Here is a 70093-nt window from a genome sequence, read left to right as displayed (position 1 = left end):
ATATAGGCCGCGAAATTGTGTCTGCGCCTCGGCTGTAATGAAACATTTAGATGCAGGGGGAGAGTGATGGCTGTGCATTAATACAAGTGCTGGTGTTGCCAACAAAAGCCTGGGCTGCGAGCAGCCGGCTCAGCTTGCCACTCCAAACAACATGACGGCGACAGATGTCCCATCTCGCCACATAATGCAAATGTATGAATTATATGTCAGCCGAGGCGTGGTCAAGGGGTTTTCCAGTAGGGCATGCTGATGGAAAGCATTTGTTGATATCAGATGAAGTGATAATGGCATGCTGTGGCATGAATTCAGGTCAGAAATGCTCAACCACTTTAGGGGAAATGAAAGGAAGCAAACCTAAACAGATATGCAAAACTTTAAAAAGATACCTAGTGAAGCTATAGCAGTCCTGCTCCTGATTTGTGTAATGTTGTTCTTCTGTGTTGGTGTCGCCTTGATCTCCTACCAGTGTGGGAATGTCAACCCAATTACCCACAATCCCATGGGAAGGCAAGTCACAGTATGGCCAAAAGTTGAGGTTCCTGCGTGAAAATTCATTAATTCTTTTGATGAAATATTTTTATCAGGTCAGACTAAGGTTCAGGTCGGTTTAAGGAAGTAGTGGCTCTAAATGAGTTTTTGTTCTGCAGGAAATTAATAAAAATTAATGCAATAATCCTACAGGTGACATAAAGGAAACAAGGGCACTCATCTTTTTTTTTTTTTTTTTTAAGCTAAAGGCACCTGCTGATCATTTTCCCAATGATTTACTTATTTGTAGTTATTTAACATTAAGATCAACATTTGGGGGATGGCGGCATGTAGCATATCTAACCTACTATGTCAAACTGTTGAATACAGTAAATACACTTTATAAATGTAATTTCTTTTCATTTTAACCGAGATCATGTGATTCAATCAAGCCGTGATTTGAGAAGATAAATCTTTAGCTTCAATCTTTGCAGCCAATCATGATCATCAGTGTGGAAAATTTTAAATGAAATTATTATGTTATGTTTCCCCAAAGAGATCCAGTTTTTTGTTTTTTGTTTTTTTTTTATCAGACGCAGTGTGGCAGATGGTTACATCAGACATGAAAGGAAAACAAAGACATTTGGCTGGTTTGTTGAGCACACAAAGAAGATTTATTTAAAGCTTAACAGTTTACTATTTGTATTCTGATCCTTTATGCTATGAAGACAAGTGCTGCAATCATCATTGGTTCACACACATCCTGGTCATTACAAAATGAACTGCAGAAAATGGATTTAAAAAAAACATGACAAACATGTCGTCACTCACAATAAACAGACACAAATCTCAGCCCAAAATCAAAAAGACCCTTTTTCCTTCTGTGTATCCAATTTATACAGATGGAACACTCAATAAACAGAACTCATCCTCTCTGAGTGATCAGGACAGTAAACCTTTGGAAGAAACTCTATAAAGCCCAATATACATCAGACTTTGATGATTCTGGTCATATGATTGCTTCATTATTTGAATTTCACAAGGCTCGGATGTCGATCGCAGACCTGTGAAGATGACAGTGAGTATTGAATCGCCAGCTTCACAGGATGTTTTCACTCGACAGTCTAAGTATTGGGAGATCATGATGTACAGCAAAACACTCTGTGGTGGCTTGTAGGCTGAATATTTTATCTGTAAGGCCTGATTCTGCTGTTAACTCTCAATGGCAGCTGAAGAATGGAATTTGTATCAATAATATATGTATTTGTCCCTAGAGCTAGTCTCTGTGTCTGAGGATTGGGTCGCCGGGAACCCTGCCGTCGGCTGCCACCCAATCCACACTGCACCCGGCCCCTATGGTTCCCTCGGTGGGTGGTGAGCCCACCGGAGGTCAGGCCCACGTCGTCCCTTCGGGCTGAGCCCGGCCGGGCCCCGTGGGCAAAGGCCCGGCCACCAGGCGCTCGCTTACGAGGCCCAGCCCCAGGCCTGGCTCCAGGGTGGGGCCCCGGCTGCGCCATACCGGGCGACGTCACGACCTTTGTTGTATTCCTTATAGGGGCTTTCGAACTGCTCTCAGTCTGGCCCGTCACCCAGGACCTGTTTGCCATGGGAGACCCTACTAGGGGGCATAAAGCCCCCCGGCAACATAGCTCCTGGGATCATGCGGGCTCTCAAACCCCCCCCACCACGATAAGGTGGCAGTTCTAGAGGAAGTGGGAGGGGGTCCGGTTCGGGAACCACAGGATTTCATCTCTGCTTTTTGCAGATGATGTTGTCCTGTTGGCTTCATCGAACCCGGACCTACAGCATGCACTGCGGCGGTTCGCAGCCGAGTGTGAAGCGACGGGGATGAGGATCAGCACCTCCAAATCCGAGGCCATGGTCCTCGACCGGAGGAAGGTGGCTTGCCCTCTCCAGGTCGGTGGAGAGACTCTGGCCCAAGTGGAGGAGTTTAAGTATCTTGGGGTCTTGTTCTCGAGTGGGGGACAGATGGAGCGTGAGATTGACAGGCGGATCGGTGCAGCGGCTGCAGTGATGTAGTCGTTGTATCGGTCCATTGTGGTGAAGAGGGAGCTGAGCCGAAAGGCAAAGCTCCCCATTTACCGGTCAATCTACGTTCCCACCCTCACCTATGGTCATGAACTTTGGGTCATGACCGAAAGGACAAGATCCCGGATACAAGCGGCTGAAATGAGCTTCCTTCGTAGGGTGGCTGGGCGCTCCCTTAGAGATAGGGGGAGGAGCTCAGTCACCAGGGAGGAGCTCGGAGTTGAGCTGCTACTCCTCTGCATCAAGAGGGGCCAGCTGAGGTGGCTCGGGCATCTGGTTAGGATGCCTCCTGGACACCTCGTTATCGAGGTGTTCCGGGCATGTCCCACCAGGAGGAGACCCCAGGTAAGACCTAGGACACGCTGGAGAGACTGTGTCTCTCGCTGGCCTGGGAACGCCTTGGGATCCTCCCAGAGGAGCTGGAGGAAGTGTCTGGGGACAGGGAAGTTTGGGCATCCCTGCTGAGACTGCTGCCCCCGCGACCCGGCCCCGGATAAGCGGTAGAAAATGGATGGATGGATGGAATATATGTATTTATATAATGGGCTGTGATTAATTTGTAGTTTCGTGGCAGTCAGATTTTAACCATGAAGATCTTTAGGTCTCTCAGCACCAACACACTTAAAAGAGTTAAATGGGCTGTATCATGCTTTTTTAGCTAGTCCAAACCCTAGAAATGGCATTAACATGGTAATAGTTTATTTTTGGCGCAAAGGAAAAGTCATTTTGTGTGAAATAAAAGATTTTCTGGGGCTAATTCTGAAACCCGGAAGAGAAAACGCTCTGTTTCACTGAAAATCCCGCCTCTACCCCTGTGGACTTTGACTGACAGCGTACTTCAACCAATCAGCGCTCCGTTAGCATCTCTAAGGGTTAGCTTTAGCTCTTTAGCTCTAGCTTCTCTACACAGAAATACACGCGAAAACATCTTTTCCTGTTAGAAACTCACCAAGCGCAGACCCTTCAGACTCTTGCTCTTGTTTGACTGTTGCTTTCAGACGATGGTAAAAGTTTATCTCCGTAATCAGAGTTAGAAAAAAGCGGCAACGCTGATTGCCGAGGGCCTGCGGGAGGGGGGCTCAGGGGAGCCATCTTCTCCGTGTGACGTGAACATGGGAAAACAGAGTGTTTTCACGGGTGCGGGAGGGGCTGCCTCTCTGAGCAGCACAACAAGGAGGAAAGCTCAAACATGCAGGCACGAAGGAAAAAACCGCTTTGGGGGTGTTTTTGGTGAGTACATAGCCATATAACAAGGTTAAAACATACAAAAAGTTAATTTTGCTTGATACAGCCACTTCAATAATACAGAAAAGGACAAATTGTTACTTATAAACAATTATAAAAGTACTCAGAAAGTTTGCCTCTTTGCCCAATGTAAAGTTTTGACAATGTGCAATTAAAAATCAGCCCATATGTGTCAGTGATCCCATTCCAATGTATCTGCATTTCATTGATGTATCATTCCTTTATATACAGTCATTAAGGCACCGGTTGATTAAATCCATACTAATAATAGTTCTTCTATTTCTAAACACAGTGAGAATTATGAAAAATAAATGTCTCACAAAGTGAATCTTGTCTGCTGGAGCTTAATTAACCTCTGTGTGGCCCAGCTGTGTAAGAAAAGAGTCTGCGAACAGAGCGGAGCTCCTTTTGTCAACACGCCAGCACATGTATCCTGCGCTATTAGCTTTGTAGGTGTTAAAATTTTAAAGTGAAGCGTAGTTCACTTGAAAAGCATTAGCATTCATCTGCATGCATGATCCTGCTACGGGTGCTAACCCTTGCCTCAGGTCGCTAACTAAAAGAAAAGCAGCTTGCACTTACTTATGTATGAGTGGTGTACACAGAGTTAGCTTTATGCAAATAGCTCCTCTCATCTCGCTGTGTAGATCCACCGAAACAGCTCTGTTAATATGTGAATTTCAAGGCATTCATCATCTGCATCACTCTGTATGAAATGTATTATTGAGGACCCTCCGCTGTCACAGCGTGTCCCAAATATAGGAATCAGTTAGACAAAGGCTTAAATTTTAAGAAAGCTTTTTTGAGCTAAATTGTTCTGCCAACTGTTTTTTTTTTTTTGTTTGTTTGTTTTTTTGTTTTTTGTAGCTTTGAAGAAGGTAACATAAACATGAAAATTCACCATTTTAAATTCTGATCTATTTGTCCATTCACATGAGGCTCCCTTTGATATACCACCAGATTTTCCACGTTGCCGGTCTCATTCAACATTCCTGGAGTAAAATGAAACCGAAGAGATATCCAGTAGGCAGTTTCTTTTTTTATGTGAGTGTTGGCAGTGGCTTCAGGCACACTCTCTTCATTACATGCAGAGCTCCAATGAGAATTTGCACATTTTTTTTGTATGTGTGCATGTGTGTGTACGTGCCTGCAGAACATGGTTAAGGGTTTGACATTGTAAGACATGGAAAATACAGCTACATGATATTGGACGATCAAAGGGAGGGAAGTCATTGTGAATGCTTACATCTTGCCGCCGTTGGACTGAAGCTGAGGTCTCTTGAATGCTACTTTGAGCTTTGCAATGAATTGTGTGTTTTGCATGTGTGTGAGAGAAACACGCTCAACCAAAGCAGGAATCATTCACAGCGTCCTTCAAAACAACAAAGCTTTTTTTTTTATTTATTCTTTGCAAAGCTCTATATGTCAGCCATTTGGTGACAAAAAAACACCACCAGCACCATCCAAAGAAGTCTGGCTGGAGTATTTGAAGCTGACAGACAACTGTTACCAGATACATGCTTCCTGGTCATGGACAGGTCACCATTAATGCTACCCAATCATTCGTACAGTAGTTTCTGTCGAGGTACTTTAATAACTAACTTAGAAAAGTATTTATCAAAACAGACAATTGTTCTCTGATACAAAGAGATAATTCTGAAGTCCTGGTTGGGGTTGCTTGAGTGCAGGCCAATCCCAGACAATATTGGCAGGGTACATTGTGGACAGGTCTCCAGTTCACCATCAGACTTAATAGATGATGTGGGATTTTCATTATCCTCTGAAGTCGACCTCAGTATTTTGAACATAAAACACAAAACAATCTGATTCACCAAATTACCAGGAATTACTGAGTTGGAACAAACTGGACGTATTCAGTGTTAATTGAGGTTATTTCAGAGCAGCCTGGAATCATTTGGGCATGATTTAATAAATTTAAACGTGTAATTTGCAGCTGCTGTTATTCAATCAAACCAGGAGCTACTGCTTTGTCAGCATGTGTCCTGTGGTACAACTCAAACCAAGTGAAGTTTTTTGATCAAAACAAATAAGCAGCAGACATATGTTGATGGTCATGTTAACAAAATGAACACAATGACTAATGTCTTTTAGTTATGTAAGTATAACTAATCATGGGCAGCGGAGACCCACAGTTTACTATCCAGAATCATGGTGGTTTGAATCCCACCGCTGATAGGTCTTCACTGTGGGTGACTCAACAAATCCCCCATCAGCTCAGGATGTGTCATGAAGGGCATCAGGTTTAAAATGCATGCAGAATCAAACGTGTGACTTAATGTGACAACCCTGGAAGGAAGCATTCCAAACGCATGCTCTCTCTCTGTCTTCGTTCTCCAAGTTTTTAATTTTTGGTCTCTATATCAAACTGAATGATAATCAACCTGTATAAGACACAAATGTCAACATACTTATTGCACAAGGAGACTTTATCTTCATCAATGTAAAAAGTTTTTACGTACCATATTTGATTGGTTGGTTGAACAGAGACACATTCCCCGAGTAGAAACAGAATTCACAAGGAATGGAATGAAAAAAAAAAAAAACACATGAGTTATGATATGAATTTTTTGAGGCAGGTCACAGAATCTTATATTCCTAGAGATGAAAGCTATAGCAGCGTAGGTCAAGACCAAGCTCACAAAAGAGTATCACTGCAAGAATGAGACACAGACCGGATTAGCGCTTGATTGAATATGCCAGAAATTAACTTGTGAGACATTCATTTACTCACGTAAGTAATGTCCTCATCATGAGACTGGACTCAACCTCACGCCATAGCATAACTTGCCGATACATTTTCCTTATAGGTTCCCAGAACCAATTTAAAAATGGCCCAGATCTTCTCTATTAAGTCCATTCATTTGCGCTATGCAAGCAGCACGACAGACTTATGATATAACCATCATGGCTAATGTAATTAGTCTATAGTTATAAAAAGAATGGTGGTAATGAATTGTTTAATTCTGGAGCGGGAGTAATCCGTTTTCCTGCTCAGTTCTAATATCTCATTGTAATACATCCTTTGAGAGGAGATGTTGGACGTACTTGTTGAATATTGCAAGTATTTGTAACGCTCAATGTGAAGGACGAATCTTGCATGAACACATGAGCGCGCAGTGGTATTAGCACCACACACACAGACGCCAGGTTAGCGCATCATAACTCCACATCCTGTTGGTCCTGTCAGTCTGATCTCCCCCTCAGGCAAAGAAGGGTGGGATGGGGGGGGGTGGTAGAGGTGAGGGACTCTGGGCGGGAGTGCCTCAGGTCTTTTACCGAGGGGCCCATATAGCCTCCGCTGCCCGCTGGAGGGTGAAATGAGCCCAGGTAGAGCATACTGAGCAGTGGCTGCTGTTGTGAGACCAGATAGACGGCTCTTCCACCTTTAGCCCTCCTCCGTGTTTTCCAGCTGATAAATTGCATATCTGGCCCGGCCGTGTGGAGTGGGGACGGTCCGTCGGCTTTTTGAGTTGAGAGGCACTCGGCTGGTGAGTGCATGCGGGATGATGGCGATGCTATTGGTGGCGGCTGTGGAAGTGCCTGCTGGAAACTCACTGATTCACCTCCAGCTGATGCTTGCCTGGCTGGCCGTGAAGTGGCTTCAAACCAATCAATAACACTAAATACAGTGCGAGAAATGAAACGCACCCCTGCCTATAAGATAAGCTTTCTATCACTGGATATTGGAAACACATGTTGGGCTCATGTTGCCATGCAACATGACGGAGCATGGAATTGTACATTTTGGTTGGACATGCAATTTGAAATTAAATGCATCTTGTGCAAAATGTGCAGCCCTTGCACAGAGAATACTTAATGCAGGATATGGGGAACTGTAAAAACTTGCATTCCTTACCAAACCAGTGTATCACCTCTACCCAAGAGCAAAAAACCAACAAGCACTTTCATCAGATTGATTTAGATGCAAATAGTGTACTCACACATGGTAGAAAATGACACTTGTTTCCTATTTTGCTTTTCTTCCCCCCTCTGCGCACTGCTTTGCAAATTAAGTGGAGTGTTTGTGACAGCTTGATGCTGGCGGAAGCAACAGCAAGCAGAGCTTTGGATTGCAAATGTTCCCTGAGGGGGCCGGCCCTGGTTTGATATACTTAATAAACTTCAAATCCGACAGGCTGGCAGAGGCAGCACGCTGCTGCTTATTTCTCTCCCTTCCCACAGTGAGATATGGGGCCCTGTGGAAATAGGGAATGGGGAAAGTTTAGACACTTTCCGGGAGAGGATCAGCAAAGGGAATGTGCGCACGTGCGTCTGCGTGCGTGCGTGCACGCTTGTGTGCACCGGTTTAAACCAAAAAAACAAGCAGTACCCCATAGAGGTAGGCAGGGAGTACATTTACTGTACGTTTGCATCACTGTCATAGTCTTTTATTCAGCAATCTGCATGATTCAGCACAATAAAAAGGAAGTATGCGATGTGGTGCAGTCCTATTCCTTTTCAACAGCCTTGCACGAGACATTTCAATTCATACAGCCTTGATTTTTATATTGCTGCATTAAACTTGTGTATCCTCTATATTCCATGAAACTTCATCTGTAGAAAATATTTTTTGTCCATGGATGTCTTTGCTGTAAGTTTTTTTCAATATCCTGACCGTACACTGCCTAGATTTTATTGCAGTTTTTTGCTGTTATTTAGCCACAAACTAATGTATTTTAAAAATAGCAGTCGTAATTGTTTTCTATAATAGCATTCAAGACTTTTTTCTTTGGAATTTTGCAAGATCGGTTAGGTGCTATATCTGGCATTGTGAATCCCTGTGTCATATTTTGGAGTAATCACTGAAGTAGTGATTCAGGTGTTTTAAAATCCAGCACTACGAAGCTGTAGAGTGCCCTCCCATCACAGCACGACCACAGACACAGCCTAACAACTGAGAATAGAAAAATATTCAGATAGTTAACCGCATGTTGTTCTGAAATGATTTTTTAATTAATAACATTACAATCTTCAACCTTACAGAATTTCACTTACTGTCACATTTTAAAGAGCTTTGTGCCGATGGCTTAAAATACATAAATAGAATAGAATTCTCTTTTCGGTTCAACTTTGATATCACACATCCTTGAATTTGACCATGTCTTTGTAAAATGTTACTTTGTGCAGTTGTAATGCACAGTAAGATTAACATTTTTACACCAAATACTGTTACAAGGTCCATGTTGATCTGCCAACAATGGACATTTGTTGCAGATTTGTCTGTTGAACATCAGTGATGAGAATCTTCTGTCCCGCTTCATCCCAGAGTCCAGTAAACTAACCATGTCCATAGAGAGGTGTTTGAGGTGGATGGAGATTTGCATACGATACTCAAGTAAGCCCAGGCATTTAACTGCTACTTAGGCAGCCAAAGTTTGCCGAGACAATATCCAACACACCATTAAGCACCACCTGCGGCTTAAACTGTTGATCCAAGGCAGGATGGATGCATGCTGTCATCGAGATGATGCCAAAGTCTGACCCTGATATCTGAATCTCACAGCAGAAATCAAGACTGATCAGATGAGGCAATGATTTGTTTTAATTCTCTACTGTCTCTGCAAACTGTTGCATCCATTTCTTGGTTTAAGCTGACAAGAATGGCACAAGGTGTGGTTGCCTGTTCTGTTGATCGTCTGCATGCCTTGGCTGTAACCAGCCAAAACTGAGTTATACAAAAGAAATCACCAAATCGTGAAAAATAAAAAGCGATGTTTTCAAGCTCTCCGTGTGAGGAATCCTTGCAATTTTTCACTTTTTGATTATTTCTGTTTATTAAACCCGGAGTGCTGCAGAGAAGCATTTTCCTGGTTTGAAATTATCTGTGGCATTTGAATATGAGTCTCATTCAGCCTTTTGTAATGATTGTCTTGATTACACTCACTTTGGTCAAGTGTTACATCAGTAGACTAACAGCAAACACATTTTCCGAGCTGAGCCATCTTTTCCTCGGCTCTACAGCACCTTCCTGCAGCTGTAAGAGCGATCAGCATGGTCCGTTCTGGAGTAAGAGCCTCCCAGCAGGAAAGTGCCATAACGTAATCCTACAACATCTCTCAGGAGTTCCTTTTAATCCCTCCCCTAGTAAATTAAAGTCAGAAATTGAATTAGAAGCTTTTCTTGTCCAATAATACAGATTTAGAACAAAGTATCTGATAGAGAGCAAATACGTCGTCTCCTCAATTCTGACGTGTCCTCAGAAGTCTAATCTCTCACGTACACGCAGTGTTTGATGTCCAATTAACCAGAATGCACACAACCGAATATCCCATTTAAACCCCATTATCGAGACAAGGGAAATGCTCACAGCAACCTCACTTTCCTGTCAGGCGGCCCATGATCTGCATTTCCAATGATCTGAGCCATTTCCATGGTTAAAGAAGAGGTGAGGTAGAGGGTTGAGAAGAAAAAAAAAAAAACGTATCATGCATCTGCTCTGTAAGTACTGATCAACATTGAAGGGATATATAGAGGGAATATCTGAGCAGGTGTAGAGCTATAGATGAAACTGTATGCAGCGGGACTAGTGATGGGGTCAGTGGGAGGACCTCTGATCTCCAGCTGTGATGAGAAATGTGCTGAAAGAGAGCTGTTACTCCTGTCATCGCGCCCTTCCTCCACCGCCGCTATTTTTAAACGGTGAAGGGCTGTCTAATTGCTACAGATGATTATCACAATGTTATTCTAACAGCTCGCACTGAGCGATCACAGTTTAAATTTAGATTATTTGCACAATTTACCCTGTGCTATATCAGAGTTATATGAGCGAAGGGCCAAATGAAGAGTATCTGTGCTTTCCGCGTGCGCTGAAAAACATCAACACCCTGCAGTTTGAGTTAATCATTGCGCTTCGCTCCCCTTGGCCCTTTTTTGTGGGACCTTTGCTGCATGTCATCTCACTGCCGCACTGCCAATTTCTTTCTGTCAGCCTTTACCACCATTTGTCAAATAATGCCAAAAATTCCCTCTAAATCGGTTCCATAGCTCATTTCCTTTGTCAGCCATGACAGACATCTACAGACTTTGCCATCAGTTTGACGAGCTGCTGACAGGTTGCTCGCTCTTCACATGGCCTCACACAGTGGGTGCATGGCGGCCGTGAACGCGGATTACACTGCCCCCCCCCCTTTTATGACTAGAATCGTTCAAAACAGAAGACCAGACGCGCAAGTGACCTTTCTGCTTAATACTGCAGAGATGCTGCAGAGCGAATGTGTCTGAAGTCCGGGTGACGGCCGTCTGGTAATTGTGAACGTTTCTGCACTGGCTGTTGTGAGGGGAAGCGGCGGGCGTGCGCCGAGCTTGTGAGAAGCCTTAGCGTTCCCTCTAATAAGCCCCTGTGGGAGCTGCACCGGCGCGGCTGCAAGTACATGCAAGCCGTCTGCGAAGTGAGAACTTCTAGTGGCACGCTTAACAAGGCAAGTGTGAACATTCACATTTATAGAATAATGACCTTATAGCGCTGCGCGCTCCGTGACGTTTATTGTGAAACGCAGCAGGGTTACAGTAAGATGTCGGATTCAATGATGGTTCAGCAGTTGTGAGGCACAAAATGCTTTCATGCGCCGGGAAGGTCTTGATGCGTCTGATGTTGTGATATTGGTAAAGATGCTGGTCGAGTACGGAAATATCCTCAGCGGTTCAAGGGAAATCTTATGCTTGACAGAAATAGCCAAAGTTTGACTTCTAGTTGTCTTCTGTTTCTTCTGGAACATTGAAATGTTACATTTAGATACACTGTGAGTTTTTCACATTAACAGTATATTGTCTTTTTTGAACATCTAACAAACTAGTTTCAGGTGTTTGTGATCAGATTTGGATATTTTCAGATGTATTCAGACTCACTTTAGTACAAAAATGTGACCGTTGCAACAAGCTACCAATTTTCCTCCTGATCAGTGCTTCTGAAAAAAGATAGTAACAGAATCTTAATCTGCTTTTCTCGCTGAACAAGATTCATCACCGGGCTATATTTAGTATGAGGAAGCGGGAAACAAAGGGACGTCAACAGCTGAGGAGTTGTGAAGAACTCGAGTGCAATTTCCTCACACGGTCACATTGTGTAAGCTCCGCACAACTTGATTTCTCCAACATGAGATTTCTGCTCATACCGACAAACAAACCTTCCCAGCAGCTTGTTGTGGTCTCCAGCCAAGCCACTCGACGAAGGCGAGCAGAATGTCATCGGCTGCTGGAGATGGCTGCGTGGGGGCATCGCTGTAATTAATTTTTGCCGGAGCCTTCAGCCCCAGAGCTCCAGAGCCTCTTCCTTTCATTTTATATCAGGTCCAGGGATCTTCTCCCTCAGAGCTAGTGGTTCTGCTGCCGGGGTCTCCAGCCTTATCGGGAGCCCAGTCTTATCTCTGACTTGTCCCTGCAACCTGACTGTGGGAAGATTAGCTCTGCACCTCTTGTCAGCCCCTGATTTTTCCCTCAGTGAAGACAGAAAGGAGCCCGGCATAAGCCAAGATTAAGCTAGTACTGTGGGTGTGCTAACTGCGTTTTTCTGGGGGTCTTACGGAGCTGCAGAGGCTAGTGTAAAGGTCAGACCTGCTTAGTTCAAGCCTTCACTTTCACAGAGTAATTACACAGAGCAGAGCTGGAAGAATGTTCACTTCTCTGCACTTCTCTATACATTCTGTGTCCACTTCCTGCATTTGAGTCTCACACTATCCTTAATGCATATTTCATCGGGACTCCTGTTGTCAGGCTGTAATAAAGCTATAAGACATGGAGCCGTGATCTGTTTGAAGCTACGCGATGACCACCCGTACGGCGCCGCAGATCTGGGTCAGCCGCTGGCTCGGAGCTGTCACAAGGAGAGGCCCGCGAAGCAAGGAGCTGAAGCCTCGGCTGACGGGACCTTCTGGGAGAGATCACAAGCTCAGCCAATTAGCAGCTGAAAGGCCAGAGTTGAACTCTCACCCCCAACTGCTGTAGTTTTATTCTACTGAGACGTCTCATTTTGTTCATTAAGCCCGACGCGGTGTATCCTCCTCCATCTGAGGCTTACAATTACACGAGCATCCGAGGCAGGCCAAGGCCACAAATGGTCCAATTAGAAAGTCACTTCGGCATTTTGACACGTAAAACAAAGAGAGCTTCTGCTGGTGAAAGGATGTGGTTGTGTAACGATTGGCAAAAGATTTTTTCTTCTGAGTCTTCTCTGAACCTTATGTAAACTTTCCAGCACAGTTCTCCATCTGTGCTTAATTACTTCTTATATTGACACGCTGTAGATTGCACTACTTAACTTTTCTTTTTGCAAAATATGGTAGTATGTGATTTGGGAAACTTTTAAAAGACTCAAACAGCCTGTCCTCATTTATGATTAAACCCTGGCAGAATTCAGCTGTCCCTGTTCTCTACTCTAGCTGTCTTTATATGGAAGGATTTTGGAAAGATATAATTGAGCATATGTGTCAATTTAAAATGAACCTGGAAACTCAAAGCAATCTGTTTTCTTCATGTCCCACTAGAGATGAGAGGGGAAAAGAAAAATCACGGCTCTACAACCCATTAAAGCCAATCACTGGAGGTATAAATATGTGGTGACAAATTCCAAAGCATTGGAATCATTACCGGTGGATTATTGATCTCTATCTTCAAACTAAAATGCAGATATATGTCTGCTGATTGGATAGTTTTGACGATGGGCAAAAGAGTGAGATTCCTTTCAGTTGAGATACAGAGGTACGGGACAATGCAATCTTTGATGATTTTGTCGGCTGATTTACTGGCTCTTGTATCAATTCTCACCAAAACAAAAAGAATATTATATAAAAATTCATGCAGTGTCTGACATTTTCAGGTGAATTTATAGAAGCCACTGTGGTAGTTGTGTGCTGCTCAGAGGGTTTGCAAGTGGACAGCAAGTCAGAGAAAGCCACATCCACTTCTTGCCATGCAGACTACATGGAAATCATCTATTTATAAGCTCCGTTGCAACCTGCAACATCTTCCATTCAAATCTGTGGCATTGCTGGGAACTGAAAGTAAAAACCACTATCCAAAAAAAACCAAAAAGAAATCAGCAAAAATTAAAACAGGTCTCAAAAAGGATGAAATATGTTTAGATTGAAGGAAAAACATATCAATGCTATTCTGAAAAAGAGTATTTATGAGCTTTTTACAGTGATGGTGGTGTCACACATTAAAAATCCCAACACAGCGTTTCTTTTTTGAACCAAGTCAGGTTTGCTTTCATTAAAAAACTTGAGTGCCTCAAATCACATACTTTCAGCCATATAATTGATTATTCTGCCTATGTTTGCCTTCCGCTGAGTAAGATTAGACATTGTTGGACACGTAATAATGATTATCAATAACGATTGTCTGTCGGCACCTTTTTTCGCATATGTTTGCTCAATTGTAGAAAAATATATAAGAGATAAGCGGATTACCTTTACTTGCTTTGGGAAGCTTTGGGCTACGTAACGGCTACAGGGCCACACGGTGTCGCAGGGGTTGCTGCTGTCTCTGGTCTTTTCCCGTAGTCCAAAAACATGCATGTGAGGTTAATCCACTAAACTGCCCCTAGGTGTGAATGTGAGTGTGTGTGTTTGTCCTGTGATGGACTGGTGACCTGTCCAGGGTGTATCCTGCCCTCATCTATAGTTAGCTATATGGCTCCAGCACCCCGTGACCCTGCACTGGATTAAGCAGTATAGAAGAAGTATGGATGGATAATGCCTGCAGCTCAGAAGATGTGCAGCCTTGTTCCTGTTGTTTGGCGGTCGGCTGGTGAGCTGCAGTGAACAGAAAGAGCGTCAAATGTTTTGGTACCAAACAGGAAGAAAGAGCTCCTCTTTTTTTGTTTTTTTTTTTCTTTGTAAATTTATTGGAATATACAAACTGTTGCTGAAATCTGAGGGAGCATAAATTGCATTAATTATTACAAACCTGATTTGCTTTATTTGAAATTTTGTAAGATGTAAGATAGTCAAGAGTGCCTGTTGTGTGTGACAGTTGGTGTTTGCAGTCGCCTTCGACTTGACCTTCATCACTGGCTACTGAGTTCCTGAGTTCAGTGATGTCTTTTTAAGGAGTTAATTTATTTTATTTGAACGGTTAAAGCAGAGACCGCTGTATACCAACAACTGAAACATTTATGTGGTCCCTTTGGTTGTTTATAGCCTCGATACACATGTAAACATCACTTGACCAGTCAACATGGGGCTTCGTGCGGGTACAGTATGCACATAGAAATCATTGCTTCTGGTCAACCAAGGAGGGCAATCAAGAATTTGATTATGACTTCAAGCATTATGAATGCCGAGCCTTCAAGGATAACCATATTATTACTGACCCTCCACCAGTCACACTGTTACTGTATATGTAACCAAGAAATATTACATTTGCATGTAATGAGCTCTGAAATGAAGTCCTGCCGAGACTGACAATCCACAAAGGACCACCATACATAGCAGTGTTTAAGCCCAAAAAAAAAAAAACAGCTTCTGGCATTAAGATATCATCATCTGGACACAACCAACAGGGAAATGTTATCAACAGACACCCTTCTTCATTTCATGAGCTCATCTATTAGGATCACAATTGTTCTCCCTTCACCATCTTATCTCTGCCGCATTTGGCTGCATTGCGCGTTTCATTTGGCATTTTACATATCAGATATGCAGCAGGGCCTTGCTTGTTTGTGCAGCGCGTGTGGCTCTGTGTTTGCATGTGTCCGTGCTGAGCACATGAGGATTTTCGCAGTCCTGCCGTTGCTGTTTAAATGAGAAATGTCTTGCGTCGTTTTGGGAAGAGCTGACCATCTGCGGGCTCCCTCAGAGGCTAACAGTCAGCCCGCTGTGTTTGCAGAGGAGCAGAGTCCCGAGTCTGTTGTGGTCTCTGTTTATATGTAGGAGTCTGTGCTTGTGTCTCGCCCTGCTGAGAAGTGTGGGTCTGCTCCTTTCATGCAGAGAGTTTTTCACCCAACTTCACTATAAAAAGGTTTCCGTGAAGTTATTGTCCATTAATAAATGGAATCCAAGTGTAGCCTTAAATGAGCACCCAAAGTAGATTTGCAATGATTTAATTGGTTCTGGTACAGCTATTGTATGTCCTCTTTGTGCTCTCTTACTGTAAAAAGCACTCATTAAATGAAGGAAGGTGCTTCTGGCTGGCGCTGCAGTGAAGGTGAACCAGGTGATTAGTGGACCAAAACAACTGCAGTGTGAACAGGTGGTGCAGCCACCGCGCATCACGCCATACTGTGTCTCATTCTGCACTCACTTCTCGGGAGAAGACAGAAACTACTCAAGCACAAAAGAAATGCTCATAATGAAAACATCGTTAGAATTAAATGCATATATACAAGAATTAAATAGACTTGATCAAATGGGTATTTTGCAGGACTCATGTTTGGGTGCTCTCGCTCAGTCATCTCATCATCACATTGTAAAAATCCAGAATCTCTGTCAAATTTTCCTGCTTCTAACTTTGAGGAGAAAATGTTCACCTGCTCCTTCCTGAATATTTATTTTTCAACTCCTGTCAGATCACGGTGAACTGGCTGATTGGCTCATTTCATAACTAATTATAATCAAACTTACAAAGCAACAAGTGCACAAACCTGAACTTGCAGCATGCAGTCTCGGTTTTGTTTCATTTTTCCTGCCTGTTTCCATGGGTAGTTTGAAATAGATGAATCTGAGAGGAAGTCAACAGGAAGTCAAACGTGTTCCCTTTGCAGCCACCTGGCTGCTCACGGGGCATAACTTTTCAAACGCACTTCTGCCTTGACAAAGACAACTTTGGGATGACTGACAAGCAACAGCTGGGGAGGAGGGTATCACCAGCCTGGCTTATACCATCACACCAGCGCCGGTGTCAGTCACAACGGCTAATTAAAACAAAGCCAGCAGTGTTAATGAGAAAAGATTAGTGAGTGCATTGCAGCTCTCATTTCTGTCAGTTTACCTTTGACAAACTTATCAGCAAAGAGACTCGGCGATCGCGAGAAAGTTTGTAGACAAAAGAGAATTAATATTCTCGTGAAAGTACTCTCCTCTTTCTTGCGCACAGTGACGGTGGATTAATAGCAAGTCTACTCACTTTTTATGGCTGGATAAAAAAAAAAAAAAAATACCCAATTTGCAAGCAAAATCCCAATTTTTATGAGCTTCCTCATTTATATGCATGTATAAAGCTCGGACAACGGCAACAAAGAACTCGCCGAATAACTCGAAGCGGAATCCTTTTTTTTTTTTTTTTTTTTGGCATTAAAGCTCTTCTGCACTCTGCTCACCGAGTGCCATTTCCCAAGCGATGCAGGTTGCCTTTGATATACAGAGAGAGTAGCAAAACCTCATTTTATAATTCAAATCAAGCAATTAAAGTTAGCTCCATAACAACCTCTCTGCCCGTCGTGTATGTGGGGGCTCTTTTGGGAGGTGTATGTTCTAAAGAAACTATCATGGGTTATCACTTCTCATTCAGTTTGCCCCCACCTCACTGTGGGAGATCAGCCGAGGCCCACCGCAGAGGTTCTTTTTTTTTTTTTTTAAACTCCATACCTTCTGATAGTAGCAGTGTTCCTAAAAAAAAAAAAAAAGAAAAGAAAAAAAAAAACTACCAGTACAGCTTGTTGTGTCTCTGACACTGGTCACAGGTCAGCGAATAACTAAGCCGTAGTCTTTATTAAATACAGTGATCGGAGGAACTGCATTAAAATGGAAGGTGTTACTATTTTTAGTAACAAGTAATCTAACTAAAGTATATGAAACAATATTGTGTTAAATGAATAAATACAGTCAATAACTATGTTACAGCTGTGCAAAAATACTCACATCTAAACAAGCTCTTTTCTGTTTAATAGGTCCAATATGTGGCTGCAGTAAAAGTCAAATTAGGATGAAAAACCTGCTCTGTAGCTGTGACTAGTCTCCACCTGATCCTGGAGGAAATATCTGGCATCTTAGATGCCTGATGCATTATTGTGCTACCACCTCTTTGTGTGTACTGGTGGCAACTATCTAAAGTTACCATAAATTATAGGCCAATATGGGGGATTTTTTTTTTTTTTTTTTTTTTAGTCTAGCCTATTCTTAATTGAGTTGCGAAACTAGTCTGTAAATAGTAAATAGATCAGGAGACTCGGGACACCGACAGGCAGCAGTATCTTCGCTGTCCTGTGTGACTGTGAGACGTCAGCAGAGAGCAGAGCCATGACGGCCAGACCAAACAAATTACTAACACTTTCAGAGCTCTTTTTTCACATTTCAACATAAGTCATTAACACACTAACAGGAGTTAAAGCAAGTCAAAAATGTGACCTAAAAAAAACAAGAAATTATTTTTTTTTCTGCTTGTCACAGCTTACTCTGTAAATAAAAATGTCCATCTTTTCTAGATACGACTATATGAAAAATAAAATAAAGATGAATTGATTGTACTAAATTGCACTATTGGTTAATGTTGCTGACGAACTGATCTCTTCATATTTAACAAATCATTTAAACAATGAATACTGAAAGGGAAAAAAGTTTGAAGTTTATGAAATAGTTGCATTTGATTATTTGCCCTGTTCACTTCCGCTTCATCACTTCTGAAGGTACTTAGTCCTCACTGCAACTGCTGTTTGGAACAATGAAAACAAAATCAAAGACAACATTGAGCATTTTGCTGATGCATCATGATTAATGTCCCATGCTCCTCGGGGTTGACCTCATGCCGGCTTGTTTCTGGACCGTTTTACCAATATGATGATCCCTCTGTGGATCCAGATTCTTCAAAATTGTCCTTGACTTGCTCCCGCAAGAGGTCTCTCTCTGTTTCCAGAGCGCGATATTTCCTGAGGAGCATTTTCAGCAGGTTGTTGCAGCAGGAACATTGCTGACTTGAATTCTGCTGACTTGGGTCTTTTGTGCACAGATCTGTTATTACAGAGCTGTTTAATGGAAACTGATCCACATCCTCTTCTGAGACAACTGGAAGTGAAACAGAAATGGTGTGTTTAGGTGCTAAAGAGTTTTCATGAGAATATAAATGCAGAAGCTTGCACTTCAAATGAAAATAAACTCTCAACTCACAGGCGAGTCGCAGTGAGACATTGAGAACGGCTTGTAGGATACAAAGCACCCCCAAAGTCACCGAGCCCATCCTGAGGAGTCTTCTTTCTGTGAACCGTGTGAACAAATTAAGTCCTCTATCCCCTCCGGTTTACTCACACATTTTCAGAAAGAGTTGAGAATCTGTGTATCAAGCATTACTGAGGGCTTTCAATTGATTTTGATGTTCAAACGACAGAGGAAATAATAAGAGAGAAAATAAACAAAAACCAGGATCACTGTTCTCAAAAAAGATGAATGACTCATTCAGCTACTTCATTGTTTTTCTCTCTGCTGCCCCACATTCTTACCCATCTGGCTTCCACTGGTTGTTTTATTCTTCCTCTGTCTCCAAACTTCTTGTCTTTTGGTAAAACTGGAAAGCGGTGATCCTTGCTCCATCATAGTCTGCCACCTGCACCAAGTTGCTGCCTAAGTCCAGTCTTTCAGCTGTCAAACTGCTCATGTCCACATGTTCTCAAAGATTTTTTTGTGAGTGTGTGGTTGGGGGTGGGGGTGGCTGGGCAGGAAGGAAGTTGTTCGTAGATTTCGTGAAACGCCCAGATTAGGCTATGGTACTGAGTCTGACCTTAAAAAAGATTAAATCTAGTCATGATATATTCTGAGTTGTTGTGTCACAGTTCTACATTTCATCATCTTTTCAACATGACTTTTAAAAAGTATTAGAATTTTTATTATTATTATTTGTTCACAACTGGAATCTCAAACATTTTTATCAGCCCACCTTTAAAAGATTACAAATCTTACAACAGATGTGCTGCAGAATATCATAATCATAATGGTGGATGCTAAGAATGTAATCATGGTGAGTTATTATATGAAAACTGAATGGATTGCAATATTCAAGATAAATGTAAAGAAAATCAGGCATGATTGTAATCACTGTTTGGGTCTGGCCACTGGGCCTCAGCGATATGGAAACAATGGTCTCTTTGGTCAAGCAGCGGGAGACGTGTTGCCCTGAATCATGGATGTGGTGTTGATGTGCTCCAGCACCTCCATCACCGCACGATTCCTCTGCCGCATGTATAAAAGGCTACAAACAACGGCGACAAACGGAGCTGGCTCTTTCATTCCCGCAGCCTGGACGGCTGATTGAAAAGCAACAGGTGTTTGCCCATGTGACAAATCAATAGTGTAATTGGCAGACTGCGTTCAGCGCTTAGAGTGGCAGCGATTTCCACGTCAAACATGTGGAACTGTATCGGTGAGGGCCTCGCCAAAACGAAGAGGACAAAGAGGGTTTTGGTCCATTAGCTGGGCCGCGCTGCACATCAGCCATGTGGGAACTGACTGTATATCTAACAGAGGCAAATCGTCAGGGTTCAAACTTTCAAGATGCTTTCAGACATCTTGACATTGAAAGTAAAAATTATTTTTTTATCAAAACTATTAGAATAAAAGAACAACTTCAGCTTGATTTCTACAATTATTACCCGAAGGCAGTGGTCCAAAAATGAAATATGTGTTTATTTACTGCGAGCCAAACAGAAACTAAATTGAAAACATAATTTATCAATATGTTTTAATTGAATGGGTTGAATAAATTTGTTGGACTGCAGCACAATCACACAGTAATTAGTTATTTATTACTGACACTTTACCCCCAATTTTCAGCACAAACAGGAAATCACTTGAGCATCTGAATATTGTGGCAGCCTGCTACGAAACACACAGACTGTTGCGTTTGCTATAACAATGTGAGCAGGTTGATACCTCTGGTTTTCTATGTGCCTGTAAACCGTGTCAGCTTTAAACTGGCTGGATTGTCGTGCTTTGCCATTTGGGTTTCTGTGTAGAGTGTTCTGCAAACTGAATTTGACTTTCCTACATTAACTTAGTAGGATATTTCATCACTAAGCTGTGTAGCAGTTGTGATGAGATTTGTGCTGATGTGTTTTATAGTAAATAAATGAACACACGTCATTCTCTATAGACAAATGCATTTGGACGTGAAAGCCATGAGAAGAAATATGAAATGTCTAAGACATTTCAATCAGCGCGAGCATCGCATGAGAGTTGTGTGTGACGTTAATAAACTGCTGCAGTGAGTGATAACCACAGGCTAAGTTGCTGACGGGCTTATAATAGCGAGGTTTCCGGTCTGTCTCCGGCGTGTGAGCGAGCCCTGAAGCTCCCCAGCGGTTCGTTTGGTATTTGTCAGCATTCCGTCTGCAGTTTGGGATGCACTAATGTCGAGAGGAGCTGGTATCGGCACCAGGGGAGTGGAGTTGAGGTTAGATTTTGGTATGGGTTTGTAGACGTGAACGGCCTCAGCAGCAAGCAAATACAGTTACAGTAAGCCTGAGGGGAAAACGCGTAGAAACTCAGCCACCATTTGCAGTGCTTAAAGCAAGGTAAACACAGCACTCTGAAGAGACTGTACTGCTTCATCAGGCTGGTTCACTTTCATTTGAAAGGCTAATTCTTACATTAGTACGATATTGAACACCCATAGCTATAATTACAAAACTACTTCTAATATCAAATGATGATCATACGAATAAAATATTTTGAGGCGTGCTGAAGCAGAGACACCTAGAACAGTTTGACACCCTGCTTTAGGGTGAGAATACATCTAAACTTGAAGCAAGTTTCCTCTAAGATCAAAATTGGATGTACTGCACTCTGTTTGACTGCAAGTCTCCAAAGATGGTGTTTGATATGAGTCAAGGGAAGTTTTCTTATGAACTGTTTTAAAGTATGATGTAATGATTCTGTCACGTCTTCTCGGGATGTTAACTGACGCACACTGTGTTATCTATCAATCGTCGACAATAAACTCTTCACAATTGTCAGATTACTTTGCACGCACATGCATGAAAATAACGGAGACGTTTCATTCTGTGGTTGAATTTAGATTGTAAAAATATTTCCTTTGTAAACAAAAACAGTTTTGTGTGCAGAGTAAAGAAAAAACAACATCTGAGTACTAGGTATTCAGCAGTGGAACAAAACCTTGATGATGATTGATTTGATGCCTAAATCGCTGAAACTATTTGTTTCTTCATCACATTGTGAATGCGTGAAAATTTCACAACTTTTCTTTAAAAGTGGAGTTTTTTTATTCTCACAGCGATGTGTTGGATTCAGTTGATTGTCAACTTTTCGTATACATTTACGATCTTTGTGTGAAATGATTTCACCATGGCCTGAATGCATCAGTGAAGATTTTAACTACTTCACTTTAACAACGAATGATGAATATGTGTAAAACCAGGAATTTCTAACATTGGACATTGAAATATATAAGGTTTTAGAATTAAATCTAGAAAAACCTGACAATAACTCTGCTGTAACATTTTTTTCCTGCATGCCGGGTTTTGAGGGCTCAGTCAGTAATTCTAGCGGGCAGTGGTGATGCTTTTTGGTATAACTTCTTATTGATCTCACTGTTCAGACCAATGCACAGTTGCACTGGGTGACAGAAGCAGTGTTTTTCTTTTCATTGATAGTTATCAGGCCTTTTTTTCAGAAGTCCCAGCCAGGTGAAGTGGACTCTCAACACGCACATTTTATTCACTTTGATTCGACAGTTCAGCATTAATCCCACTTACATACAGGAGCCAGTGTTCAGCTTTTACTCAAACTGTTGAAAGGTTTTTCTCAGGGGTGTTCCCTGCAACAAATCCTGCGTTCAAACCTCCCCTTTTAAACGATATAATGATCCATTTAACATTTGGTGATGGGTATCATCCAGCACGTGCAGGGTGTGTAAATGGCTGTCAAACGTAGGGTTAAGATGAAACCACCAACGTGTGAATTACACATGTGATAAGGCTCCTACATACAGCGCTGGCTGTTCAGCCTACATTTATGTATGAACTCCGATCCTCCCAATTTAATATTTTCCCCAGAGGTGAAATCCAGGGAAGCGGGATGCTAATGTCTGACACCTGAGCAGACTGTCACAGCGAAAGGAATACTTTATCAGTTCCAATTAAAGCCTCAGCGACGCAAACGATACAGATACTGACAATACTGTGCCACTCCCATATCCTAACAACCACAGGGGAGTCCTGCACGATAGAGATGTGGAGATGAGGGAAATTAATGGGTGTGTTTGGCTGGAAAAGCTGGGCTTCGTGACACAGAGGTGCATTGCAGGATGCAACAGTGCATTCCAGTGGACAAAAGAAAAATCACATGGAGACTTAAAGGCCGTGTTCTGGATATTCTCAATTTGAATGAGACAGAAAAATTACAAATAAAACTGAATGCTACATCACTATGAACTCTATAAAACGTTCCTTTTAAGCTGGTGACCTGCTGTGTGTCGTTTAACAATGCGGTCAAGAGTCACCTTTTAGCTTAACTGACGAGTCCGATCGGTAATGCTGGTCATGCAGTGGCGAGCTCCAGCTCATGAAAAGAGACTGTCAGAAATCCCAAGATGAGATTTGGGGTGTGTGGTTTTGAAAGATATGAGTATATCTTATACTCTGAGGTATTTATTGCTGCCTCCATCCATGCAGAAAAAACAATCCCAAAATCAGAGGCAGAGGCACACACATACCTTCACACATGGTCACTGCACACATTCACCAGCAAACACACTGCCATTCATGCACGGGGCTGCTCTCTCACCATTTCATATCATGCACCCGTGCACACACACTCACATTCAATTACACGAATTCAGACGCACTCATGCAGCAGGGCGCACAGAAACATTCAGCTGCATGCACACAGGTGTGTGTGTGTGTGTGTGTATGTGTGTGTATTTGCACAGAAGTGAAGTGTATTTCTAAAAACAATACATAAATCATAGAAACAATGGTGGTAGTGGTCACTGGTGTGAATGTGTTCGTGTGTGTGTGTGTGGCTGCAGCCACTGGTGCCTGCATTCAGTGCTGTCATACAGGCCACGGCGTCACTCAGCCGGCTGGACAATTACCTGCTGGACTGTCAGACTTCAGTAGGTACAGAGCATGTCTGGACGTTTTTGTGCCCATAAAGTCACAATATCGGAAGCCTGTTCATGAGTCACTTACTGCTATCAGGGACACACTTTATATTGAGCCACTTTAGGGCTGTGGTTTGTAAACATTTTACCACAAAGGAAATGTTGAGCTCTCAAAGTTTCACCACTCTGAGCAGCCCGGACATTCAGGCACAGAGGCTCATTCAATTATCTGTGGGCAGTTCAGAGACTTGTTGACTCCTGATATGAGTATAAGTTATTGATCATTTCTGCCAGCCACACTGTATAGAGACATTTATACTCCTAACAAGGTGCAGCACCTCTTTATGTTCCCATTTTCTGTGTTTATGAGGCATAAAGAATAACAGCTGTTTTTTTCAATCAAATAACTTTTATCATTTTTTTTCCAAGTTCTTCACTACTTATGTGTTTTAATGTTTTCGCCATACTCCGCCTACCACTGCATGTATCACATTTTGAGAATCAAAGCCTCCCGTGTCTTTTTTCTGCCCTGAACTTTAACAAAATGACCAAGAATCCATCTTCTTGGAGTAATAATGATCTCCATGTGCCATGTTGTGTCCTACTTGTGGCACGCAGCTCACCTCCCCAGCGCCCGTTGAAACAAACACTCTGCCGTTGGATGTGTTTGTGTGACAGCTGGAGATGAGTGCTCGGCTAAGAGGAAGAAAATAAATCAAAGAACCATCTTTTTTGTGATGATTGGTCTAAATTCCTCTCTTGTTTGTCGATGGGCAGACGAAGGGGGAGGATTAGGCGGAGAGGAGATGTTGTGTGGTGGGGAGACTCCGGTGAAGAAGATGCGAACGGAGCAAGTCGGGGGGGGGGGGGGGGGGGGGGGGGGGGGGGGGGGGGGGGACAGACACAGAGAAAGTGTGTGTTTGGACCAGCTGCACAGCAAATCTGTTTATTCTGCACAATTTGGCATCAAACACAACAGACTGCTGAGTGCCTGCTACTGCTTGTGGTGCCCCATTAAAATGGAATTTATTGCTGCCTTAAGAGCAAGCCGGAATTACACATTTTTCCCTCTCAGCTTCACTCTCGTTTCTACCCCCTCCCCTCACACACACACACACACTTGCTCATTTGCACTTTTTCTTCTCCTGTAGCTGTGGTGATGTTGGTGCTGTATATATTTTTCCCGCTCCGTCCTGTCACTTCTAGCAGCAGCTGTCAGGCAAGTCGCCGTGACGGCTCATTACAGGGCAGGTATGGTAGGCAGGCAGTGAGTCGGCCATCGCTTCCACCTCCAGTGTCGCCAAGAGTGAGACGCGCTCAGACACTGTCCAAAAATGTGGGAACGCCATGTATAAGTACGCCGAGTATACACTCCAACTCACATGAAGCACACTACACGTCTCCCCGTCGCAGATGAAAGGTGACGCCTGAACAATTTAACCTCATATACATGTGAAAAAAACCTTCAGAGAAAGGCCTGCAAGCCCATCCTGGACTCAAACCGACAACCTGTTCGCCGTTCAGTTTACACTTGTAACCAGAACTTGTGCTTGTAAAGGAGAGCGTGAACTCTGGGCTCGCATCTCGCTCTATAAATCTCCTCAGCCAATGATAAATTCATATTTAATGACCGCGGCCGTCGTCTGGGAGGGAGGAGCATTCTTTCATTATTGCCCCTTTCCCCTGCTGCTTGGTCGAGATAATTGATTTCTCTGTGGTAACAAGGTATCGACCACGCACGGTAGCCAGCTAAGACGGCGGTTCGATTCAAAGGAGGGCTGAAAAGGGAGGAGGGAGGGAGAGGCGGGGGGGGGAGAAAAAGAGCGAGGGATGAAGCTGAAGGAGAATGAGAGAGAGAGCAAGCTAACAAGCCATACAATTATTTGCAGTTAAGAAAACTCGCAGACTTTCAAAGTGGGGGAGATCGGACGGTGACGCTCGTCTCGCTTTCCAGCAGAGCAGAGTTTGGTATTTCAGACTTTCCCCTCATGCTGTATATTTGATTCACCAAATGGAAAGCATATTGATCACACATTCTGTCACATAATTCACCGAAAACAGTGTCACAAACAAATCTGGAGGAACACTTTCTCAACACCTGCTTCGCCTGCTTAAAGAAGCCGTTTAACAGCCCCGTTTACAAAGTCGGAGCAACATTTTTCAGCTCTTTAAAGCAAAAACAAGACACAACACACTTCAGCGGGTCATGTTCGATGTGCGCGATGGAAGAATTGTTGCTGTGTTGCACCCCGATACACTTTATTGTGGTGTGTGTGCTTTCTGGGAGACGTCCCACCCCAGTGATGCAACATGCGTTGTGTCGTTTGAGGCCCAGCAGACGGTGCTTTTGCAGATGTAACCTTGCAGAATTTATGTCTCAGCAGCTGGTCGTCAAACATTTGTTTATATCAGGGGCTGGCAACCTTTTTTATAGATGGAGTCCCAGTGTGACATTCCACTTTGAATGAGTTTGCCACAATCACCAGCAGGCTAAAACAAAATTAAACTACAATATGACACACAATTAAAAAAAAAAAAAAAAAAAAGTAATAACACTGGGGCCTGGTCTTCAATGTATTAACATAAATTTATTGTCTACTGGAAAATAGTTCTATTTATTGCTAAAGGGATTTTTCCTCAGTGCTTCTGTGATAGAAAATATAGACATGAGTAAACAATTTCCACAATATAATCATAACTGTCTGGGTTTACAACACATTTTCACATTGTTTAGCTTGTGACAAATGGCTGGTTGCCAACCTCTACGAAAAACGACAGTGTGAAGATAAAGACAGCCAGAAAATGTGCCAACATTTGTCTTATCTTGGAAATTATCATGCCAGTCACTAACATCTACCTGGTTTATTTTTATTAATATAAGAAGGAAAATGTGTCATTACTTTCCTAAAGTGAAGATAGTAAGACCACATAGAATCGAACAGCTGCTTTTAACAGTTTTAAATTCAGGAAACAGGACTTGGACATGTGAAACGGTGCCTCATTACCAGACCTCTCATATGTTTCCGGTCTTATATAATATAAGCCCACCCTATATTTGGACCAGTACCTTTGTAATTGTTGCCATGTGACCTGTACTACGTTTTTATATTGTATCACTCAATGTTCTGTATTGTTAGCATAAATCAAAGACCACCAGTCGTTACATTCAGAGAGGATTAATGGAGCAGCTGCATTGACATAAAGTCAGGCTGTTTTCATTTACATTGGGTGATGATGCTGCTGATTTGAGAGATAAATCAGTTTGTTGCCTTTGAGAAGCGAGTTATTCAGCAACATATAGTATTATGGCAATAGTCTATGTCACAAATACAGTCAAACCCAAGCCCACAGGCTTTTTACTATGGCGTATTGATTGGACACGATCCGATTGGTGGATTTGACGAGCAGATATTGAGTTGACATTGGCGTGGCGATGCTGTTATTTAGACTGATGTGAAGCTGGCAGAGCTGCAGACACCTGCTATAGACTGCGTCTTCAATCTGTCAATAACAGCAATATCTGAACGTTTATGAATTGAGTGATGCATCGATTGTGTTCGGCTCCTGGACGCCGCTGTTTTTCTCTGGCGTCACCGACTGCAGCTCGCTGTATAAATAGAGGAATTAAATAGGGCTGTTGTTATGTGTTTACCAGCTTACAATGTAATTTATTTAAGAGCTCTTAATTGGACTAGTTACTCATTTGGCCCTCGTCAGTCCCACGGCAGATCGCAGCTCCATCACCGCACACTGGGGCATGCTGGAGAGACGCATTGTACACAGCCAGCTGTTTGAAGTCTGCAGCCGCACCGTGCAGCATAAATAAACACACAATCCCCCGATGAGAGGACAGATCGACACACAGGAGACCCGATTTCAGACTAATGAACTATTAATGCTGATTTGAAATTCAAACACTTTTTGGAGGGTCTTCTCTGCAGTCATTCAAAGCTCTGTGTGTGTGTTTGAGAAAGAAAGGGAGGGAGAATACACTAATTTGGGTGAACTCTGCCTGCACACACACACATACACACACATACACACACAGCCCTACTCCCCTCAAAAACAGCTGGGCTCAGATCTCAGAGGGTCTGATGTGTTGCTGAAGACCGTAGTAAATGAGGCCATATAAAATGTATGTCAGTGGCTCCAGCATGGCTTAGCACTCTCCACAGTGGCTGTTAATGGAATAACTGTAAGATGTATAAATGACCCTGCTTTAATTCATAATAATGTGGGACCTCATCGCCTGCCCATTCAGCCCAATAGATTATGGAAATAGCTGTAATGACTATTGGAACAATGAGCCAAATTGCATTATCTTTCAGCGGCACATCGGCTTTGGAATAACCAGCGATGTGCTTCTTCTTCTCGCCGAAGATCTGAGGCAACAATGGCCGGCGGTCATTTTACACCCGAACAAACGAAGAGCGTTGAGCATGAATGGAGGTTTTAGGCTGTGAAAAGGGGATCAATAATAACAGTCAGTCCACTCATTCACATCCAGGTGTAAGACTGCTTCTTTCTGTGTAACAACCCCCCCACCACACACACACACACACACACACACACACACACACACACACACACACACACACACACACACACACACACACACACACACACACACACACCACACACACACACACACACACACACACACACACACACACACACACACACCCCCTCCACGTGTGCCTGCAGAGCCTGGTGTCAGCAGGGCTCCTCGCCCCACATGTCCATCTCATGCATGAACACCACTCGCCGAGACAAAAGAAGCAGTCGCTCCACGCTTTATTTTTAGCTCAGCCACGGACTTTTGTGTTTTTCTCCATTGAGCAGAAACAAAGGAATGGATGTTAACATTCAGTCCACGGGATCTTTGGTGAAAGCGAGACAATCAGACATAATATTTCATGGAAATAAAGGAAGAATATAAAAGAGTACAAAAATATGGCAGATAATTAGAAATTATTGCAATGTTACAAAAGTCTTATAACACATATGGCTGGGTTCAGTTTATACTTGTAGTTTGGTGTTCCTAATAGGTAAATACAAACACTGGCGTCAACATAATCATTGCATTGAGGTCTTGTTAAAGTGATGAGAGCAGCAAAGAGAGGATTCATTTAAATCCTGTTAACTTTAAAGGCACAAGGAGGCTCCTGTAGTTAGAAATACTTAAATAACTGAATATATTCTAAATGTTTGCATTAAATCAGCTTCTGTTTGTTCTCCTGAGGCCTCACACTGCGAGTCTCGAATCTCTACTGAACTGTCTCATTGCAGCCGACTAACCTTTCTAGTAACGTGCAGATCTATCAGTGTAAGGACTGTCAGGAACTCTGACTGATTATGTGCATGATGTACAGTAGATCCTATTCGCTGGGCAGGGCTTGCATATCAAAAGTGGTGCAAGAGCAGCCTCTGGTGGCGTTTTAGACCACCAGGCAGAAATAAAAATACATTTCACTGGCTTGTTCCATAGTGTGCAAAATGCAATACGTTTCCCAAAATCTGTCAGTGTTCACAAAGTTAAAAGAGTCGCGGTTATGCTTTAAAGCACATCGACAAGATTATAAAAACTGTTTCTGAATGACAAAGCAACCAGAAACAAACAGGCACCGGCCAGTGGTTTAACTTTCCCCTCCGTATTCATTCAACTAGACAAACCAGATACACTAATCAGTTTTGGTCAAGAATAAGTGTTTTCTTTGATTCAAAAAATATTTGATTAGAGAAAAATCAGGTATCAATTTTTGATGTGCTCAAACTGCGCTGTCATTTCCCCACTCGATTATCAAAACATAGATAAATTCTGTTAGTGCAGTTAGTAAGTTAGTGTAAATGAATATAGTTTTCTTTTTCCTCTCCACTCGTCGATGTTACTTCAGCTGCGGAGATGCGAAGAAGTTGCCCTGGTGCTTGGAGGCAGAAGTTGCTTTGCTCTTGCTTCCAAATCTGCGGGCGGAGAGAAAGAGACAGAAAACAGAAAATAACTCGGAAATTCAGGATTTCAAAAAATAAACTATTCTAAATGAACTAAAAATTGATGGCAGTGTTTTATAGACACAAAGTTGTCATTTGGAGATATATGTGTTAATGGTATCATTAATAGTCACTCAGTTGCTTCAGTAAAGACGTGGCGAACATGCAGCCGGGACAAGGAGCCCAGTTTGGCCCTCAGGATGACACTGCATATGGAGAAAATCTTAAAGAAGTCATTAACTGAAATGTTCTCTGTGATTATCTCCCAGGGGTCACGCGGTTTTACTAAGAGAAGATCTCAAAACACAACTGAGACCCAGAGCTGGACGGCAGTGAGATCGGCGTTGTGTTGTCGGAGCCGCTCATTTGCATGACGCTCACACGAGGAGTCGCTTCAGGACAACCTGTGAGCTGAACGCTGCCGAAATCCTTCGGCCAAACAACTAAGGACATTTTAGAAATATTAGTCTGAGGCCAGACAAGGTGACAAGTAAGATTTGGGATTCCTGTCAGGAGCAGTGTGCTCATTCTTGTTTGCACCACAGCGAAGGAGAAGACTGAAAGTTATCAGACAGTTATATTATTACTGCAGATCTGAGTCTGTATGTGGCGAATCCGAGCGTGTGAACGGCATGTGAGTGCATGAGTGCAGGATGAGTGAGCTTACAGGGTGGTACTGGACAGGGTCTGCATCATGCGCTGAGACAGCGAGCTGGAGGAAGGGGTTTTGTTAATCATCTGATGCTCTGGAGTGGTCAATGGTCCCAAGATGCTCACTGTGGAAAAACAAATCCAGATCAACAAAACCTCAGTGCAGTTAAATCAGTTCATGCGGCGTTCGCCGTGCCTCTCGGTGACGAACCTTTTTGCTTTGGAGTGTCTGTGATGTGAGCGTTGTCCAAGCTTTCACTGTCTGGATAAGCAAACTTACTCCAGTAGCTTGCTGGGATACTGAGCATGCGCTGAACAACCTGAACACAGAGGAACGTTAATACATGGATTTTCTTCCCTCTTCATAGCTTCTCGCCTGGCGGGCCGTTCTTTACCCGGGGTTGTCTGGTGGTGTCGTGCAGGATGGTCATGGGGTCGGGGTCGGGGACTGCATGACCCACCAGGGTCGGCCCGAACACCCTGGCCAGATTGTGTACGTCCATCTTTGTATTCACACTTTGGGACACTCTGGAGGAAGACAGAATGTCACTCAGTCCTTTTAACAGTCAAATCTGATCCGGGCTGCAGAGATGCTGGAGGCTCCAGCAAAGTTTCTGAGTTGTTTACCCTCATTCTGTTGTATACAGTAGATTAAGCTAATAGAGAAAAGTAAAATGAGATAAATGATATGAAGCAGGGCTGAGATGAGATTAATAAAAATTACTTCTGCAGATGGATCATCAGGCAGGCCAGAGTGTCTCGGTTGGGTGGAGGCAGCTCGCTGATGGTCTGATACAACATTGCAAGACTGTTGTCGTCGTCCTCAATTTCTATGAAAGGAAAAAAAAAAAAGGGAGGGGTAAAGAAAACATAGCGGCCATTCAATATCAATCTTGAGACTGATCGGTGAGATGTATAAACACAGACACGGAGAAAAGCGCCTGCAGACACGACAGATCTCCGTCTTTCTCACCGGCTGCTGTCATGAAGCTCTTGTTGAGGTGGAAGGTGAGCAGTGGCTCCGGGAGGTTTCTCAGGAAGTCTTTGAGGACACCTGTAATGACGTTGATGTCTTCCACTTTGTTGAGAGGAGGCAGAGTCTTTCCTCTAATGAGCTTCTCCTTCAGCTCCTTCACCGTGCGCTCGTTGCCTGAAACTCTGTACAGGCCGACCTGGGGCAAGGAGAGATAAAAGAAGCCAGCTGTCATTGTTGGGCTGCCTCTGATACCCCATTACTGCGAAATGAGATAACCAATTAGAGGGAAATTATCCATTATTGTCTCTCAGGGGAAAGGATTAGAGCTTTAATGTGAAGGTGACAAGTAAACAAGGACATTAATAAAGCTTCACTCACCTCGTGCAGGCCTCTGTGCTCAATCTCCTTGATGCAGTAAATAACCAGAGCCGGGATCTGTGGGGCGGTGGCTGGAGCAAAATCAGCCAGAGTCACCTAAACGAAATTAGATCCGGTCACATACAACGACAACATGGGGGGAGTGTTGAAATATGGAGTGTGGGAAAAGAGGTGGCTGTACTTCAGTGTTCTTGAGGGGCGTGCAGACGGCTGCGGGGTTACAGGGCAGGGGGCAGTGCTCCCGACACTCCGGGTGGCTCACAACCCTGCAGTCCTGGCAGCGGAGATACAGCTTGCCGAATTTAGTCCTTTTCCCACACGACCCGCAGAATTCAGACTTGATCACCTGAGTGAGCGAGACGGAGCACAGCATCCAGAGTGAGAGAAACGAAAAAGCGAAACTCCATTTCCGACTGGAAGAGAGTTTATATCTTCAAACAGAAAAGTTGATTAAAACAAAGGGAGGTGGAAATTCTCATTGAAACATTTCTTTTTTTTTTTTTTAGAACTTATTTTTAATGAACATTCAACACATGAACAACGCTTACAAATTCAACTGTCATTTTTCAAAAGGTAAATGATCGGTATTACAAAGTACAAATAGGTGAAAAGAAAGAGGAAAAAAGAGAAAAAAGGGAACAGAAATAGAACAAGGAATTTCAAAAGTAAATAGAGACAAAAGGTTCATTGAAACATTTCTGTCTGTATTTTAAAAAACCCAGAAGAATTGATTATGCTTAAAGTCAGAAAAAAAAAAACGGTACAACAAAAGGATTTAGTCGTACCGTTTTGGGGATAAAGTGGTGCTTCTTTCCTTCTCCATTCATTTTGGGTGTTTCTTGTTTGGCTTTAAAATCTGGGGCCAGTGTGCTCGGAGCCTCGCTAACAGTGGCAGACTGGTCAGTTGTTGTATCGTCACACGCCAGAGCAACTGCAAAGTCAGACAACAGCATTAAAACCCTCATTTAATCTTTTTCTATATGACAAACCGGCATTATTGTAGCAAAAGAAGCACAGTCGTGTAAAATCCTCACCACTCCTCTTCCTGCTGCGTGTCCAGTAAGGCACTGCCTCAATGGTGGAGACGGCCTCCAGCGCTCCTCCGTTCATGGGCACGGTGATTGTCGTTTTGGCCACGATGGACTCGTTCATCTGGGTTTCAGAGGAGGAGAGTTTCTCAGTAAAAACATAAAACCAGGCAGATATCTGTATCGGCAAAGCCAGCTGAGAGAAATGTTATGGAGCGGAGTGAGCTGCAGAGGTCAGCGTTACCCTGTCTGACGGCCGGCCTGTGGACCGGGGCTTCTTCACTGCCTGCGGGGGAACTTCCAGGAGCTTCCTGGAGGAGCGCTGGGAAGTGAAATGAATGGTCAGAAAAGCAGCCATCAGTTTCAGTCGATGAGTTGAACTCCTTCTTATGCTCCTGATAGGAATATGTCAAATGCTGTAAGTCAAGGGCACCAAACACAAGACCTAACACTCAAAACCGGCCGACCAGAGGCTCCTTGTCAGCCCGTGGGATAGAATTACAGTAACATTGACTGAGAATTAACTGCTGTTTTCATTAAATTTATTCAAGATTGCAGTGTGATGATCATTACTGATGAAGTAATGCATCAAAGTCAGAAGCTGAATTTGTGAAAACATGAATAATGCTGCAAATACAGCATGTTTCTGTATTTTGCACCAGGAGGCTTCATTAAAACAGACATATAATGTTCAGCCGGTTAAGGTTTTGTGCATTTATTGCAGTTCACCAATGAAAAACTTACGGAACTGACCAAAATGTGTATTGAAATTTTACTTTGCTACCACGTCGCTGGTCTGAGCCACTGGAGAAGGAAGTGGGCAGTTTGTGGTTCTGGAGTGAGATGAAAGACACTCATGCTGTAGGTTAAAACACGACTCACTCTTTTCTGGCGTCTGCGAAGTCTCATCTTATTCAATGCAGACGAATCCCAGTCCTATAGAGAGAGAGAAAGAGAGACTGAGTTTGATACTTCACAGCTCCTACATCTGGCAAATCTTCTAAAAACAGTTAAATGTTTAATAAGAGAAGCATGATTACCAGAGAGTCATCTGTTTCATCATAGCTGATTTCCGATATCAAGGACGATTCATCGATCACAGTTAATCTGCAAAATAAATCAAAATTGTGTTTCCAGTTTTTACAGGTGAGCTTTCACAACATGAAATTATCTTTCAGAAAAAACTAATTTTACATTCCACATTTCTCAGGAAATAGATGTGCACCTCAGTTTTATTACATTCCCATTCGGAGTCTGACCTGCGGCTGGTGTTGAGGTTGGCTTTGGAAGCCTGAGCTGCCTGGGAGTGGGCGCTGAGGAAAGCCAGGGCCGAGCGCTGCTCCTCACTGAGGTGAACGCTGTTATCGGCTATCAGCAGGTCCCGGATCAGCTGCAGCTGTCGCTCCTTTTGTAGAGACAGACCCGGAAACATTCAGTTTATCAAGCTCAGTTATTAGTCATAATCTATATAGCGAGATGAATGCAGTTATTTAAATATTGCAGCACAGACCAGTTTCTCGTGGACGGCCTCGGCCTTCTGCCGACGGCGGATCTCCACATCCACCTGGTTGCGGGCGTGTTTCAGTTTAACCTCCAGAGCGCCTCTCTCGGTCTCCACTTTGGCAAGCGTCTCCTTACAGGAAACCAGCTCCTCGTCCGTCTGCATCCACCTCTTACGACAGTCCTCAAAGTTTTCAGCCATCTGCAGGAACTCTGAGTAACAAGACAAAAGAGATGGTTTCACTCCGACTCTTTTCATCAGTGCACTGTCATTATAATACAAACTACCCTGAGACAAAGGTCACAAAAGGACAGACAAAGCTCTTTTGAGAGAACTGCTGCATCCCCCAAGTCTCCAGCAGTGGTTTAGACAACTTTCAACAGCAAAGTGCCCCAGTGACGAAGAACTGTATGTGTTTTACTTTATTAAAAGATTTGATTTTCATCATCTGAAAGACATTGTACTATGTAATAACAAATGTAGTAAAATTGATATTGCATCCATTAAAGTCTCACAAGCAACAAAGAATATGGATGAGGATCTGTGAGCTACCATCATTCTGGCTGACAGCTTTTCATTTTCTGGGAAGGCACAGTCTTTTTGTTTTTCCAAATTCTTAGTCTGTCGTTTTCACAATAAAGTGTATTCATCAACACATTCTAAGGTGAAAACTGCATTAAATGTGCCACATGTTGCACAGATGTGACAAATACCAAAACACAGGGAAACTCACGTGGCTCCACGCTCTCGTTCAGACCGTCCACCTGGGCTCTCAGGCTCTCGAACTGGTTGTACAGGTTCATCACAGACGACTCCATTGTGTCTTCTTGCAGCTGGATTTTCAGAAAACACAGCGTTTTCAGCATAGAGAAATTGACCGACTAGATTCCAAAGTTACTTTTACTCGAGTCTCGTTTTTAGGACCTGGAAATGTCTGCAAACGATGCATTTCAGGCATTTTGACCTCTAAATACTTTAAATACCAGAGCGATTATGTAAGATCAGGGCGCGTAAAAACAAAAGTGCAGTTAGTTAGTTGTGCAGATTATTACAAACCACGGCAGAGTAATCAAATCGGTCGATGTCCTCCTGATCTGGATTCACTTTCACTACAAACTACATGTGGCGACACACATGAAACTAAACAGTGAGGAGTGAACAGAGGTGACCTGATTTTACAGCTTTTTGTTAAGTGGATGAAAATAAACTCGAGAGTTACCTGTTCGACACGGGCCCTGTGTTCATCCGACGAGCGTGAAATGCTGAAGCAGCCGGTGAAAACGGCAGCCGGGAGATGTTTTATTGTCCCGTCGGGAGCACAAGTCTCCACATTCCTCAAGAAAGTTTCAAAATCAGCGCCGCTTTTCTTCTTCCTCCCCGGCAGGCAGCCCGCGGGCTGCGCGCGCTCTGCCGCCTCCTGTTGGCCGGAGGTGGAACTGCAGCGCTTTGATTTAGAGCAGCAGTGTCAAACACTGAATTTCAAAGGCCAGCTACTGCACTGAACTAAAGGTTTCATTCATTTAATTTTTTTGTGTGTTTCTGAACTTTCTTTTTGTAAATTTAATTGCATTCTAATTTCAGTTTCTATTAGAAATAATTTTCAGTGTTGAGGAAATTATGGAGAGGACCTGGAAGGAATTCACTGGACTCAATGGTGATCCAGAGAGTTTAGTAAAGATGAAGTTAAGAATATCTTAGAGAATTCAGAGACACCAGCACTTACACAAAGGACATGCTATCCCAATGTAGCATTTAGAAAAGGAAGTGTATGGGCTTTGTGTGGATGCTTCGTTAGGGAATGATGACTTGTCTTTAGGGATAGAGTACATACCCTTCAGACAATATGATTCCTGTTGGTGTCACAAAGGGAATTAACATATGTTTCATATGATAAACTCGGCAAAAGAGCTCAAAGTGGAGACAAGACGCCAGATCAAGTCACAGAGGATCTTCATGGAAGAGTGACAGTGATCAATCTCTGTGTCATTTCTTGTTGCCAAGACTGATTTCAATACAGGTATATGAGACACTATTGTGCAGAATATTCCATTTGTGTCCAATCATCTTTTTTTAAAGCAACTTTGTCCTTTTGTTTGAATGGACACAGTCATCAATCATGAATGGCATATCTGGGTGCCCCACTACATTTATTGAAGATAACTCAAACAAACACATTGAATCAAACGCTGAGGGTACATGTATAGTTCAATAACTCTTTATAAACACTTTAACAACTCAGCAGCGGTTCAGAGTTTGTCTGTGACTGTATGTTTTTTTTAATCTATATTGGCGGTCTGTTTCAGCTTCACGCTTGTCCCCAGTGCCCCATGTGGATCTTCTGAGTGCTCTGAGCATATTACCATTGATTCGAGATAATAGGGTCTGTGAGCCAGTTTGCGCCCTCGCTCTTTATTAATTATTCATATTTATATGTACTTTTCCTCCAGTCATGGATCATTTAACGGCCCGATTCCTCTTTTTGCACCAATCATTGTCTGTAACCCTGTCTGTAACTGTGAGTGAACTCATTCTGCCATCTGCAAGCACAACCAAGCACTTTGCCGAGAGAAAAATGGGAAGTAATTACATTTCCAGCGCAGTTTCTCTCAACAGACATTTTTCCATTCAGTGTGATGGTAGGAGTGCATGTGTATGACGTATTGCATTCGGTCTTCATTCATTATTTAACAAAGCAGACAAAATACTGTAAAAGGCACATATCTGTTTGTCAAGTTTAAACAAGCAACATAAGCCAACACACCCCCTTAGTTAGTTATATCTACATATGTATAACATCACCTGCTCTCTAGCATACCATATGTACATATTGTATTCATTGACAATTATTTAGTTAAAGGCAGAGTGTTTACCTGAGTAATGAGTTGATAGATTTTCAGATCAAATGTTCTTCTCAGATGTTTAAAATGAAAAAAAAAGTGTCAGAACCTGCTAATGCACCAAAGTTTCAGAGGAAGCACCTGCAGATTGTGCTGACTCCAGATCAGCCCTCTGCAATGGCACCATTGGAAGGGTAATGGATTCTCAAACAGGCTCATGGGGAACACTTGGCAGATAAGCAGTAAGTCTACTTAGTAGCGCACACCCTCGGTTCATCCTGCGCAGGTTTGTGTACACAAAGTTTTCCACCTATGACAACACAAACAAGCTTTGTGATACATTTTTTTCTGCTTGTAAGCAGTATGTGTGTGCCTTTGAGTGCATTCCTTTAAGGGACTAAAGTGCTTTTCTATTGTATTTTTGGCATTATGCCTTTATTGATAGTGGCAGTATTGACATACACAGAAGTCGTCGGCTGGGAAGAAGTGACCTGAAGAAAAGCTTTATTAGCTGAAATTTCAGATATGTGTTTTACAGTTCAAATCTTTGGTTCCTGTGCTTCCCAAAAAATGTGAATGAAAGTGTTCATTTTTTTCCTAAAGCACATTTGAGATCCATCACACATGAACCAGAATAGTTTAAGCTGTTCTTTAAAAATGACTTTACCTTATGCCATGAAAAGGAATAATACAGCATCTCAAAATATTGAAATCCCAAATTTTTTGGGATATTTTTCAAGGAGAGTCATACATATGACAATCAAAATAAGCATCACTGAACAAGCAAAGTTTGAAACATAAATGAACGCCTGAAATGTGAACACAAATGTGATGCCTATATCGACTAATTTCATCGAATTATTTGGAAGCTGTGGTTAATAATGGGACTGTATTAGATTTTAATTTGAAAATGCACCTCCATTTTTGACCACATTTTATTATTACATTACAGCTTTAGCCAGAGCACAATCAACTCCTCTCTGTCAGCCTCAGCAAAAACTGCAGCTGCAGGGTTTTTAATGGCCGTTGAATACCATCATTCACCATTATCCTCAGAGTTAACCTCTATGGATTTTTTAAAAATCTGGCACCAAATGTTAACAGGATGTTTTTACCAAATGGGAAGTCGCAACACTATCAAGCGAAAGGAAGCCAGATGAAACTGTTGGTGCTAAGTGAGTCTGCAGGTATGTGGAAAAGCTCTGACCGAGTGAGTTCAGTGAGAAGATAATGCGCATAGGTGCACTCCAAACATCCTGTCAATTGAATTACAAGTGGGATCTCCCACTCAGACAGTGCTTACTGGAAAAGGCTCCCTCCTTTTTTCCATTGTTCCAGAGCCAACGGTTCATCAACATCAACAGCAACCTTTCATTTCTTGAAACTTGATGCTTGGTAAACACTCTGCCTCACAAGGCAATCACATTCACAAGTGAATTAAACAGCACAGGGTTGGAAAAATGGTGGGAAGTCTATAAAAATATTTTTTTGGGAATTAATTTAAGCATTTTAATAGGCATATCTTTTTACTTAAACTACATTTATACTAAAATTTATAGTGAAAAAAATCTTGCCCATATGAATTAAGACTTGTTGTAAAACCCAAATCTTTAATTTCATTCAAAGTGAAAAGAAGCCCTGTATCATTCTGAAGAGAACAAAAACAACAGGCAGTGCACACAATGCATTTAAACAGTGTTGTTTCACAAATAAAGTGCAGACAAAATAAGAAAAAAGTAAGTCACTTCTGCATTGGCTCGGGATCACTTCCTTCAACATGTGCAACAGCAGGTGTTTGTGTCTTTAACTCTCTACATCTCATTTCTTCTTTCTTGAAAAGTATTAAGAACAATTCATTAAATAAATAGCTTGACCTTTTTTTTTTTTTTTCCAAAGCTGCATGTGGGAATGGCTTGTGTGGTTTGAGGGTTCCAGATCCTCCGATCTTGGGGACATAATCAGTATGTGGCATGCAGAGGAACGGTATGAGGTACAGACTGTCCAGCTTGAGAGCGTCACCAGCTTTCATCTACTAATTTCCTTGACGTGCAAGTTCCTGCATGCAGCAGAAAGCCGCTGACAAAAAGCAACTACGATAAAAACTGCCTGCGAGTCTTTCAGATGCTCATAGTGCAGACAGGAATGACGATGATGAGAATGATCGCCACTGCGACGACGATGAGTCCGAGCAGCTTGCAGGCCCTGGCCCGGCGGAGGTCCGCCTCTTTACGCCTCAGCAGAGCGTCGTAGCCCGGGGTGTAGATGTCGTCCATCCAAAATTCCATGTTATTGGGGTTCAGAGACTCCTGACCCTGATAGAAATAACATTAACTTTAACAGCAAATACACTGGCACATTTGTTGAATAAAGATAGACTACCTATTGGAGGACAATTGTCTGGTATGTAATTTTATTTATACACAACAATTGTGTGTATTTCTCTTGGATTTTACTGAATTACAAGAATTGTAATAGTAGTTGTACTTGACTTCAAGTTTCCAGTATGTCCTCCATCTCTGCTGAGGTCTTAATTTTTCCTAGAGATGTAATATGCCTTTAAGTGGGGGTTTATATTCACAGGTAAATTGCTTTTTCTTTAACCTAACAGATAACAGACTACAAAGTTTATTTGGATATTTCTAGGCATAAAGCACTGAGTCAACATGAAAGATAATACAGAACAAGCAAGTTTTTAACACCCTTTGATATCTACGATCGTACCTGTAAATCCAGAGGGGAGATGCGTGCCTCTCTGTCGTCCACGGTCCATATGGGCCTTCCCCTCCCCTCGGTCAGCCGGGGCTCCATGACCTTCCCAGAGGACAGCCCGCCTGTCAGACTGCTGTCTTTGTGACGAAACAAGGACGAGTTAAACACTTGCTCCACCAGGCTGGTGGACTTTTGGGAGAGTAGGTTGGTGGTGCTGCCTGATTGTTCTGCCTACAGGAAAAAAAAATCACCAAACATTAATGTTATTATGTAAAAAAATCCATGTGGTGACTTTTATTGAATAACTGACATCATTACTTCAATTTAATACATCTATGCACGTGAATTGGAAAGCAATGGCTCTAATTTCTTTGCACCTCTCACCAAACACTCAATATGGAAAAGTATTGACCGTATACTGTTGTAAGACTGCAGGTGCTGCTATGCTGTGAAATTAATACTTAATATATCATCTAAGAGTACAGTTTGTCAGTACAAAGCAAGGCGTCTCAATTACCTGTCGATTTTTTCTTTGAGAATCTTTTCCATCTTTAGTTTTTGAAAACGACACAATCCAATCTCTTGCAGAATTTGGAACGTTCAGATGTTTCGAGTCAGAGACGCTTTTCTCTTCAGGCGGCGTTTTGGAAGCATGACGAAAGGAGGCATCCTTCTTGATGTCTTTCACGCTTTTAGAATCCGCCTGAGCTTTGTTGCTTTCTGTTGGATCCCCAGAGGTGTTCCATCGGCTCCAGTCCAGACTAGTTGTACTGGTCCCAGGAAACAGACGCCCAGACAGAGGCTGGGCGTCTGATGCATCCGAGGGAGACACGGGATGACTCATAAAAGAGGAGACACCACTCAGAGGCTCCAACCACCTCCCGCCGGTGTCCTGACCGCCACCCCCGCTGACCGGCTGCTGGATCTTTTCGTCCAGCCGCTGCAGAGCAGAGAGCACCTGGGAAATCTCAGCCTTCACGTCATTCAGTGACTCCAGCTGTCTCTCTATCTGGCTCATGCGAAGCAGCAGCTTACAGACGCTGGCCTTCAGCCCGTCGTCACTACTTTCCAACGAGTGGAAAAGCCTTTGGAGCTGACCGAGGCGGCCACGCCTGGCCTCGTGGGTGTCCTGGTTAGCCGTGCTCTCGCTGGGGTGCAGGACTCCCGTGGAGCCGCACATGCTTATATCGTCCAGGAAACGAAAGATGACGCTGATGTCGTCCTCACAAAACTCTGGGTCATCTAACGACGTCATGAAGGAGAGACGATCGGCGTGGACCAGGCTACGGAGCCGCCGGGCATCTGGTAGGTCTGTTTGTGTTCCCTGAGCTTTGACTCCATCGCCGTCTCCAGTCTCACCTCCCGCAGACATCCCCACAATGTTCATAGCTGGGGTCGAGCGTCTTGGAAGTTGCCCCGCAAGTAATTCCATCCCCTTTTCAATGGTGCTCAAGCCGATCCGGTCCTCAAGACTCTGGCTTTTATTGCTCCAGATGGGCCTTTTTTTCCTATTCGACTGAATCTGCCGTGGAGATGACTCTGGGACGGATCCGGGTCCAAAGTAGGTCGAATCCTGCAGGTCGTCGATGCTCTCATGTTTAGCCCGCTCATCTGGTGGCTGGTGAACTAGAACAGGTGACGGGTAGGGATTTTGGATCAAATCAAAGCTCTGATTGTCGAAGCCTTTCTTCCCTGGGTTTGGACTCGGAGATTCGCTGTTAACGGTCACCTGGGGGATTAAAGGCGGTTGGTTGTGGAAGTCCTTTTTAAAGATGTTTCTCTTCTGGTCGACTGATGATCCTTTTTCAGCATCAAACACCTCCATGGGAGCAGAATCGCCACTAGACTCACTGTCGGTGTCCAGAGGCATGTAGATGTTCTTCATAACCTCGTTAGGGACTTGACCACTGGCGTACAGGAGTGTGGTGTGAGGCAGATCAAAAGACACAGCCCTCGCCCTGATGGGAGGGGAGGACAGGAGCGAGGTGGGATCCGGGGGAAGACTTCCTCTCTTGTGGGCGGAGTAATTTGATTTTGGAAAAAGCAAGTGCTGATCAATAGACCTGCCGCCAGAGTCGGAGTGCGCACGTGCTCTTTCTCGACCAGGAATGTTCAGCTGGTAGATTCCAGGCAGATTGGGGCCCGGGGACTGGTCTACAGGGAGGACGGTCTGCCCCCTCATTGGATGATCGTCCAAAACCCCACCCGTCATCTGGATAAGGTTGAAGATAGTCACTATATCTGCGGCGACGCCTATGGGCGACAGCCCCTGTCCTCTGGTGGAAACCCGGTCTCTGAACAGAGTGGCTGGGAAACAGGGGTCAGTACTGGCGGCAGAAAACAGCAAACTCCTGAGCTCAGTGAGGTGCTCTAGATCGAATCGGGTGCTGACCATGCGACAGAGGTCCTGGAACGACAACCACTGCCGCATGTTGGCCAGTTCCTCCAGGATGCCCAGGAGGACCCTGGGGTATTCCTGCTGCAGGTTAGCCATGGCTGCACACCTGTGTGGGGGAACAAAACAATTAAAAAGCAAGGTAATTATGGATGTCATGAGAACAGTGTAATTCTTGAAATATACATGTACTAATATGCCAAAGTTGAAAAGAACAATATTGCAAAGCGAGTGGAAATCCTATAATTAATAACACTTACTGTTTACATTTTTATTACATTTTGTAAAGATGTAAAACATATTTACAATATTCATTATACAGAGTTGCAATCGTAATGTTTTGAATTATGATTTCATTATTCTTAGTTTTATAGTTCTATAAGTGATATATGTATATCTACATGTATATTAGTATATACAGTGGTACTGAGAAAAGCGACCTTGTTTTGGGTTCCCAAAATAACTGATCATCTGATCCCGTGACGCTGTCACACTGCGCACATCTTTACCTCACCGGACAGTTTTTAATCCATAGCTCTGGGACACGCTCACCACTTCACACAACGCATAAATACTAGAGTGCCTTCTGCTTTACTCCAGCTGGTGCATCTGAAACCCAGTCGGAATAAACAGGACAGGACATCTGTAGAAAATGCGCACCGGTGTGCGCTCTGGGACACCTTCTGGGTTTGTGTGTCAAGAGTTGGGACAATAACACGGCTGCAAGAACAATTTAGGTTGTAAGCACTGGAATCATTAAATATCTTTAGGCTTAGGTCACATTAGTTGCTTCTTCTTCACCCCCCCCCACTCACCTGAATCTACCGGCAAAGGATCACTGTCGCATCTGCATCCATCAACAAAATCCAGATTTACGCAAACAGCGGGGTCATCCTCCAAACAGGTCGGCTCATCCTAACAACACGCGTTTCACGGGCTTCTGTGTTTTTAGCAGCGAGTATAGCCTACAGCCCGGGCGGCAGAGGAGAAAATTAGAAATCAGGTCATCTTCCCACAAGTCCCTGCAGTCCCCTACGGGACCTGAAAATACATCCAAACGGTTTTCCCCTCGCCACAGATCAGCCCACGACACTTGGGAAGCCAACGCGTCTCTGATTGATACATGGGAGCAAGAGGCGCGCTCGTGATCCGTCCACTTCCAGGGGATCTGAATCAAAAGCATATTTTCTCAGGGTGCCATTGCCGTAATTGGCTGCGTGTGCAAGTTGAGCATGCAAATAAAGGGAAGATTAAAAATTGATGCCTGCTAATTGACACTCCTAAATGTTGGAACTGACAGTAAACCATAAGGTCCAAGCTAAATTACCTGCCGGATTGCTGCACACACACAGAGCTGCCTGCCAGACCTCAGCCTTCACAGACTTTTTCACCATTACTCTACATTATCATCCATAAAGGCTTGTACTTAAAACCCCATTAGACCAAGAGAGGGGCAAGGCTTTCATCGTTGAGTAGTAGCACTCTGCTGCAATCAGAGTGGACATCTCTAATTCATCTGACAACTCACTGAGGAGGGCATCCATCATCTCCTGTACTCAGGAATCAATGCGGTGAATGAGTCCTAGTTTGAAAAGCAGGTACAGGCAGTGAGCCATTACCGTCAGGCCTGTTGCTTGGCTGTGGTAGCGGGATGCAAAGAAAGCTGGTACATTTAATGCATTTTAGGGGTTGCATTGTTTCAAGGTATGCTTGGGGAAGGAATTATTAAAGGTATTTTTATTCTCCATTGTATAAACATTGAGCCATGCCACGTTACTACAGTGGTGTGAGACAAGATGCAGAGCAGAACTGATCTACTGTGACAGATGGACGACGTCAGGGCATCTTTACAACATTTTATTAAAAATGTTTTTGTTGCATTATTCTATCAAGGCATCCATCCATTAACATAGAAAAGAGAGACAGATCATTTAATACTTTACAAATAAAAATCAATAATCGCTATCAACAAACAGATACTGGCTTGCCGAGGTAAAAACTATAGGAAGTTTTTTGCATGGTACGTTATCAGCTGAGGCGAGACTCTCGTTCTCTTTTCTTCTTTGGTTGAGTTTTCACTGCTGGAGTAACAAAACTTGGGGTCAGTGAAGGATTCAAGGCTGGATCTAATGCTGGGTTCAAAGCCAGCAGGTCCAAAATCCTGGCGCTCTGATCGCCTGTTGAGACACACAGCAAAAACGTCAGGAAAGAGTGGATTGAAACAGAGTAGATTCAAACAGCAGCTGTGTTGTTGAAGCTCACCAGAGTCGTCGTCCTCATCAGTGGGCTCTGGATCTGGACTGTGGACAGGTATTCGGGCCAGTGCTGCCAGCTCAGTTATAAAGCGTTCTTCTGCCTCCTAATGGACACAAGGAAACAGAGCTCACAGGAAAATGAGGTTTAATTCTCTCATCAAGTTGAGATGTAAACTACGCATGCAGGACACTAACCAGGGAGTCTTCTTTGATCCTTTCCATGACTTCATCCTGGGCTGCTTTCCTCCGACTCAGTTCTTCATAAATCATCTTCTGATCCAAATCACACTGATCCAGAACCTTCCTCTTGTGAAGTTCAACCCTTAATACATAAAGAAAAAAAGCATGAGGACAGAAAACTGTATGAGAACTAAGTGAAAAGCCTCTCCAAAACGAACAGCAGGACCAGAGTAACAGTACCTCTGCTGGAACTCTGCGGAGGCGGGTTTCTTGCCCCAGTTCACCAGCTCCCTCAGCAGGGCTCTGCTCAGCTGGCTGCTGCTGTCCTGCTTCTCACTCACCTCTGAAGGAAACGTGACGGCAGGAAAGTCGAAAGTTAAAAATATTGTTTGAGGGTCAGTCTCTAATAAGGTTTGAAGACAGGAAAAAAAAAACTGTAATAAACTGTCCGTGTTGGTTTCGTGTAATTTGAAATGACCTTGGCACAGTTTAAAAATCGTTGTAATGATCTCATAGAGCTACAATATATCTTGACAAAGAGTGTGATCGTCAGATGGGGTATATAGATTGTTGTCTCACCCTGGCTCTGTGGGAATGTCTTTGTAATGTCCTCCAGAGCTGAATAGTAGCTCTGGACCAGCGCAGCCAGAGAGTCTTTGGTCACATACACACTCTCTGCAGCGGCTTCCGTCAGATGGCGCTTGAGTAAGAAGAGACATCTTGGACTTAAAAAGCTTCACCGACTTCACCTTTAGATCAAATCTTATTAAACCCACTTCAGCTCACCTTTAAGTCATTGTCCTGTTTGTAGCAGGTCTGGGACCCACTGTGAGAGTGACTGCTCATCAGCTGGACGGCGTGGCTGAGGGCGTTGCCCAGCAGCAGCTGTGCGTGGCTCTGGAGGAGCTCTGTTCCCGTCTCCAGCTCAGACAGGAACTCCTGCTGGAAGTTGTTCCCCAACAGCTGACTTTCCGGCCCCAGATGCCTCTCTGCCAGGCTGGCACTGCTATTCTGTTAATGTCAGTAAACAACAACTCTAAATGTAAAAATAGAAGTAAATTGTGACGGTGATGCAGAATGGTTGTAGAAAGGCTCCTCAGATCTCATATGGTATCTCCCACCTTGCGAGATGAGTTAGCACAGGGCTGGCTTCTGCAGGGGTCGTCAATCAGCAGAGCTCTGAAGTCAGTCTGTGAGAAAGCCTTCAGCTTTGACAGCCTCATCTCCTTCAGCATGTGCAGACAGAAGTGCCTGACCACAAAGTACCGCTGCACCGCCACCAACAGGTGCTCGTGTTTCTTCCTGATCAGCTGCCCCATTTGACTGGAAGAAAGATCACATTCCATTCCTTTCTATTAGGCCGTAAACATTGATCTCAATGCTCCACGTGTTTATAGCCAAATCGAAGATCGCGGTGTTTCGACTCTGCTGTCAGACTAAAAACTGTTTGATTTATGTAAAGGATGTGCCTCAACAACGTTGGTTCATCGGGTTCACCTGTTGAGAGTGTAGCTCTGTCTGGCTGTGACGTCCTGGAGGATCTTCATCTGTTCCTCATGCAGATGGTTCAGGCAGGCCTGCACCAGTGCCATCCCTTCACTCCACACCTACACAAAGAGAAGACGGTTTAGTGAGGGACTGATCGAATGTGTCCGATCCACCGCAGCATGTGTACCTGTTCGTCTCTATCCAGCTCGGCCTTGATGTTCTCCAGTTGCTGTTTGGTGGTGTTCTCCGCCTGCTGCAGCTCAGCAGCCAGCTGCTGCTCCAGGTCCAACCAAAGTTTCTCACAGTGCTCAGCCGACAGCTTCGTCTGCGCCCGAACAGATGTGAGGAACCTGTCCTTGGCGAGATCCCCGAGCTTCTTTGACCATGAGATACGCAGTTTCTGAAGACACACAATTGCATATGGCTGATTTACAAGTACAAGCATCCACAGTGATGTAAACCTTAATGTTCACACGTTCACCTTCCACAGATCACAAAGGGCTTCTGCCACTCTGTTGTCCTGCTGCAGCTCCAAGTCACAGACCTGCTGCCTCTGTTTCATCAGGAGCTCCTGGTAGATCTGTGGTGGATGCAAGCCCAGGTTTAGATAGCAGCTTTATGTCTCTTAATGCAACACAATTAGTCAAGCTGCGAAGTAACTCCAGAAGCAAAACACAAACAGAAACCAGGAAAATCTCACAGCTACACCAGCCTAACAAGAAGTACTTGCAGGAAGCTTCTGGCCTATTTATCAGGTCACAGTGATTCCTGGTTCACACTGACGTAAGGGAAGGAGCGTGCTGTGACCTTGGAGAGCTCCTGGAGGTCACTGTACGTCTGCCTCTGTTCCACAGTGCGGCTCCTCTCCTTAGACTGGCTTCTCTCGAGCTTCTTCCTCTTGGACTCCTTTTTGCTGCACTTCTCATTCACAAGCTCTGCTGTTTTCCTGTTGCACTCTGGAACGCAAACAATGAACTTTTAGATGAGCAGGGTGAAAATAGGTCTGACGATATGATTGGAGTTGCTGAAGCTGGCAAGCTGAACATACTGACAGGATCTGGCATGTGTGTTTTGCTTTTGCACTCATGTACTAGTGATTAAAGTGACCACCAGCATGTCTGTAGTAAAACTGTCCAATCACACATCACACACATCAAATCACACATCAAAGAACTGCAAGATGTTTAAATTTGAGCGAGCTCAGAAAAAGGAGCTGAAGCAGTTGTACATTTATTTGACAAGTCCCCGATAAATCCAAGTGTCTTAATTATAACTATACTGACAAGATAAATATACTTTGGAACATAATCAATGAACAGTACTTGTGGTGCAAATCTCGTGGCCACAGCACTCCAAAAGAAAAGCAGTGTATATGACATGTATCTGAGCACGTTAGGACTGCAGGAGCTTTTTCCCCAGCAGAAAGCGATTGAATAAGAGTGTGAGACATGAAACTGTTCACTGCTGTCCTGAAAGAACCTGGCCTTATTTAAGGAGCTAAAGGGGATACTTAGAAAATGGTCTATTTAACAAGAATATAATTCAAGTTGAAAGTAGGTTACATGTTCATTCATTACTAACTGCCACTGGAAAGTCTTTAAAATAGATAGAAAGCACCTGAACACACAGCTTGTCGGTGTTCGACTTTCTTAATTGGCAAAATGCTTTTGAGAAAATGGAAAAACAGTTTTGTCAGATTAGAATAAATCCATTTACAGTTTTGCAACCTCACCCTCACTGCACAGCTGAAGCCCTTCGGTCAGAGCAGCCTGAATCTCTGACAGTATCTTCTCCATGTGACTGAATCTCAAGACGTCGTCACTGGTCAGCTGTTCTAGCGTTGTGGCGATCAAACTCTGCCTCAGAGACACTTCCCCCCTCAGCAAGGCAGGCTGGGATTGCACCAGCCCCGTGAGTTCCTCCCACCACAGCAGCTTCTGTTGGATCCTCTGAGAAATTAAAGTGTTCAATCAATCAGACGTCATGTGATGAGGATGTGACTAAAGCATAAAGGGGAATGAAAAGCACTCTATGCTGCTTTACCTTAAGATCTGCTTCTTGTACCTTCATCAGGTGAGTCTCTACCAACAGAAGTGTCTGACTGAGAGAGAGAATCACTTCCTGAGCTTCATCCGGAGAGAAAACGCTGGTCTTCCTCAGCAGATGTTGGCACAAATCCTCCACCTGTCTGCTGAAACTTCTGGACTGTGGAGAGACACCGACATTAATTAGTACTAGTAGTAGAGACAATACATTTAGAAACTATTCAGGAATATTTTTTGCTTTTTTACTGTTTGAATGCCACGTTCAAGGAGCTCTTTCTGAGCTCTTTCAATTTCTTCAAGCGTGCAGGAAGCATCGTGACTGTTCTCGGTGACAGCTTGTCCTGTTGGCAACTGTTTTCTCAACTCACTTATTTCCTGAAAAGATAAGTGATGGCATTTAATTGTTCTGTAGATAAATTAAACAGACAAGTGCCTTAAAAAAACATTGTGCATGCATGTATGAGAGTAGCGCATCTCTTTCTCTCACTTTTTCTTGCATCTGTAGGATGTTCTTGGAAAAGTCGGCATCGTTTTTGTCTTTTGGAAACCGACTGCTGAAAATCATTTTCAGCATTTGTAGAAAAATCTAGAGAAGAATAAAAGAAAGTACAAATATGAGCATTCCTTAAGAACTATCAGTGCATGTAAGGATCATCAAAGCTCACCAGGTATTTTTCTTCCTGAAGCTGAGTGCAGTGACGCTGTATATCCTGCAGGGCCAAGCAGTAAAGACTGATCCTCCCTTCAAAACTGGAGCAATAAGATAAAAGTTACTCACAGAAAAAACAAACAAAAAAAAAAAACTTGTCTATGCATTTTCATGAAGAGATTCATGTTGTGTGTTTTCAGTTCAGCCTACCCTGTCTGTGTCAGTGTGTGGGGATAATGAGAAACCCTGTTGAAACTCTGGTTCTGCAGGCTTTTGGGGACCAGGGAGGAGGAGATGTACTGGCTGCTGTCATCGTTGTCCTGCTCTTGGCTCAGAGACTCTCCGTCCGTGGAGGAGGACGACTCCTCATTGGGCATCGCTGGCAACTTGGAGTGCTCGTGGAGTGACGGGTTCGACGCTCCGTCTGCTAAAGGCTGCCAGGTACATGAAAAATATGATATTATTCAACAGCAGGGCACTGTTAATATGTCTGTTACTCACTACTAGAAGCTAAATACCTGAAGAATAGTCTGCAAATTTTACTGTTTCCAGTTCTAAAATCACATCCATTGAACTGCACTTCTGATCTGTACATGTTCAAAATGAGCAGACAAGATGGCTGCGCCCTGTGAGTTGTCGGCAGATCGAGCGCAACTAAACTAAAGATTTTTGCTAAACCAAACGAGAAAAACTAAAGATCAAACTGTTGGCGATGCCCCCGAAAAAGAGCGCACAGATGGAGACCGACATCGAGGAAATCCGTAAGTCGCTTAGCGCGATGACCGCGGAGATGGCCAGAGTCACTGAACAGCTGACCAAGCTAACAGATCTTGTAGCGGAAGTGAAAGAGTTAAAGCACATTATCAGAGAGAAGGACAAAACCATTACTGATCTGGAAAGAAGAATTGAAGATCTAGAACAGTACACAAGGAAGGAGGATGTAATAATCTCCGGGTTAAACATCAAACCCCGCTCTTACGCCAGAGCCGCAGCGACGGGTCGTAACATCGGCGAGGACGCGGAGCCGGGTGATCTCCTCTCGTTGGAGGAACAGGTACTGCAGTTCTTCAAGGAAAAGGACATACATCTGGACGCAAACAACATCTCGGCGTGCCATACGCTCCCCCGAAGGGATAAAACTAAACCTGCTATCATCATGCGCCTTGTGAGCAGGAAACACAAAATTGAGGTGCTTCAACAAGGAAAGAAACTGCGAGGATCCGAGGTCTACCTGAATGAGCATTTAACCAAAAAAACATCAGAAATTGCACGAGAAGCCCGGATCCTGAAGAAAAACCACAAGATCAGAGGCACATGGACAAGAAACTGTAAAGTTTTCATTCAGCTCAACGGGACCACTCCAGAGCAGATGAAAGTCATACTGGTAAGGGAACGTCAAGACCTTGATCAGTACAAATGATATTAAACTTTCTTCTAGTTCTGAGTGCCCATGCAGTTGGGGAGACCAAATGTGTCCTCTGTAAAACAGACATAACGTACCACACTATGGATTGTAGGATAACAGACAGAGGGAAAAGGAGACAGAGAGAGACAACTATTTTGGATTGGGACATAATGCGATTTCTATTCTTCTTCAGGACTATTCCAGGAACTTTATGTTAAGGCATTATCGGGATGTATATCTGCGCTTTGGATTATGAACTCTAATGTACGGTGGACAGACAAGATGGACAAATTTATGTTGGATTTGGGTCTAAGGGAGCCAGAAATGAAATGGGGTTGGGATGATTTGGGAAGCTTTGGACTTTTGGACATTTTGTATGTGTGGAAGTGTGAGTGTGTACAAGGGAGAGAGCGAGAGGGTGAACATGTATGTGAGTATGCGTGGAAGTGCGAGTGTGTACAAGGGAGTGTGCGAGAGGACGAGCATGTGTGCGAGTGTGTACAAGGGAGTGTGCGAGAGGACGAGCATGTGTGCGAGTGTGTACAAGGGAGAGAGCGAGAGGGTGAACATGTATGTGAGTATGCGTGGAAGTGCGAGTGTGTACAAGGGAGTGTGCGAGAGGACGAGCATGTGTGCGAGTGTGTACAAGGGAGTGTGCGAGAGGACGAGCATGTGTGCGAGTGTGTACAAGGGAGTGTGCGAGAGGACGAGCATGTGTGCGAGTGTGTACAAGGGAGTGAGCAAGAGGACGAGCGTGTGTGCGAGTACGCATGGAAGTGCGAGTGTGCACAAGGGAGTGAGCGAGAGGACGGGCGTGTATGTGAATGCATGGTTGTGGGCATGTACGCGTGCATGCGTGGTGAGTGTGCATATGATGCGTATGTGAGTGACCAAGAGTGCGCGTGTATGTGTTTATGTGTGTGCATGATTAGTCCGCGTGCGCGTGCGAATTCAGGTCTGCGTGCCCAAGAATGGAAAAAACAAGAGAGAGTGGTGTTGGCTCAGTATAATAACCAATGCAAACAAAAATGAATGATATAACACTTGTGTGCGTGCGCTATGTTTATGGCTGGGTGAGTATGTGGGTGTGTGTTTGCGCGTGTGCTACTCTATATTGTATGCAAGAAGGAGAGTGCAAGAGAATGTGTGAATGATTTCAATATTATGGCTCATGATGACAAATGAACAGGAATTAAATAACATATTATTAAATGATAGTGGTGATGAAATGTATCCTTTAAACAATAGTGAACTGTACTTAGAATATGAAGCCGATGATACGGAATTAAGAGACTGTTTACAAGGAAACTGTAAAGAAAATGAGTTTGGCAATGATATAGATCCTGATGAAAACCTCTTCAACAATTTAATCGGAAAGTGTCAATATTATACTGATGAACAATTTAGGGGTGTGAACATGGATGGAGCCTTCTCCATAATACATTTTAACAGCAGAAGTCTATACAAGAATTATAGTAGCATGAAAGAGTATCTTTATCAATTTAGCAAATTTACTGCCATTGCCGTGTCTGAGACATGGCTTGATGAGGAAAAGTGCTCTGAAGTACAATTGGAAGGTTATGAACTGCACACCATCAATAGGATAAACAAAAAGGGAGGGGGTGTTGCCTTGTATATAGATTCAGATCTGAGGAGCACCAAGATTAAAAATAAGTCAGTCTCCATTGATGGAATCCTCGAATGTCTATCAGTGGAAATTGAATTAAAAGGGTCAAAGAAAGTTCTACTCAGTTGTCTGTACAGGACACCTGGATCATGTCTAGACGCCTTCATCCAAAACGCAGAACACTTGTTCAGCAATATAAAGAAGCACCATGTTTTATGTGGTGACTTAAATATAAATCTTTTGAATCCCCAAAGAAGTACAAAAATTACAGATTTTATTACGTTAATGTACAGTCATAACTTTTTCCCGCTTATCACCAAACCAACAAGAATAACTACATATTCAGCTACTTTAATTGATAATATTTTTACAAATCAGATGGGTAATGAAATCACATCAGGACTACTTATAAATGACATAAGTGACCATCTACCCGTCTTCACCATCTTCCATAATTTCATGCAAAAGGGCAAATTTCCGACAACCACTCAATATAAACTCATCAGACATACAACCCCGGAGGCCATGGCGGCCGTCAAAATAGACCTTTGTGCACAGACCTGGGAGGAGGTTTATGCCTCTGTAGATCCAGACAGGGCCTATGAAGTTTTTTTAAACACACTCTTGACGATATATAACAAACACTGTCCTATTAGAAAGCAACCTATCACACAAACATCTAGACAGGGAAAACCATGGATTACAAGGGGGATAGTCAAAGCCTGTAATAAGAAAAAATATCTTTATAGAATGTACATGAAACACAGAACGAAAGAAACTGAACTTCGATACAAAACATATAAGAACAAATTATTAAAAATTATAAAATGTAATCAAAGATTATATTATTGTAACAAGCTAGAACAACACAAGAATAACATTAAAGGAACTTGGGAAGTGCTAAATGGAATAATCAGGAAGGGAATCATAAAACAAGGATACCCAAAGTTTTTTACTGAGGGAAATCAAATTATCAACAAGCCTGAGGAAATTGCTAATTCGTTGAATAATTACTTTGTGAATGTTGGCGCCAACTTAGCCAAAGAAATTGTTCAACAACCTAATACTACTGGAATTGATGATAAAATAATCCCAAATAATGTAAATTCTTTCTTTATCACAGGTGTACATGAAAAAGAAATAATTGAAATTGTTACCTCTTTCAAAAATAAGAGGTCCACAGACAACAACGATATTGATATAACTATGGTAAAAGAAATAATTAATTATATAGTTGCTCCTTTCACATATATCTGTAACCAAAGCTTCTTAACTGGTGTCTTTCCAACAAAAATGAAAACGGCAAAAATTATACCTGTTTATAAAAATGGAGACAAACATCAATTTAACAACTATCGACCGATTGCTTTATTGCCACAGCTTTCAAAAGTAATTGAAAAATTATTTGTAAAAAGACTTGACCATTTTCTCGATAAATATCAACTTTTATGTGAGCAGCAGTATGGGTTCAGGACAAACAGGTCAACATCAATGGCCGTCATGGATTTAGTGGAGAATTTAACCACAGCAATAGACCAAAAAAAATACTCCGTTGGCATTTTCATAGATCTAAGTAAGGCGTTTGACACGATTGATCACTCAATACTACTAAAAAAATTGGAAAGATATGGGATCAGGGGGGTTGCTCAAGACTGGATTAAAAGTTACCTATCAGAAAGAGAACAATATGTACAACTTGGTAATACAAACTCAACTAAAAGTCTTGTAACTTATGGAATACCCCAGGGATCAGTATTGGGACCAAAGTTATTTATCCTCTATATAAATGACATTAGCCATGTCCTAAAAAATATTAATTGTATCTTATTTGCCGATGACACTAGCCTGTATTGCTCCGGGCATGACCTTGATAAACTCTTACATACTGCCGAAAAGGAGCTTGATATTTTAAAAAAATGGTTTGACACCAACAAATTATCGATAAATGTGAACAAAACTAAATACATAATTTTTGGTAACAGAAAAATCAATAAACAGTGCTGTATTAAAATTGGCAGTGTAGAGATTGAAAGGGTGGATTCCACAAAATTCTTAGGAGTAACACTAGACAATAAATTAGGCTGGAAATTGCACATCAACACAATCAAGGCAAAAGTGTCAAAAACAATTGCTATATTACATAAAATTAAACATTCAGTGAATAAAAGTGCTCTTCAATTACTATACAACTCTCTGATCCTTCCGTATCTTAACTATTGTGTTGAAACCTGGGGGAATAATTATAAGACAAGTACTAATTCAATTTTCTTACTCCAAAAGAAGGCAATAAGAATTGTAACCCAGGCAGATTACTACGCTCCAACCAATGATCTTTTCATACAATTAAAGTGTCTTAAATTTCAGGATATTGTCAATCTGAACACCGCTTTAGTCATATATAAGGCTCATAATACTATGCTCCCTCGTAATATCCAAGTCTTGTTCAAACCCAGAGAGAGACAGTATAATTTCAGAGGAGACATGATTTTTAAAACGGCACCAGCGAGGACCAACTTGAAAAGTCGATGCGTTTCGTTTAGAGGCGTCAACTTATGGAATGATCTGGATGATACATTAAAGGGCTCCAAAAATGTTCACACTTTTAAAAAAATGTATAAGGTCAGTATTATAAATAAATATAAAGTTACTGATTAAGCCACTCTGGAAAACTTGCAAAGTATAGAAATGATTGTAGTCAAATTATGGCTGAGCATGTGTGTTTGTGTGTGAGTGTATAATTTTGGGTGTATGTCATGAATAATAGTATAGTGTGTGGGTGCGAGATGTATGAGGGTAAGAGATGCTGAAAGGTGGATTAAAAAAATAAATTAATTAATTTAAAAAAAAAAAAAAAATTATAAGGAGAAGAAGAAGTAATACCTGTATGAACTAGGTCGGTTTAGTTCTTTTCTTTTTGAGATATATTTTTTGTTGCTGTCTTGGTAATGTTTATGTTGCTAGGGGTAGGCGACACAAGTGATGAACTTCTGCCTATACCCTTTCAGTCAAATGTATTGTTTAAGTTGTAAGAATTATGCTACTTGTGTTTTCATGCCAAAAGAAGACTGAAATAAATAAAATCAATCAATCAATCAAAGCAACGCAACTTTCTTGCAGTGGTGTCAAATTCATTTTAGTTTAGATGCAACTTAAATCCAATTTGATTTTAAGTGGGCTATATTATTAAAATCTTAAAACAAGGCTAATACTACAAAAGTTGTACTGCCAACTGTCATGCATTGAGCAAGAAACTCACACATTTCTAACTCATTGCTGAAATTCCTGCCTTCCACATTGAAATATAATGATTCAACTTTCTCTAGGTTCTCCTTTCTTTCTAATGTCAATGTCACTTTTGGAAGATGTGTTTAACACTACCGACTCAGTTATTCATGCTACAAGGGTTATCAGAAAAGACATAACAAATGCAAGACTACCTAACAGGTAAAATAACTTCAGTTCCACAGGATAACGGTTTGAACTTACCCTGTACTTCTGGTTGATGGGGTAAACCACCTTTGCTCTCGATGCAAATGCAGCCACATCACTGTTCATGGGCGGCTGCTTCTTGTCCTGGTAAATCAGCAACATATTAATGAGAACACTGGACTGACGCACTGTGATGAGAACACTGTCCGTCTGTGTTTAGGCGCTTTGAGGAGTGAAGTACTTTATCATGGTTTGTGCCACTCGGAGCCTCCTTCCTGCTGCTGCTCACACAGTCACTGTGGTTGTTGTCCAATTCTCCATCCTCGGGTTCAAGCAGCTTCCTTGCGTTGTAGCCCTGTTGGAAAAAAAAAGAAGAAGAAAACACATGTTGATGTGAATTCACAGCAGAAACTGGAGAGGACTGGAGCACGGCGTGTTTACTTGTCTCGTCAGTAGCAGAGGCTTCAGGCAGAAGATGTATAGAAGCGCAGCAGCCAGGATCCCCGTCAGTCCTCCGCACACCGTGGCCGCTGTCAGCAGGCCGCTGTACACATGTAGAGACTCGGCGAAACTGACCAGAACATCCGTCCCGCAGTCCTCCATCATGTCCCGGTCCTTGTCAAAGTTTGCATCTTGTAAATGTCGCCGCTCCGGCTACCAACCCGAGACTCATCCCCTCCGCGCATACTTTTACATGTTTTCCCGCGTCCTCACAAATATTAATGCGTTAATGAGCCTAGATTCGCTGCGTGTTCACGCTTAAACTTCTCACGAAAACGCAAATTTGGTGTACTTCTTTCCAGTGGGTGGGTGAGATTTATGAGGACAACTGAGACAAGACGGTCAAGTTCGCGAGCAGGAACCGGAAGTCCGCGATTAATTTTTCAATGTATTAGCGCACGTGACAAGCAGCGTTTGAAAACTTGACGAATATGGTATGAGAAAAATTAAAATAATTTCCACATAGGGATTAAGACAGTGTTTTAATTCTATTCAAATATTTGGAAGAAACAGAAACCAAAATGAAAACAATAACATACGAATGTCATTTGTAGTCTTTTAGTTTGAAAGGCTCAGCCGGAAACCACCCTCTGTATTTTGTCCATTTTACATTTTTTTCCTTTTCTTCCCATAAAGTTTTGGATTTTTTTTCCTCCTCCAAATCTTGTTCCGCAGTGTTGCTCATGGCTTATTTGTTCGCGTTTAAAACACCAGAACGGCACGCTCTGTTCCCGTCCAGAGGCTGACATCCACAGAAGATGCTCTCTTTAACACTTTTATTCAGAGAAGCGGAGGAAAAAGTTGCGGGAGGCGACGCGGTATGTTAGCTAGCGGCTCTGCTCGGTGGTCGAATGCTGCGGGAACGCTTCACGGCGAAGGGCGTCTCGATATGGTCGTTGTTCCTGAACATCCTCGTCTGTCTCCCGCTCCCCTGGGTCTGCTGCCGCGATGTGTCGGCCGGACCGAAGCTTCGTCTCCTCAGTGACTCTACCTCTGCGGCTCCATCATGGTTCACAGCTGCAGCTCCTTCCTCTCAGAAACATGAGGTGAGTATTTACAGATGTGTGAATACAGCTTCTCATCTCTGTGGATAGCACAGAAGGATATCATTTAATCATAACTCATAAAAGTGTCCAACAGTGCAAAGAATATCAAAGTCACACAGGCAAACATTGTGGACAAAATACTGGAAAATATACATTTTAATTACTGTTGTCTTGTTTGCAGTATATCATTTTTACTTTGCTGTAATAACAATCTGTGGTCAAATCATCTAATCGTGCAAGAATGTAAAATATTGGCACAGTTATTATCTTGTTTTTCTAGATTATTGGTTTTAATATATATTGTTATTGTGATTATTCTTTTTTATTTTACTATTCTTTTATTGCTGTCCACTTGCTACGAGGTTTACACGTTAATACAAACTGTTGGAAAACTATTGTTTCTTGCCTTTCTTGCAGATCTGACATAATTATAGCATCATTGTATTTCAGTTTATCCTCAGCATTTTTTATGCTTACACACTGACAGAAAGTTTTAGTTTTTCTTTTATCTGCTACGTATTTATGACCACCTTGCATAAACTGTACTGAAATGTGGATATAATTATGTCCTTCAAAAAGTACAAATACCCAGAAATACAATTTAATTACAAAAATGTAAGTATTTGTGATCTGGTACTTCAAAGCCGAATGATATCAGACATTTCGACACTATTGTTTGCGTATAGCTGTATGGTCCAGTGAGTCTTACAATATTACGCAAGAAATCATATTGAACGTGTAAAATTGCACATCCTCTTTCTGTTGGCAGAGCCTGTCCACAACAGTGCAGCATGACCCAGGAGGGAAACGAGCTCTGAGGATGGATGGTGTGTGCTTTTCTGTGTTCATTAAATCTTTACTGCTCAAACGGTGCTTTAACTGAATACACACTACACTGCACTTTATTGTCCCCATAGAGAAATTACTTTTTGGCAGGTGCAGAAATAATCTACAATTCAGCATTTCACACAGCACAGTAAAATAACCCATTGACAATACATTCAGAGGCACATAGTCAAGGAAAAGACATGTTGCAGTCGGTTTGTTATTTTGGTTCTGACATGCATACAGTAAATCTTGGTCTCTCGTAGCTGTACAGATCGGTAAGTGTTGAAACTCTGTGTATTTACACAACAGGTACAGCTGAGGTGACTGACCCCGGCCCGCTCCTGTCCTCAGCCCCCGCCGGTCCGCGGGGAAACTCTTTGTTCAGCTCCATGTCAGACATCATGCACATCAGGAGCGGCAGAAGCACGCTCACCAGATCCAGCCCCGGACTCTCTCTGCCTCAGGTGTGTTACTTCATCTTTATTAAACAGTTATTAATAAAGTAACAGTGCTGGAAATAATAACATAAATAACATGGTTTTAATTGACTGTTCAGGTTCAGAGCGTGCCGCCTCCATCAGTGTTTGGTGTGAAATTTCAAAAGTGTGCTCAGGTAGGCTGTTCGATCAACCACATCTGTGTATGAATGCGTTGTCAATCGTTATATTTTTCCTCCTCAATCATGTGACTTGCCCTCAGGTAAAGCTGGACACGCATCCGCCTCAGCTGACCTTCTTCCTCCGGATCCAAAACCTGGGTCCTGTCGGAGGCACCAACCTGTCCCAGGTGGCGGTCCGGGACTCCATTTCAGGGATCGTGCCTGTAAAAACTGAGGGCCGGGTGGTGGAGAAAGGCTACCAGACGTTTACTATAGACTCACTGATCGGTATGTTTGGCTGTCAGAACAACTCACAGGACAGATTTTCATTTGAATGCAGTCAACAACAGATGTTTTGTTTTTAAACGCTGTTTTCAGATATGAACATGTTGTTTTTATTCTTTTCAAGCTGGCTCTCACATTCTTGTAAATTACACCGCTCATGTGAGGAGTCATAGGAGTGAAGTCCTTGATCTTCCAGCTTTTCTCACCTTCTCCAATGCCTCACAGGTACGTATTTATAACCGAGACATCTATTCACAAACATTTTGATAAACTACAACTGTTTCTTTTAGTTCCACTGTGTCAGTTTTTGCGGTATAACACAGACATTTGCAGCCTGTTTTATTTTCTTCACTCCACAGAATGACGTGAGCATGTTTGGCCCTTTAGCAGCTAATCTGACTCTGAGGGTGAATTCCACCGACAGGGTACGTCTCACATGGATCCTTGACTGGAAACACAGCTGCAGCACTTGGCATCACATGTTTGTGATTTCCTCGGTTCGTAAAACAGTCTCAATGGAAAATCTGACGTATCTGCCCTCCACTTCTAGATTTTTCCGAACCACGGTGTCCATTTTGCCGGATTTGTTGCGGGCTTCTTTGTCACGTTACTGCTGCTGTTGTTGGGGTTTCTGCTCATGACCCTGATCGGTCCCAGAGCCAGACTGAGCCTTCTTCAACAACGGGTATCACAAAATTTAAAGAAATGTTGCTCGAATTTCTGCAGTAAATTACACTTGAATCCTTTTTTGCTCATTGATTACATCAGTTATTTTTCTATTCTTCAGAGAAACAGAGGCGATTCGGACCCTGAATATGCAGACTGCAACCTGAGTGAGACTGTTAAAGATGAGGCGGCGTTCGAAGACAAGATGGTGGACATCATGGTGCTGGAGGATCCCCAGAACATGTACCAGGCTTTGGAAAAGTGAGTCGACCCTGAAGGGACTAATGTCCGACAGCTGGGAAGGCGGAAAGTTATTACTTGAGGAATTCCTACTTTCGAAATAGAAATATTCAAATGACATCAAGCTGTGAGTGAGTCCCACAAGAGGAACTCTGTTTCACTCAGATGATCAACACATGGGTTAGCTGATGCTTGTTAAGTCAATATTTTTTTGATAAAAGTCGCCTCTACACATATGAAAATACAACTTTTTTGGTAGATTGAAAGTTGTGTAGGATGAACTATCGTAGCTGAGGCCCATGAAGGCACCCTGTTGTTTGTCTTATGATGATACGGTGTTTTTATTACACAGTCCAACATTAAGAAAAATCGATTTCTCATGTTGATGTACAAATTAAGGATAGACCGATACATCGATATAATCAGCTGATATTTGAGTTTTTTTACTTGTATTGGTATTGGCCGATACGCGCGTGGATTCGCTGATTTATTTTTTTTACCTGATTCTTATTTTAAGCTATAGACCTGTAATATTTGCTATCACTGTGTCATTTTTTTGGTGTAAATTGAGGGAGCAAAAGCAGTATCGACCCCAAATATCAGCTCAAGGAAATCAGCAGTCCATAATCGGCTAAGTGTGATGGGAAAAAAAATCGATATCGGCATCGGTTCTAAAAAATCCATATCGGTCTATCCCTAGCACAAATATGGTGTTAAGCACCGTCACTGAGTCACTCCCTGCATTACTTTATTTTTTTAAATCATCTTTTGTAACTAATGAAAAAGGCAAAATTCACGTTTTATTGTTCACCATTCTAATAATAGAGTAAATCCAGAAAGAAAACACAGCCAAGAGTCACTAATGAAACTCCCATCCCTGGATGATGAGATAAAGCTGTGGAATCAAAATAACCAAAAAACAATATAGTTCTCTAGTTGCATTATTTTTATTTAATAAAGTAATTTTTTAAAACTTACAACTAGTGAAATGTTAAGGTTTATTTTATTTCTGATTGCACCTGTTTGCCATAAAGATCATTTCTCTCTGTGTATCTGAACTGAAACCTGAACCGCTTCACTCTGATTGCTCTGTTCAATCCCTCCCAGCCTTGAAATGTCGACGCTGCTGCACGCCACCAACAGCCTGGAAGCCACGCGGATTCAGATTTACAAGGACGTGATGTCGTCCCTGCTGGGCGGCCTGCGATCGCGGGGCCAGGCCAGCACCCGGGCCCAGCAGAGGCTGCTCAGTGTGCTCCACGGACAGCTGCTGGGAATGGAGGGCCGCCTCAAGGAGGAGAGAGGGGCCCGCATGGCCGCCCTGGCTGCTCAGTGCAACCTGGAAACCCGCGAAGAAATGGAGGCGGAGCATCGCAGAGAGGCTGCAGAGAAGGCTCAGGCCGAGCTGCTGTGTCAGCATGCAGACCAGCAGGTAACAGGTGTTTCATTCTTGTAATTTGTAACATGAATTGTCTTTGCAAAGCTGTAAGATTTCTTCTTTCACGTCACCAGGAGCTCCTGCAGTGCAGCGTCCTTCTGGAGAAACTCCACAAGCTGAGCCAGAGTCGACTTCAGCGCAGCTTGTTGGTGCGGCACGAAGAAGCGTCGGCGAAGGTCCAGAGGCAGATCATCGAATGGCGCCGGGTGGAGCTGCACAAGATCTTCTCTGAGGAGCTGGAGGAGGCCACCAGGATGGGAGAGCTGGAGAAGAGCACGGCCAGGAGCCTTCAGCATGATTACTTCACCTGTCAGGTAGAGTGGCAGTCATTTAGCTGAACGTTGAGGAACAAAAGCTGCAGGGTGTCATTGTTTGATTTGTCCTGTCCAGGATCAGCTGGAGGAGGTGTTGGACGTCATCCTCGCCAATCAGCGCTATGTGCTGGCTGAGCGCAGCGCGCAGAGGAAGTTCTTGGTGCACAGCCTCCACAGCCTCAACAGCCTGATCTCGGACACCTTCACCAGCACCTCCAGCAGCTTGGACAGCTGGTTCACTCACATCAGGAGGTGGGAGCCTTCTGTGTTTACTGCAGCGGTTCTGTTTTATCGATGATGCTGGTACATTACGGTTTGTCACTTAAATGAAAGCATTCTTCAACATTTTCTTTGTATTGCATCTTTGTAATGTTTATTCTTCCCCGTTCTTAGTGATTAAATGTAGTTTTATTTGTGTTTGTGTTGTTTTGTCCACCAGAGGGAGCTGTGGGCCTGCGGACCAGCTGGACCAGCTGCAGGAGAAAGCTCAGAAAGAGCTGTTGATGGTCAGGCAGAGACTTGATGAGGCTCTGAACCAGGAGAGGAGAGCCATGCGCTGCGGACTGATCAAGAAGAGGAGGGAACTCATCTCTGAGATGGTGAGGGGATCACAGATATGAACCAGCAGCAGTAGAACACATTCTGCAGCTTCTTAATGTGTTAACTCTTGCTCTCTGCTGTCTGTCCAGGTGAGGCTTCACAAGCAGAGACAGAAGGACCTGTCAAGTCTTTCTAAAGATCTAGAGGAGAAGCTGGAAGTGGCGCAACACTTGAACTGCTGGCAGAACCTCCTGACAGCTCAAAGCCTGGAGCTCGCAGAGCTGATTAACAGTCTGGATGAAGAGGCAGCAGCAGACATTCGCAAGGTGCCGCCCGGACGCGACGAATCAGTCGCTCATATCATCCAATCAGAAAGAAGAAGTCAAACTGAGCTTGTCTCTCTGTGGTTAAACCTTCGTCTGGTTTTTAGATGACCATGCACGTGATCCAGGGTGCTATCGCCGATGCCAGAGCCATCCAGCCCTCCGCAAGCCAGGCCGTGCTGACGCTCCTGCCCCAGGGGGCGCAGCGCTCCCCGCTGCAGGTCGAACCCGAGGCGCTGCAGGCACAGGCCCCGGCACAGGGAGCCAGCACGCTCCTGCAGGGCCAGGAGAGACTGCACCAGGAGGGCAAGGCTGCTCTACGCACGCTGAGCTGCACCAGGGAAGCTCTGCAGGAGAGCATGAAGACGGAGCTGCAGGAGCAGAAGGAGCTCAGGAAGAGCTGCAGAGACTTCTTCAGGTCGGAGAGACGATAACACAAGTCAGGTCTTATTAAGTGATCTTTCATCCACAAAAACTGTGTTTATCTTAACCATAATCAGATATTTCAGAAGGAGAAATAAAGAAATGAAAACCACATTTAGGAAAGTTTGACAAAAATAAACTGAGTGATTTTGGAAAGTTGGAAACATTCTGTTGCTTCCAGTGTTCAGGGCATTAGTGGATGAGACTCTCACTCTGTATGTACATGTACTGATTATATTGTCTTGTGGTCATGCTCCCCAGCGTTTTCACACCACCACAATAGAAACATATGCTTCGCTGAAGGCCTTGTCTCACACTGACACATATTTTTGGCTCAGACTTTTAGTACCTGTTATAAAGTAACCAGATCATTCCAGATCAAGATCATTCCATCTTTATTACACTGCTATTATAGATTATATTGTGTCGGGACAAGTGCTGGGTGAAAGAGGGATACAATCAGGAAGTATAGATCGATAAAATAAGTCATGTAAATGTATTTCTCTCTCTCTCTCTCAGGTGTCTGACGCTGTCTCAGCTCGCTCTGTCTGAAGACGACAGGCTGAGGATGAAGCTGGAGTTCCAGAAGTGTCTGTCTGTGGTGGACCGCTGCCTGGTGCTGCCCCACGCCATCTCCAGGAGTAAACTCCACGCAGCCCTGACAGTGTGGAGGAGAGACAGCGAGAAACAGATGGTGAACACACACACACACACACACACACACACACACACACACACACACACACACACACACACACACACACACACATACAAATCTATTTATAACTTAATTCATGGCTAAAATAGTAGGTTTTTTTTGCTTCAGCTTACATCTGATACATAATGCAACAATTGAGTTATACACGGCAGTGGTTTCATGTGTCAGTAGATTCATACAGACATGAATAGTTCTATACTTTTCTACCTTAGTTAGACTATTTTTCAATTTAGAATTATCCACATAACAAACCCTCATAGTTAGGGAATACTGTACCCCTCAATAATTGATTCTTTATATCTCTTTTTAAATTGAATTATGTTTGATATGTCTTTTATCTCCACACACAATTTGTTCCATGTTTTTATTCCACATAAGTCTTTCAAGGTATTGCTCACTTTATAAATCTTTAGATTTAACTTTGACTCCACAAGGTCAATGAAATTTAAACTTTCAGATTGTGAAAATAGTGGATCGATGATTTGTGAACAATTCTTATTGCTGTTTTTTTTGTAGAGTAGAAAGAGTCATTGTGAAGAACTGGATAGTTTGTTCTGGACATGCTTTATGGGAGTCTTCCAGTGTAGGATTGAATATAGAAAACAGAGAAGCCCTGACATTCCTGTCCCCAAAGCCTGGACGTCCTGGAACATTCCCAGTGAGGCCTGTTCCTGCTTTGCTGTCCCTGAAGCACCTCCAGCAGGGGGTAACCAGGATTCATCTGCATCAGATACCGAAACCGCCTCAACAGAGTAATGTGGAGGAATCCTGGGAATCCACAAACCTCGGCTTCCTCCTGTGTCTCTGAACTCCTCACCCTGCAGACTGCCAGCCTCAGGAAAAAAAAAACCTTTATCTAAGATCTGATTCTACAGTATAATTAATGTCTCCACCAATCTCACAATCGCTTTTCCTTCAACCCTGTGATGATTAATCTCTTCCCTCCACCCGAAGACCATACTTCACTTCTTTATACTGAAGAACCACGGACTCACCTTCAGGATGTCTGATAGATTCCTATGAACTCATCTGGACTGGATTAGCAAACATCTGTGCTTTCTGGATGATCTGTGAGAGGGAAGCTGATCTGTTGCTCCACAGCCAAGACTGTAACCTGAATTCTCCCCGACTGTCACTCAAGAGCAGAGATAGCAGACACAACGCCTTCCTGAGATTTTTGAACAGGAGTCAACATAAAACAAGCAGAGTCCAGTAGTCTAACTGAAATACCATCAACAATCTGTGAGACATTTAGAAAATGACCCTTGAGAAGGTCTTCTTAACTCCCTGCTTCCATCCAGTTCATCACGAGGTCTTCAGATCAGATGAAAACATTTTATTCCCACATAACTTTTTTTTTCCCCCTTTTTCTCGAAGCCTGCCCCTATAAATACTCTTTGTTTATGTGATATAATTCTGAACTTTATTCTAAGGAAGAAAACCTCTACGTTTTAAAGCCAAATATAATCGTGCTGTTTAAAAACAGGAGAGAAAAAGAGAACTGCGACCGCCAGTGGAAACCACACCGCTATCTGCCTCAATTGTGTGGCCGCTGGTTGAGCGCACATTGTTATGCAGAAATAATAAAGGCATCCGCGGAGTGGTTTCATTTCTAATCACATCATAACAGTGAGCTCGGAGGCTTTTTCCCAACCGCCTTGTGGGTGTTGTGGTTTCTTGCAGGCGAACGCGCAGTCCAAGGGGAAAGCCGGCGAGGCCAGACAAAAAACAGACACGTCGGACCTGCTGCAGTTCCAGAGCAGGCTGGAGGAGAGGATCCAGCTGTTCGAGAAGGAGAAAGAGATGGAGAGCGGAGTGATGAACAAGGCAAAGCTTTTCCTCATATTGATCCCTTTCATTTACCCTCAGTCTCTTTGAAGTGCTTTTATTTCCACGTGTTTCATCAAAAGCCAATGGCAACAAGACTTGTCGAATGCTGGCAGGTGTTGGAGGACATGCAGAGGGAGAGGGAAGATGCTCTGCAGTCTCAGGCGGGCGGCCTGGCCGTGCAGATGGCTGCCGTCCACTACCAGAAGGCTGAGAGGAGGACCAAAGTCCTGGAGACCACCAGAGCCATGCTCAGCCTGCACAGCATGCTCATCCAGCTGCTCCGAGAGAGGAAGAACCACGAGACGCAAGACATGGCTCAGAGTATCCAGAGCCACTGCTCGGTAGGTAGCCGCTACTGTCTGTGAAGCATGTAAAGATATTTAAACCCTGCTGTCTTGCAGAGGAAGCTTGAATTTAAAGTTTTGCTTATTCTGTGGACTTAGTGAGAGAGTTGATTAAATCTTAATTAAAAGAGTTCAATGGCCGCAGGGTTTGGAGGAAGCGGAGCAGCAGCTTCAGAAGGAGAGGTCAGAGTTAGACGGCCTCCCCCAAACAGAGGCTCCCGACGGAGATCCACACGAGGACGAGGGAAACCTGTTTCACCTTCAGCTGGAGTGCCGCATGACGTTCATCCTCCAGGAGTCGTTTTACAAACGTGAGCAGGTCATGGCTGTGATGGCTGAGAGGTGAGCCGCCAAGGGACCGCTGCGCTCAGTGGAGACGTAAATTTCACACTGAAACATTCGTTTTGTTTTCAGGTTTCAGGTACTGACCGCCAGGAATCAGGCGCTGGAAGATCTGAAAGAACAAATGGAGCTCAAGAAGCTCTACGCAAACTGTGACCAGGTTCGGCTCAGTTCAGAAAGGATCGACAGGAAACATCCAAAAACAGCTGAAACCTGTCCTCCAGGTGTGACGTCGTCCAGATTTTAAGCTTTTTCCTTCTCCGTTCTTCAGGATTTGGACTTTGCGTCTCGGCTGGTGAAGCAGTGTCAGGTCTCAGCGGGCGTTCTCCTGGAGGCTCTGCGGCTTCTCCTCCCAACGCTGCCCGAAAGCGAGCTCCTCTCCATCACTGACGTCCTCTGCCCAAAGCAGCACCCTCTTTCTGCAGAGCAGGAGCATTCTGGGTAAGAAGCAGGGTCAGGATCACCTACATCCAGACGCCTCTCAAATAAAAGAAGGCTCCAGTTCCTCAGGTGCTCTGTAGAGTCTTATTTATGGTTTTCTTGAGTTCTCTTTTTGACCCCCTCAGAGTGGTTAAAGCCTCAGCCCTCAGTGAGTTTTCTCTCGGGTGCAGTAACACTAAAGATAGTATTTTTGCTCCGTCTGTTGCATTCCAAGCTTTGATTTTCCAATTTTCCCGGAAAAGGAGTTTATTCTCAGAAAGAGCCTCTCCTGGGACAACGAAACAGTTCAGAAAAACCTTCGATTTGGCAAATGGCTCTCGGCCTTTTTCTGATCTGCACGCCAAGTCACAGTCCTGTAGTTTAGCAGTCCATTACCGTCGGTAATGCTAGAAGGAATTTGTTTGTCCTGGAAAAGTTGTGAACTCAGTTTTGATGTTACTGTGTGAGGAAACGGTCTCACAGTGCGCCCTGGCTCCGCCAGCGAAACTGGTTCAGATTACATGTTTATTAGGGAAATGATCTAACTTATTGTCCAACAAAATCTGATTTGGGCTTTAACTGGTGTGTCTTACTTTGTGTCATCGTCCCTCCTTCCTTGAGCTTTGATACAGTTAAAGCAGTTTGGCCTGGAGTTAAGTCCGCTGCCGGGGTCTCAACAACACGGCTTTCTAAACAGAGTGATTAAATGAAATCATCGATTCAAGAGCAGCTGCTTGAGCGTCGGCCATCTCCCCGCATCGTCGTGACTTTAAGGAACAAAATGCTGTCCTGAGCACGTCTTCACCGGGGTCTTTCTCCCCGAGCCAAGATGGAGAGATAAATTATTCTGCTCATCATTTAATTTCCTTCTCTTCCTGATAGCCTGGAACAGGCTCGTCTGGCCCCCGCTGAGCCTGGATCGCCCTGCTGATGAATAAATGTCTCATGCATGTGAGGTTGCTTTGGATTCAGGCTGCCTGGCTCAAGGACAAGGGAGTGAAAATGTTCTCAGCAACATGCGGGACATGTGGTTTTATTCTCGATTTCAACGGACCTTTCCCTGCTTTTTGGAACCGAGTCGATTTGTTTCTCACAGCAGCTTTAGATCGAAATCAAAGGATTTTATGTGAGTTATTTATCATTCAAGCAGGGAAATAAAAGTGTCTAAGTAGTTGATCTGAATTGACAGGGCTGATATGTTTTTTTGAGATTTTGAACATATGTTTTGTTGTTTTGTTGTTTCGTTGTTCACGATGCTCGCAGTGTATTCTACTGTTCATACCAGGTGAAACAAGCCTCTTTTTCTGAATATGCCAAAAACACAAAGCCATAAAGTTTGGAGGGCATTTTTATTTATTCACATTCAGACTGAATATTGAACACTTTAAGTCTCTAAAACCGTCACTAATCTGTGTTCCGAGTCCATTGTGCTGAAGATAAACTGTGTTTTTAATCACCCACAGTTCAAAGGAACTGTGACATGTGAGCGTGATAAGAGTGTTTTCACACTCTCATCAAAACCACAAGTTGAAGTTAACAGTTTATCCATCTCATCTGAATATTAAAAAACATTCTGGTAGGATTTAAAATCAAACCGCTTCATCTCGATTTCCAAGCCTGTGTTTTTAACAGGCTCAACATAATGTAACTCTTGTAGGACGATATGAGATTTGATGAGTGCGAGTGCTGTAGAAGCCCCGTTCTCAGTTGATACTAATGTCATAAAAATGAGTAACTGTATGTCCTCATCTGCTATGAAGCATTTAATCTGTATTATTCTAATAAAAGCATGTCGACGCCCTTCTGACCAGGTGCACCGGGGAGTTTAATCGAACTCTTCCTGTCAAACTGCGAGAAGATATCCTGCAGAAAAATCTCCAGAGTGTGCCCTGCTGCTCTGCAGAAACAGAGAGGTGAGTTTATTAAAGTTCTCTTTTTTTCCGTCGGCTATGTTTGGAACGCTTGATGTCACAGTAATTTGTAGTTCTGCGCTCGCCAGCGTTGATGACAAACCTCTAATTCAAGTGAAATATGCCTTTCATCAGAGGAGTTGTGTGGCTTGGCTGCAGGGGACACACATACACACACACACACACACACACACACACACACACACACACACACACACACACACACACACTCTCCTAAATACTCCAGCACTAACAAAAGCTCCTTTGTCCTCTGAACCTCACACAGACTCCGGGAAAAGAGGCAAAGTCTGATGGAAAAGCTGCTCCCCAGATCCCAGCTCCCGGGCGACACACCTCCGCCGGTTCAGGGGAAAGAAAAGGACAACAGTTTCACAAAAACACAAGAGTTTATTTATAAATCCGCCACGCCTGGTGAACTGCTGCGCAGTGACGGTGCACAGCGAGAACCCACGGACACAGCGACAGGAGGACTGCACAGCACGGCGGAGGAGCGCACCGCCTGCAGTTCAGCTTCTGGAGAAAGGCTGTTTGTGTTTCGAGAGCCACCTGAGTCGCGTGACTTTGCAGATGTTCCCAAACGGAAAAAGAAGAGGAATTTCCTCAATCTGAAGAAAAGCTCAGTGGCTCCAGCAAACCTGCCCTGAGACCTTTAAAAAATATGTTGCTGTGTGTTTTATGATGTAGTCCGCAAAGATCCAAAACAAATTGGTAGTTCTGTAGCACATTTTTCTGTACTTCTCAGAGTGTTTGTAGCATCTGGCTTTGTTTCTAAGTAAAGGCAGCTCACTTCCTCACCCTGTTAACCAGTTGTCTTCTTGTGCCACATGTGGCTGCTGCTTGTAGCGGAGGACAAGGTTCAGGCAGTCTATTTGGAATTCATGCCAGGACTCCTCCGGGATGCCCTGCATGTGTCCTTCCAGCAGGCATGCAAAATCATGCACGATCTTCTGATGGCCGGTGTAGGAGTGGCTGGCCCCCAAGGAATCTGCTTTGGCGAGGATCTGAAACATACAAACATTGGAACAATTTAGTATTGCACAGGTCGTGTAAAAGAGCAATGGTTAAAACTGAAATGCAATCTGCATGTAGACATTGGGATTCTCACCATCTTCACTGCATCACTCTGGTTGCTCAGGGGCACCTCGGCTGATGTCGTGGAACGCTTCTTCTTGCCCTGTCCGGTGGTTGTAGATGTTGGGCTGTGGGAACCTGTGGACCTCACTTCATCATCCTCTGAGACAGCAGACTGCTCACTGGGGACTGTTTCTCCCCGGACGACGTGCTGCAGGAGGAAGCTCCAGGTCTCCGTGATCTGGTCGTCACGGCCGCTCCTCTGTGGCCGGCCAGCCCCACTCTTCTTCTCCTTCTTCAAAATCTTCCCCACCCTGGTCCTCATGTTATCATGACGCTTCTTGCACTGGGGGCCGGTGGCCGGAGGCTCCAGCTGCTCTCTCACTCGGCCCCACCGGCTGTTCTTGGCCGCCACGTTGAGCCAGTCCTTCTGCTTCTTGTCGCACAGCAGGGGGTTCTCCTTCACCATCTCAGAAAGCTTCAACTCGGCCTCTTCCGTCCAGCGGTAGTCTGGGATTTCTTTTTTCGACACCCGGACCCTCTTCTTTCGCTGACTGGCGGCCTCGTCCTCACCCGGTGGTGTGTCCGAAATATCAACACTCACAGCGGCCTCTGGCCCATCGGCTTATGGCCTTCTTTGCTGACTAATTCACTAATTCATGGTAGGAAGAGATATTCTTCACCCCTGATTTCCCCTGAAGTTGGCACAACTTGCATTTTATTGACTATCCAGATGTGCACAAACTTCTACTACAGGTTAGGGTTACACAAAATTAAAATGCACAGGATCGATAGATTGCTAAAGCACAAACCTGCACGATCGATAGATATGCACCATTGCATGCTGATTTGTATTGATAAAATGCGCAGCGCGATTGATGGATCTTTGCGGAAATAGCAGATCCATTAAGATCGTGTAAATCCAGCGATC

General features: G+C 43.5%; 4 protein-coding genes and 1 long non-coding RNA gene across 5 annotated transcripts; 1 reads left to right on the top strand and 4 right to left on the bottom strand.

Moving 5' to 3' along the window:
• Window positions 1-16978: 16978 nt before the first annotated feature.
• On the bottom strand, window positions 16979-19302 carry LOC115388823 (uncharacterized). Its single transcript, XR_003931518.1, has 3 exons — window positions 19148-19302; window positions 18819-18905; window positions 16979-18716 (listed from the first exon to the last, which is right to left on the bottom strand). It is a non-coding gene; the product is annotated as an uncharacterized LOC115388823 (long non-coding RNA).
• Window positions 19303-28581: 9279 nt separating this feature from the next.
• Window positions 28582-35614, bottom strand: LOC115388732 (rac GTPase-activating protein 1-like). The gene is made up of 17 exons (XM_030092001.1): window positions 35505-35614; window positions 35019-35118; window positions 34295-34497; window positions 34044-34189; window positions 33825-33891; window positions 33667-33720; window positions 33029-33106; window positions 32791-32908; window positions 32542-32687; window positions 31938-32102; window positions 31757-31852; window positions 31376-31574; window positions 31127-31232; window positions 30798-30930; window positions 30614-30722; window positions 30419-30527; window positions 28582-29724 (listed from the first exon to the last, which is right to left on the bottom strand). The coding sequence occupies exons 2-17, from the start codon at window positions 35101-35103 to the stop codon at window positions 29649-29651; spliced, it is 1890 nt and encodes a 629-aa protein (XP_029947861.1). The 5' UTR covers window positions 35104-35118; window positions 35505-35614; the 3' UTR covers window positions 28582-29648.
• Window positions 35615-38878: 3264 nt separating this feature from the next.
• Window positions 38879-43174, bottom strand: LOC115388846 (major intrinsically disordered Notch2-binding receptor 1-like). Its single transcript, XM_030092135.1, has 5 exons — window positions 43042-43174; window positions 40349-42335; window positions 39844-40062; window positions 38973-39434; window positions 38879-38923 (listed from the first exon to the last, which is right to left on the bottom strand). Exons 2-4 carry the CDS (start codon window positions 42323-42325, stop codon window positions 39240-39242), a joined length of 2391 nt encoding a protein of 796 aa, XP_029947995.1. The 5' UTR covers window positions 42326-42335; window positions 43042-43174; the 3' UTR covers window positions 38879-38923; window positions 38973-39239.
• Window positions 43175-44069: 895 nt separating this feature from the next.
• evc (EvC ciliary complex subunit 1) lies at window positions 44070-56106 on the bottom strand. The gene is made up of 20 exons (XM_030092322.1): window positions 55746-56106; window positions 55546-55659; window positions 55362-55448; window positions 49054-49277; window positions 48860-48944; window positions 48682-48780; window positions 48441-48569; window positions 48193-48354; window positions 47882-48098; window positions 46957-47105; window positions 46631-46729; window positions 46337-46549; window positions 46159-46268; window positions 45783-45984; window positions 45448-45672; window positions 45241-45361; window positions 44902-45004; window positions 44677-44803; window positions 44489-44585; window positions 44070-44403 (listed from the first exon to the last, which is right to left on the bottom strand). The coding sequence occupies exons 1-20, from the start codon at window positions 55908-55910 to the stop codon at window positions 44255-44257; spliced, it is 2877 nt and encodes a 958-aa protein (XP_029948182.1). The 5' UTR covers window positions 55911-56106; the 3' UTR covers window positions 44070-44254.
• Window positions 56107-56451: 345 nt separating this feature from the next.
• Window positions 56452-68888, top strand: LOC115388983 (limbin). Its single transcript, XM_030092321.1, has 23 exons — window positions 56452-56851; window positions 57621-57678; window positions 57989-58143; window positions 58236-58292; window positions 58379-58565; window positions 58687-58787; window positions 58922-58987; window positions 59113-59247; window positions 59350-59489; window positions 60576-60900; window positions 60981-61220; window positions 61297-61472; window positions 61660-61819; window positions 61910-62086; window positions 62191-62501; window positions 63026-63200; window positions 64908-65051; window positions 65168-65395; window positions 65544-65740; window positions 65813-65900; window positions 66012-66181; window positions 67972-68073; window positions 68357-68888. The coding sequence occupies exons 1-23, from the start codon at window positions 56657-56659 to the stop codon at window positions 68733-68735; spliced, it is 3966 nt and encodes a 1321-aa protein (XP_029948181.1). The 5' UTR covers window positions 56452-56656; the 3' UTR covers window positions 68736-68888.
• Window positions 68889-70093: the final 1205 nt, after the last annotated feature.

Source organism: Salarias fasciatus, chromosome 5 (assembly GCF_902148845.1).
Source record: "Salarias fasciatus chromosome 5, fSalaFa1.1, whole genome shotgun sequence".
NCBI lineage: Eukaryota > Metazoa > Chordata > Actinopteri > Blenniiformes > Blenniidae > Salarias > Salarias fasciatus.
This window is presented reverse-complemented; position numbering and strand designations above follow the sequence as displayed.

What these genes read in the sequence shown, in the direction of transcription:
- LOC115388732 (XM_030092001.1), bottom strand. Translation starts at nt 35,103, where the DNA reads ATGGAGTCGTCTGTGATGAACCTGTACAACCAGTTCGAGAGCCTGAGA. An exon ending in TTCGCAGACGCCAGAAAAGA is followed by an intron (nt 33,107 to 33,666) that starts GTGAGTCGTGTT and finishes TTCACTTCCCAG; the next exon opens with CGCTCCTCCAGGAAGCTCCT. An exon ending in AGACACTCCAAAGCAAAAAG is followed by an intron (nt 30,528 to 30,613) that starts GTTCGTCACCGA and finishes GTTTTTCCACAG; the next exon opens with TGAGCATCTTGGGACCATTG.
- LOC115388846 (XM_030092135.1), bottom strand. Translation starts at nt 42,325, where the DNA reads ATGGCTAACCTGCAGCAGGAATACCCCAGGGTCCTCCTGGGCATCCTG. An exon ending in CTCAAAGAAAAAATCGACAG is followed by an intron (nt 40,063 to 40,348) that starts GTAATTGAGACG and finishes TTTTTCCTGTAG; the next exon opens with GCAGAACAATCAGGCAGCAC. An exon ending in TCTCCCCTCTGGATTTACAG is followed by an intron (nt 39,435 to 39,843) that starts GTACGATCGTAG and finishes TATTTCTATCAG; the next exon opens with GGTCAGGAGTCTCTGAACCC.
- evc (XM_030092322.1), bottom strand. Translation starts at nt 55,910, where the DNA reads ATGATGGAGGACTGCGGGACGGATGTTCTGGTCAGTTTCGCCGAGTCT. An exon ending in CTCTGCTACTGACGAGACAA is followed by an intron (nt 55,660 to 55,745) that starts GTAAACACGCCG and finishes TTTTTCCAACAG; the next exon opens with GGCTACAACGCAAGGAAGCT. An exon ending in TGATGAGGACGACGACTCTG is followed by an intron (nt 44,404 to 44,488) that starts GTGAGCTTCAAC and finishes GTGTCTCAACAG; the next exon opens with GCGATCAGAGCGCCAGGATT.
- LOC115388983 (XM_030092321.1), top strand. Translation starts at nt 56,657, where the DNA reads ATGCTGCGGGAACGCTTCACGGCGAAGGGCGTCTCGATATGGTCGTTG. An exon ending in TACTATAGACTCACTGATCG is followed by an intron (nt 58,566 to 58,686) that starts GTATGTTTGGCT and finishes ATTCTTTTCAAG; the next exon opens with CTGGCTCTCACATTCTTGTA. An exon ending in TGAGCCTTCTTCAACAACGG is followed by an intron (nt 59,248 to 59,349) that starts GTATCACAAAAT and finishes TCTATTCTTCAG; the next exon opens with AGAAACAGAGGCGATTCGGA.